Source organism: Varroa destructor, unplaced genomic scaffold (assembly GCF_002443255.2).
Source record: "Varroa destructor unplaced genomic scaffold, Vdes_3.0 BEIS01000001.1, whole genome shotgun sequence".
Classification (NCBI taxonomy): Eukaryota; Metazoa; Arthropoda; class Arachnida; order Mesostigmata; family Varroidae; genus Varroa; species Varroa destructor.
Window position 1 is genome coordinate 63041603 of NW_019211454.1, and position 72089 is coordinate 63113691.

The following is a 72089-nucleotide window of genomic DNA, read 5'->3' on the forward strand; positions in this document are numbered from 1 at the left end:
AATAGCTAATGATGAACTTCAACTAAACAGCCGGATGTATAAACTAGCCATTTATTTCCTCGCTTCTCCCGAGTCGATCCTGCAGGCCAGCCCATTAAAAGGCTCTCGAAACTTAGAATTGAATCGTGTTCCACTCTGTATGTGTCCTATTACAAGCGTTGCTTCTAAAAGATAGGCCACTAGTACTCGACAATCTGTACGCATGTATTAAATTCATAAACAAGACCAAATATCGATGTTCTACGCGGCTATTTGTTTGAACTTATTTCATAGATTGGCAATGCCTCCTTCCGGCATCGCTCCATTTATGCATTTGCGGATGCATAAGTTAGAATTAGATTGATATAAATAATACTGATAGTTTCTGGGCATGTTGACAGCAAAATGCACAACTTATTTTCACATAAGTTCCTTAAAACCGGTAAAGTGATTGATTAAATTGATACCAACGTTTTTATTTCGCCAGGTTTTTGATGTCATTCGGCGGGTAGTCGCATTTGTGATCTTTTGATCGCATCCTAACAATGGTGTTTTATATCTGGTCGTTACGACGGACTGAGTAACTTGTGAATTAGTTGGACTAGAGTGATCGTTCTTCTGATCTATTACAAGTACTTGTTTTTAGTTATTTTTTGTACACTTTTTCAAAGCTCTGCTGACTTAGGATGCTTCTTGTTTTATAACTCTAATGTAATCTTATTTTGAAATTTTGTAACAGGTCAATTGTAAAAGATGCCGCGTCTTGCTCAAGATCGTGAAAGGTAGTTTGTTCGCGATGCGAAACGTTTGTTTGATGACTAGATAGAGATCAGACACAGCCAACGCCCATGCGCAATTGGCGGTTACCATGATGTCCAAAAAACCCGTTGTTGACCTGGCTGGGTTAAATAACGCCAAATATATTTTAAAGTTTGTTCAGAGAGACAATTTTTGTTTTCTGTTAATTCATAGACTTTACACTCGCAGCAAATATGTAACGATGATCTGTCCCACTAAATAAATAGTATCGGCATCAAAAGCATTCATTGTGTATATTATATACTACTCCAGATTTATGGTTTCCGAAACGTCAATCAAAAGAAAGGATCGGCCTATAGTTAAGTTGGTAAGAATTTGACAAGTTATCCAAATGAAAAAAGTGGTGGAAATTATTAAAAAAAAAATGATAAAGTGAACTCCGTGTTTGAATATTGGCGGAAAAAAGGAGTTGCCCGGCTTCAGGCTAATTTTAGTGATTATTATTGGTGCTGTTATTATTCTGACCAGGTTCGATGGCGGTAAGGTAAGCGCATTTGCCCCGAAACATGAGAGGCAACTTAGGCTGCAAGATCGAATCCCGTGTTACATAAAACACTCTCCGCTACCTAAACAACCTGTAGTCAGGAAATTTAGCTTTTCCTCAATAACATTAGACACGGGATGTCAAGAGTAATAAACTTGGTACCAATATCGTCACGAAAAAGGAAGGTTACATTAATTCTTCGATGGTAGCGTGCTGTTTGCAAACGTTAGGGAACGTATGAGGTGTATATAAGAAGTGCAATGTTTGCGCAAAGGGGCAGTCTTTTGACGTAATGCTGTGAGGCCCCACTTGATCCGTGTATTAACTGCACGAGGAATCCGAACGGAATTAATGATGGCCTCAGATATTCTCTCCTAGAGTCCGTCAGCGGCACAGATGTATGTACTAAGGATATTTGCGTGCCGCTATTGGTCTCAAAAGGTACTTTCTTTTCCAATGTATCCCTGTTTTCAAGATAATCACTAAAGCCAAGATAAGAAAAAAAATACTATATACATATAAACCTTTTTCACCTTAGAATGTATAACTAGAGGTCGCAGCAAACGGCAAACAGCAGATTTGTCGGCAAAAAATGTTAACACGGACTTCGTCGATTTTTCCAGTTATCTTGAAAACTATTCGCGGTAGCCAAAAGTGTTCATATGTATACATTGTGCATTTTAAAGTCGAGTTTTATTATTTAATTGGAACGGTACCTTCGCTTCCGGCGAATTATAAAGTTATTGACGCACAACTACATAGACCTGTTAGCATTTGATGGCATCGTCGTTTCTTTGCCGTCAATTAGATCGTTCGCAGCAGCGATTCAAGTACTGTATAAAGGTACTGTATAATAGGTAATCCAATTTTGGCCGCGGCCGAAAGACGCGGCAGTTATTGCGATCATGGCGGATCGGCGACGAAATGAAACCTCAAGCTATTTGTCTCGCACTACGAGAATAGCATAAGATTGCCTATGAGTACGAAAGGTCGATACGTCGCTCATATCCTAATAGCAGATACAAGAAGCAATGTTCTTTAGAGGCAACGGTTTTTTACCGTTCTTCATCTAAACATAAATACAATTAAATATATACCTAAAAAGTGCTCATTAACTGCCCACAAACTACGAAGTGATCTTCTCGCTTTTGAAGTATGAATATATAATGTGAAGGTCATTCCCTGTCTTCGTAGACATCGACCGTTTCCGTTTTCCTGGAAAAGAAAGCTGGCCGTAGTAAACGTTCTTTCGCACAGTCGACACGCTTAGCAGACAGATAACCCATAGGACCTTTACTAGTAATAGATCTTAACTACCATTTGCCTTGGACGCAGCAGTGTAAGCTTTGGTCTGCCTGATGTTAGCTCCGACAAGCACAGCCGCCTGGGACTGTCTCTCCGCCATTGCTGTTTTCATTTCGGTTCTGGTGGCGTCATGTGCTTCTAGGCGCTTCTTTATGGAAATGCTTGGATGCTCTTTGTCTAGATACGGGGACGCGTGCTTATTGGTACGTCCCAGACACTAGTACTCTTGGTAAATCTAAAATTCTGGATCGGTTTTCCACAGGAACAAATGCTGGAGATCCTTCGCCGTTTTATGGTCGAGCCATCTTTGCCAGAATCCGTGTGCTACGTTACAACAAAGCTCAGACCCTACTCGGTGATCGTTTCTCCTTGAGAGATGACAAGCAGCTATTGGCAAAGCGCCTCTACACACTTTTTAAGGACGAACAGGCACTGCTGATGCATTTGGACTCGTCTATTTGCTTGTCCGATAGAATATCGGCCCGTGTCTGTTAGTACGGGACAGGCCTATAATAATAGCCCTAGATAATAACAATCGTCCGACAAGTGCCCTAATACCTTTAAGTAAGGTAGGTTAAATGCTACTGTCTCTCTCAGTGATCGAAGTCGGATTATCTGTTCAGTTGTCAGGTTCACTACGTCGTGCCAACTAGCTCTCCACATAGTATGAATAAACCGCTGATCTACAAAGAGATGATATGGAGTTCGTCAAAATTACGTGGTGGTACGTTCTTCCTGATTGAGGTACGTTATTTGGTACCTACTAACAGAATCCACTAAACAATTTGCCTTGAAATGTTGGCTCTGAAAGGCGCTTGTACGTACTTTTTGTTTTGGCAAAGCTTCCGAGAAAGTAGATAAAGTCTATAACAAAATTATTGTGAACAAATTAGTTTCCATTAAATAGTTCTATACATAGCTACTATCATTGCGGATGTTATAGATTGCTTGGTCTGATCCGTTCTAACAGAATAGTAAAGCTTACGAATGCAGAAGAGTTTATTTACTGATGCAAAACGGTAAGCACTCACGACTTCAAATGAGGAACGTCATGTTGTTCTGCTAAATGCGTAAATGCGTTATAATTACGCCGTGTAGAAAGCTGTCCTCCTACCAATTACAGCGTTGCTCAAGTGAGGCAATCGAAACTTGTTGCATATCATTCAGACCGGCAAACGTGAATAAAAAATCAATGTGAAATTACCGCCATGTATTCCAAATTGCGTCAATTTAAATGAAGGTTGTCATGAGGCAAATGGTTGACTGAAAGTTGGTACAACCCAAAGAATATGGGTTGTTTGTAACTGGGCTTGAACACGGTAGCTCTAATGGGCAAGTGGATCCTACACGAAGTAGTCGAAAGGATGGTGTTTGACGCCTAACAAGCCAGGCATGATAACGACCAGTCGTTGTTGGACCACTTTTTCTAAAGACGTGTCTGTTGTCCTTGCTGAGCTCAGTTAGACTATCAGTTAACTTACGGCAGATGGCTACAATCAAAAAAACTGATGTCGCCCCCAATCTTTACAAACATCTCTATTTAAATAGCTTTGTTACTGCTGTGATCGGACTGTGTAGGGAAAGCTTAGTTTGAAATTTCTGAGAAAAATACTGTCCGAGAGAAGTGCATCGCCAGGCGGTGTCATTACAAACATATCCGAAGCTGCCCAGTCCCGTCGATCGAATACAGTAAATAATTCACAAAGTATTAAATTTGACGGAAAATAACATTCTAGACTTTGTTTGTTGTACATATTGTTTACATATTTAACTTGAAACTTGCTAATTTCTTTTTTGCATCGAGACCTCTCCGAGCTCACTGTGGTGTCATGCCCGGTTATACTGGGTGCGAAGCCACTCGTAGTTTAACTGGGTTTGCTAGCAACAGCTTTTTATGCAATTGAAAAGAAATTAATATTACTGTTCTGTAGCTGGTTTTTGATTTGGGCCACCGTAGGCAACCGTAGATAACGATGACCTACATATTCTATAGTGTGAAAATTTGCCACGCCACCTTTCATGGCGTGTGTGCACTACGAGGGATTCTAAAAGTGGAAAGGTGTGATCTAGATAAAGTTCGTGCAAGCATCATTACCAACAGCTTGAACACACACACACAGTATATCCTCTGCATAAGACCAGTAGCGGTGGAAAACAAAACAATAGACTACGAAGGATAAGGTAAGACGTTAACAACTCTACATAGGGATGCCTCAAAGAACTTCCTGAAATCCCAATGGATAGTTCTACTATACGCTTCTTAGAAATGGTAAGACAGATCACGATCCACCTGAAAGGTGTTGAACGAAATGAAAGCATCATCAGAAAACGCTTCAAAACAGACAAAAATTCAAACTGAGCTTATTCTATTTTCATTTAACCCCATTTGACTTTCGCGAACTAAAAGTTCCGACAAACCATGACTAGGAAATTTTCTTGTTGTGGTATATATACTCAGATTTTGCTCTATCAAGTTACATCTGTTTGTTTCAGTGGAAGAGGCGTATAAACGAAAAGAAATGATTTTTAAAGGTAGAGGTATATTTTCAGAAAAAAAATTGTAGCAAGGAAAATGTATCGAAAAAAAAGTAGGTCGACTAAATACTAACTAACAACGTAGCTCCTCGCTGTTCGCCCCGGTCAGCTTAATGTTAAGTCTGTTAGTAGAAGGAGTCATAAAGATCAAGCAGTATCGTATAATATGGATGCCTGTTACAAAAGAATGAAGAATCAGTGAGGATCAAGAGATCAACTTATCTTCACTGCCTTCGAAAAAATGACCTACAACAGTTTCACATTAAAATGGTATGTGGTATGGACAGAAGGTGTTATTTAATGGTGGAACAAACAAAACCATGAATCTCAATAAGCTACATAACTTCTTGAGCAAAACGAATCCGTCTACCTTCCTTTGGAAACGTAACAGAAAGAACGCGATTTGTTGCCATTTTAGTATACCAAGTCATAAGTAGTATATCAGAGAAAATAGAAACATTTCGAAAATGGACTGTAAATTAGCAAGGTTATTAGGAGGCGAGCTTGAAGTTAACTTGATGTTACAGGATTCTTCTCATGTGTTTCTTAGCTTAAATGGATTAAAGCGGTGCTTTTGTATACCTTAACTATACGCAAGCACGTACAGGATTAATAAAGCAAAAATGTCTTCTATTTATATTATGTTTCTGAAAATATATTTAGCACTCAAAAAGCTAATAACAGATATTCTTAAATCACATATTTAGGTTTGCGTTAGTCCCGTTTCTTCACCCCGTACACTGATCCTTTCTAAACATGTCTCATCAACTGATCATTTCATTATGAGAAGAGGTAAAGCTTTATTGTTATTTTTTATTTATTATATTTTGTTTTTTTTTAAATTATATATTGTATATATATTTTTCTATTACTTATTTATTACCTATATTGCTGTTTGCTCCTTCGACTCCTAGGCACTTCGGACACACTAGGATGTGTATGTGGAGACAATTATAGCGCTTTATGCTGCAAGCAGAAGTTACATCGTTTTCGCCAGTGTATCATCGGCTGGTCGTTTTCTGAAAATCTTGAAGTCTTTTAGTGCCATTACTATATCGGTCGTCTGGTAGTTGGGGCGAATAAAAATAATGGTTCTATGCCTTGGCGTGAGAGCAAGATTAAGGCACCTAAATACCATTTTCTCTCCCAGTTTTCTTATCTTCTGCGCGCGCAGGATTTCCTGAAATCTGTACATTTATATAATTTATCACGATACCATTTAGTAGTACAAGGACGTGCGACAGATAGTTTTTTTTTATTGGCAGGACAGTATTAAGCGTAACACTGCCATTCCCTTGAAATAGCAGAACAAACCTACATAATTATTAGGATATTACCAAGTTGAGATAGAAATTATGAGTTTAGAGCTACAAAAAATAGTATAATCTGTTACGGTACGTACACCCGGTAACGACGGTAAGTCTGTGTTCGCACTGCCGTGCCGAAAACTGCGAGTTTATGCGAGAGGCGAATAAGGAACGCCCATTAGAAAGCCATGAAAACTATTACAAGCAACGTAAAATGAAATGTGTTAGCTTTCCCATAAAGGGTAATTCACTGACGTAACAATAGGTCACTGCCATAGAGCAGAAAATGCTAGTACCCAGCACTTAACGATATCTGCAAGCAAAAGGCTTTCTGGTGACATCAAAATTGAATCATACTAATTTTTGCCATAGATTTAGCAATAAATACAATATTGTAGCGGGAGAAAAGTACACGGCTGTACCTCGTTGTAAGTGTAGTTCCAACATATCGTGATACCTGGAATAATTTGCTAAAACACGCAGTTCGCCTGATCGAGATCTGATACTGACGACCATACAGTTCCAAGTGAAATTGCTTACATTCGCAGTGACACAGATCCACGCTCTGAACCCGCTTCAACTCTATGAGAATTCTATCTTACCAAAAGCAAATTTAATCACATTTGCCTAGTACCATATGCAACTGGCTGGGCTTGAAACAAATCAGTATTTTAATGGGATTTGGATTCTGATTTGCTTCAAGACCCAGTCGCAACCTCTTTGAATGCAGCAACGTCTATCATCTTAGGCGATCGGAAATTCCTAGACGCGCATTTAGATCGTCGAGATAATTCCTGTCAAAAACTTAAATAGTTACTCTCGATCCCTACTCATGGGCGAAACACAAGTGATTGTTCGTGTTAGAAACTAGAATAACAAAGGCAAAAACCTATTTCAGTATCCGAACATAATATGGCCACAATGTGTTGTGTCTTCAGCACCATTACGTTATATAGTCACATCCTTAAATAACATCTGTTTTTAACTACTTAGAAAAGAAGCATCGCAAAAATCGATGATATATTTTCATACCGCCCAGCTACTGAACGATCAGACACCACGTACACCTATTAACCGTAACGGAGTAATGTCAATGGCAATAACGCTTTACCAAGCTACCCATAATAACTTCTGCTTATTCGGCATATTAGTTCATTTGGGTTATCGTCAGCCATGCACACCATCAGGGACGTCAGGTCATACAACTGTATACAATGGCCTTTTGCAGAGATCGGCCTAAACCTCAAATGTTCATCATAAGTAAACCAAAATACATCGCCCTGCATATTTGATCACATGGTTTCTATGATATCAAAATACTATACGTAAACATGGAACACTTACGTTAACCGTAACAATTTATCGTATTTAACCCAAATCAATTAGGCTGTTCAGATAGCTAGTTGTGTATATCTACGTACGAATAATTATTACGAAAAATATAGGCTTTATTAAATATGGCTGCTTTTTATAAGATAGTTTACATGCTTCTTGTCCAGCTGATGTAGATTTGCTTCTGCAGTTTGTCGTAGTCGAGAACGTCAGCTTGCTAAAACTGTACCATTTTTCTTTGTTTTTCGCCCAAATGTTTGGTCATATTTGATCGGATTATTCGCTATATTAGAATAGGTTACATATGCCGCTTTTTACTATGATCACAGAATTCGAAGTACTGCCACGTAGAGCTTTAAACGTCGAGTTGGTTGCAAGAGCTTTCGAATATGCCTTGTATAAGAATGTAGACAAACGCGGATGTATAGAATAGATGAATGCTAACGATAGGAATAGGAGGGTGATACGCTCGACGCGACCAGACACAGTAGGAATCTTGTCGAGAAATACTGGATTTTGAAAGCTATCGAACGTGTATTGCCATCGAAGAAGGTTAAAACACTTGAAAGCTAGTGCTGAGCACGTGTTTGCACCCGAGCCTAGCATAAAACCAACACCGGCTCCCAGGGCATTTTTCATAGAAATTCGATAACAACGACAAAAGTATTTAGTCAACTTATGCACAAGACGTTCCTCTCAAGATGACACAGGGCCAACGTTTTGATGCTAGCGGCATTTTAGGTTCACTACCCACGGTGACATGACAACAAGGTGATTCGCCAGACAGAATTCGGACGATTGAACAGTCTTTGTCAATTCGCGAATTTGTAAGATTGTTTTTGTCCTCAAGCTATCCTGTAAAAGTGACTTTGAACTATTGCCATTTCATTTTAATTAAATATGAAGTCATATTTTTCCTGTTCAAGTTTGGCCACATACATTACGGTTTTCTGAGAAGCGTGGGCGCAATGTGTGATTTTCAGTGCGCCCACTTCATAATGAATACTCACTAATCGAACTTATTGAAGGCAGAACGTTTTTTCCCATAATGAGGATTTCGCTGTGCCGAAATAGATTCGAGCTATCCGTGTAATAGAACACTAATTCGGTTGAGTTCCTATACAGGTTTGCACGGTAATTGTAATTGTTTTGTCATATATTCCATTAATAGAATAGAACCTGCAATAAAATAAAAGAAGTCCCTCTTACTATCTCTGCCTCGATAAGCGGCGACCGATTCATGACACAATGATGCTAAAATGTCTTTCCACGAGAATTTACACCTGCGATATAGTGCTGTATCTCCCTGGGAAAAGCTAAAGCAAGGTGCACCTTCCACAGACGCTTCCCTAGTACAGTCGATTTACACATAGAAAGAGGGGAACGATAAGGAGGGGAGAGAGGAGTTAGTATAAAAGGTGGACGTGCAATACCATTCCTGTAATTCTGCGTGAAAATCCAGCGAAACGAAGATGCTCTGAATCGTAGGGGTAATGCGGTGGCTGTGGATACTAGCCGCCGCTACCGACGCCCCCTTCCTGTTACTCCTTTTCGTCGAATTTCATCATCGCGTATGGACACTTCAAGTGGAAACACGTAGCAATTATGTGGAATAACAATAATTCTTCGGATCGATGGAACAATATCATTATCAGTATCAAAAATTATCATCAACTAGCCATCGCTGCTAGCCAGCGTTAGAAGTAGCAACATCAGGGAAAACATTATCATTAGATAGATGATGACACTGCTGGGCAGCTGGAAAGTGTCGCCTGCTGTTTGACCGCCAGACCAGAATCAGACTTGTCTTCTTTGTAACCTGCTCACAACTGCGTTTTTCTTTTGCGATTTTTTCCTTCGGCAGCCTTCTCACTCAGTCCGTGGCGTCGCCGGCTGCCACTTCGTTCGTTTCATCCAGACATCTTTCAGGACATCCTGAAGTGAAAGGGAAGGGGGGATTGTCTTTTCATCCTTCCTCGATTTGTCCCCATCGTCCGCCTCGCCTGGACTAGATGTGGGCGTCTGCGGTCCCAATCCGCTCTCTCTCTCTCTCTTTCGTTCGCTCGGTCTATCTGTGTATCCGGTGCACAGGCGTTGTTACTCAATGACGACGCCAGCATCAACGACGGCTCCGACGAAGTGAAACCGACGCAGGCGGAAAAAGCAATCTAACGGTTTCCTCATCACTTTGCTTTTTCTTTGCTTCACGAGCTTGTGGAAGGGTCACAGACAAGTGAACGCCTCGCGGTGTCGGGCCGCTTCATCTATTTCGAAGTTCGATTGAATTTGTGCCGAGATGATAAATGAAGGGCCACTTCTCCGCTGTGGCCCTCTGCCGGCCCGGTTCGATCCGTAGCGGGCACAATTGCGATGGAACACAAAGAATGGAGTCGTAGCGAAGTTGGTGATTGTCTTTTGTCTCACCTACATATTGGCATGGCTCTATTTATTCGTAGATAATAAGAACAACCGTAGTGTCTTCTACGTAGACGCCATAAGATGGTGAAAACTGTTTTGGCTCAATTTAATGCTTTTTCCGTGATTATAGAAAAATATCTAAGGTGTTTAGTGTCATCGCATAAATATTTGCAAGTACATATAAGACCATATTTAGCACTAAAATTATGTCAATAGCAGCGTTCTTAGCTTGAACCCTTTATGCTTGAGTGCCCTCTGTGCACATTTATGTTTCAGTCTGGTAAACTAAGTTGCGGGTGTCATTTAGTACGTGCTGGCCATCATCAAGTTAAAAAGCCTCTAAGGCACAACGTACTGAAACCTCGTCCCTCGTGGCCCTAAGTTTTTTTGGCAGAGAGCTGTGTTAATGATTCAACTTATCATCGTATAAGTGTTCATTCATCTGTGTACTTGATATTGAAATGGCTAATTGGGCTTCGTACGATAAAATACGATTTTTTTGTTTGGAAACTCGAAAGGATTCATCATGAAAGCAGTAGCCGCGGACAAAATGGCGATTTCGACCAAATGAAACAGGCCCGTCAAATTGCATCATACATGGTTGGAGTGGCAATCTATTCTACCTATTTTGTGAAATGTTTTCAAATATCAGTACATATCTGTATAGGTCTCTCCATCCATCGGCCACTGCTTGCTTCGAAATTTCGATGAAAATTTTGACAGAGTTGTACAAACGTATAAACGTCGTATCTACAGCCCCTAAAACCATCTGTAGTAGGTTATCAGATCTCTCTTAGCCCAGTGTGACGTATCCATATGTACAGAAAATGGTTTGACCGAGGAATTGGCTTTTAACCATGCTTGAAACGTCCTGATTTATTGAGCATTCAAGAACCGTCGGTTCAAGTTCAAAGTTAGATATTTGTAAATGAATAGCTGAAAATCGGTGGGTATTATAACTATGATCAGCAAAGTAATGCTATTACGATATCGATGTCCTTTGAACTGTGTTGATAACGGTTAGTTTTTTTTTTTAACAGAACCTGCTAACTAACTCGTTCAAAATTTATCTCGATAGTCCAAGCATATAAAAATTATTAGATATGTTCTAAAGTTTTGAACATGACCTAATATTGTTGGAGACGTCGAAACAATTTTCGAGATGGGTGTCGCATCGTTTGCTCTAATGATCTTTTAAAACCCATTATACGGGATCTTAATAAGAGCCCTATGTCGAAAAATGGGTAACTTCGATTACATAAAACTGAAAAGTTATCCTGAAAATACTAGCTCGTGAAGAAAACTGCGACAGTATTTATCCATTAGACTCTTAACTCTTTTTCCTATAGAACAAAGACTAATATGGCAAACGATAGCAGTTAGAAGAACTGTACCAGTCGATGCATTTCCCTATTTTTCTGACATATATTTAAATAATTCTTCGGCCATAATAGAGTAAAAAAAAAAAAACAAATAACGAAAAAATCTGAAAGACGAGCAATATCCGCTATAACTATGTAGTGGTCTCGGCGAAAACAAGTCCCAGGTCGGGATTGAGCCTCACATTCGATCCAGATTGGTTAGCCATTGTCCTTGTGGTGCCTGGTCCTATATATGAAGGGAATTATTCACCCTTTCTACTCTGCTTGGCGTTTTACTGTTTGCCTAACAGTGCACAGGTTTCTCGTGTTGTTATTTCAATGTTTATCTTGCTCACCATTAGTGCACTCATGAGACTATCGTACCACTCCTGTGCAGTGACGTGTGATGCACATTAAGGGCACGTAATATAAACGGCGGGTGCATCTACCCGTCGTTGTTTGTCGTCTGACGGACGATTTGCGCGTCGTTTATGAAAACAGCCCCGTTATATAGCTGTGATTACTGCTATGATTATGTTTCACTATCCGATAGACGGTACATATTATTTGCGCGCCAGGGACAAAATTGCTCCCAGACACGTATTGGATGGTCGGTTGGGCCAAGACGTTAAGTGTGACCAAAACGAAGTGGCGCTGATTGTTGTCTTGTTAAGATCGTTTATCTAAGATTGTACTATCGCTCATCTTAAGGTTAGATATCACGGCTGTACTACGTTGTTATGATACACCGAGAATTACCTAGTGGTCCATATGTATTACTCGTGAAAGTAGAGTAGAGCAGATTGAATCTTGGCATAGGGGATACAATGATTCTGTTAAGAGCTTTAATATCGATTATTACGCTATAGGAATCTGAACATGGCGTGAGCGAGAAGACATTATGGACCCTTGTCCATAAAACGTTATTAGAGTATTTTCAAATCGCGAACATGATTAGCTGCTCTTTAAATTTCCAGCTCCTATTTTTTGCACCTAATAAAAAGCTTAATTATTCTAGCTATCTTTAGTAGCTATATTTTTGTCTATATTTTTCTATATTTTCGTCCCCTTTCGCTTCTCGTCCGAATTGGCCTAGTCGACTGATATTCTTCAATCGCCGAGATAGTCGATCAACCCTTCTGTTATTTTTTTTATTACATATATATATATAATCTGCAACATTGAATAAATCTCAGCAAAGCGACCTACCAAAGAGATCATTTGTTAGTAGCTGAACATAAAGTTGCGTCGTGTTTTTTGATATTATGTTGTTCATTAGAGTTCCCAGGAGAATCGTCTGCGGCGCGCGAACGATGCTACAGGTAGGATAATTATATACGTATGCCTAAGGTACCTTTTTTCATTACTGGGTCATAAGGGGTGTTTTAAATTCTAGCCTGGCGTAGGTAACGCCAGTGAGACTAAAGCTAACTGGAAATGCTATCGTTAATAAAATATCAGAAAATTTCACATACAGTTGTGTTGTTTATTATACATTTTAAGTATGAGTGTTAATAGCAGTCTGAGCTACGCTTCACTGAGACCACTATGTGTATATAGAGAAATTTAGCTTCCATCAAACACAGCTTGACTAAAGTGCGTAACTGATGTTGTAGAACAATCAGCTTCTGCTACTGCTATTCTGCTGACAAAAAAATTGTTAACAAAATGTAGTTTATTTGCCTGGTACGCAATCAATAATGAAGATATGGAGATAGACTCTAGCACTTATTCGACCTCTGCCGTTCGACCTAATTTTCATCAGTTACTAAATCGCTTTTCGAGCTAGCGTGTTCCAAGCTGTTGGGTGTCACGAATAGAGGATTTTTAGGGGAGGTTAAACTATACAATAAGCGGGCTAGAAGTCAAAGCCACATCAGTATGAACTGAAAAAGCTTTCTTTCATAATACCTTCACATACCTCTCCTTCTTATGTTTGTTTACTATAAACTTCATTTTGCCCCTCCCTGTTTACCTATGTGACTATACATTGTGCTGTTTTCTCATAGTAATGACATCATTAGCTGTGTTGTCCTACTTGAGTTCGTTTCTATCATTATATAATTACCTGCCTGCACAAGGTATTGCACTGTGAGTGGATCAGCTGATCGCAGGCCTCGCATGCGTACTGACATGCACTTAACAGAGGGCAGTTCTATTGTATCTGCCCTCATCGCCACGCATCGCACGTACATAGGTAGGGGCTGTTGATTATGATAGTCGGGCATGACCGAGGGAAAACTAAATAAAATGGACAGTCTTAAGTAGTGATTTGATTGACCGGTCCAGCGGTCAGAACGCGAAAAACTGAGTCATAAAAAATGCGTCCAATAGAATGGAAAAGTACTGCTGAATACGTTAGAAGGAAATACTTTAGTTAATACCGACATATAGGAAACAATTCAATGGGTAGCAGCATATCGACAGTGAAGAACTGTAATTGGACTTGGGCTAACAGGCAATACATACGTCTCTTATTTGGCTCATAAACTCTTCCATAGGTCGAATATTGTCAAAAAAAATTCATCATCAATTTCTATTCTCCAAAGAGCCAACTTGGATTTGCATATTAGGCCACTGAACATTCTCAGACCACTTCCCTTGATTGACCTAGAAATGTTCCTCTTTTAGCGTATGATCTGAATGGTCAACACACAGTCACGAATATCATTGCCCCCTGTATCAAATGCACTAGGAACCATATATAAAAATAACCAAACTCAAGCTAAACAAACTCTTCACAACTAAAACCACTTATTAAAATCGTGATATTATGCACATCTGTTTGCAACGAAACCTCAAGCTAAGATAGCTGAAGTATTCTTTGGCTCTTTCTTTTTCTGAATGTCATCAGTTATCTGAAATTGAAATAATTTTTTTATGTCTTTGCGCTCCGCACGAAAATGCTTGCTGCAATACGATAATATCTCTATTCCTCTCAACACGTATGACAATACGACTGGGAGCAGCTAAAACTCTCCAGCAGAGTCCAAGCCTAGGTTTTGGGATGGCCCCTCTTTCTATTTCGGCCTACAGTTTAGACACAATTCATACATCAACAGTCAGGCAAAGAAGTAGAACTTTGAACTTGAAAGCCTCAGCTTGAACCTTCGTTCTTGGCTGGGGCAGGCTTTCGTGGAAATACGTTTCAGATTGAATACCAAAAGGCAATGGGGCTGCGCCAGAGTGAGTTTTTCTCTAGTTTGTTGATGATTTTATACTTCTACTTTTATCATCGTCGATAAAATGGTGCAACGAACCATACCAACAGTAATTCTACGACTAACAGCTGCCAATAGCAAGGCCTTTGTTCGACTAGCCTGTGTGATATCGGTTCATTGAAGCCTTTTACATATATTTATCGGACAACGCGCAAACGCTACAACGATCAACGTCGGATTATTGTTACGGCAAACAAATTAAATCGTTCTAGAATTCATCTATAAGTTTTATATGCTCATTATGCGCTATTAAGTTTCACTGATTGTTATTATCAACTAACTTCGCTCGTATGTATAACGGTATCATTTATTTACTTGGGAAGGTTTTTTTTTGTAAGCTACGCGAGGACTATACCGTTTGGCATCCAGCAGGCTGCATCAGAAACTCGACGATTTTCGCAGCAGAAAAAAATTGGGAATCCATTTGCCAAAAATATAGGCGCCCACTACATTGACCTTGGAGCTGTTCTTGGTCACATCTGAGTTCACACATCGTTCATAGTCGAACGGAGTTTTGATCACTGTAAATATGTCTTCTTTCTGACTAAGCGATATATTATATTCAGCGCGAGCGAGTAATTCGCCTGTAAGTCTGGAGATAACTTTTCTCTTTTTTCTTATTAAATGCTTTGGGTTTTATGGAGAGTAACACGGTTAGGTATTCCATCAGACGGAATCCATCTTGCTATATCTATCATTCCATATTGCACTTCCGCTATGCATCGCTTTAATATAGTCACATGTTTACGACCTCGATGTATCGGATCCGATATGTACCACAACGTAGTCTAGTTTTCGTTTTCTGCCTACCTCTTCTTCTACATATATGCTACTAGCAAATAAGATATTCGTTCCACGGAGCTTGATACATACGTACGTATCAACGAAAGCTAAACTTACAAAGGGTCACTATGACTGGGATTGGATGCGGCGCTAATGATATTAAAGAGTTTACATCGTCGAGTCATATATATTTAATTGATTAAAACGTTATATAGAACATATAGATATTGTAGTTAATGAAGAGTAATAGGACTATTGTAACGATGGCCTTAATGGCGTCCATCGTTATATCATAACTCGGAACTAGTCCATACATCTGTCCAACCTTGAGCAGCTAGATCCGACGTTGTAGAGATATGAACAATGTCGTTCAATTACCTGTTTCGCCTTGACCAACTTATGCAGAACGAACAGATTTGAAGGTTCAAAAAGGCACTGTTCACCATAGTTAACGAAGCCACGCCAAGTATGAATTTCTTTGCTTTTCTTCTAAATTTCATTGCCAATTGCCAAAAGTAGGACGACGTCTAGAATCGAACGATTAGCTGCTTTGGATACATGTCGTGTCTTGCGCGACGACGACCGCGATTGTCACTCGCAGCTATTGCCTGTCGGTGCCTAGCGTCTGCATATATTGTTCGCCCCTCAGCCGCACGGCTGACCCTTCATGCTGTTCTCAGCTGCCTGAACTTCCGTCATCCTACTGCTGTTTCTGAGAAGTAAAACGAGTAGTGAGTAAAACTGCGCGGACCTTGCCTGCTCGACCGTTCTGCCAAGCGAGTACTGATCAAAGAAGGAGACGGTGGCTCGTAGCAGGACCATGATACGTTTCCGAAGTCGCAGTAATAACAATCACCACTAATAAGCACCCTACACCAAGCAGCCGAAGTAATACCGCCTTTTTCAAATATACTGTCATTAACATACTACCGTTCCAGGTAACCGAGGGTTGGCTGACTGCCCTGGCATAGCCAGCGGTCAAAAAGGCATGATACCGACCGTAGGACTACCACCACACGCGCTGTTCGCTTGGTATACACCTCCTTGGCTTGTGCCGATTTCGTGCTTCAACACAGCTTCGCTGTTCATAGATTCCGGTGCGCATGGAAGCGGGGACGCAGCGATAGTTTTCCACACATATCTTTGATTGAATATGAATCTGATAATTTTCCACACTTGTTATTGATTCCTTGAAAGAAAAAAATATTTCTTAAATCACAAAATGACGGTTCTTCAGAAATTTGCTCTATCCAATGCATTGACGTGAGCAATAGGTAAGTCTAGAAATTGCATCAAAATTTTAATTTTATTGAATGTTAGATTTTAAGCGCAAATTTTGCCTCGAGCTTTCTAGCAGGTGCACGAGTGAAGAGTGTCGATTGAAGTAATCCTCCACAACATCGTTGATTTCCATTGAAAGGAGGTTGTAGAAACCTGTCTGAAGGTGCACGTGCAAAGACCTCACAATCGCATAGGGTAATACCACATTGTGGAAAAAGTACATTTCCATTGTCGTCGTTTGCTGGGAATGAACTGGTCAGAAGACGTTCGGCATTATTCCTATAACAGTAGAGCTCAGAAAACAGCGAACTCCATGAGGTGCGATTGCTGCCAATCATTGGCCGCTTGAATAGTAGTTACAGATCTAAAATCATCTTAGGCATCTTCTTATTACGCTTCTAGGAAAACTAGACGAGCGATTTCCGTAAATGAAAGCTGGTGAATATCATACGATATGACTTTACCAGGCTTTAAATCTAATCAGCCTCAGCTCAAGCTCAAGACCTCCATAAATAACCGTATATATCACGTATTCATAGTTGTCAATTTAAATTGAACCCGATTCAGCGCCTAATAGGGACCTTGCGTAGTCACAAAAAAGAATATGATTGTTGTCCATTGAGAAATATAAACGCGGTACACGATTCTCAGTTTGGTTCCCTACATAGCAGCCATTGAATCTAGAATTTGAAGAAGATTGAATCTAGAAGTTGAAATCAATGAAAACTTACATCAGACGGCTAATTTCCAGTATGAAACCTATATGTCCATTCAATCTTATTTTATCGTTAAGTTTATTAGACTAACGTGTTAGCACTTGCACACCCTCATAATTGCGTCTGCGTTCAAAACGGCATAATAATTATCTAGATGTTAAACCTACCAACACTTCTCGTATATTATCTCTACCAAACATTTACCAAATGTGACGTGTGCTCCCACCCTCGAAAATCAAACTAATACAAAATTTCGTTTTCTATCAATAAATAAATTTACTTCGAAAAAAAAAACGAATGAAACTCTGTCAGAGCTATTCAAGCAATGACGTAGTCTTTGGGTGGAACGGCAGATTCGACAAAGTTCCGTGTGAGTTTCTCTAGCGCCGCTTATCAATAGCTTCGAGAACTATAGAAGTTCCACTGGCCTAAGATGACAGAGGATAGGGCTGTTGTCTACCGTGTCATAAATAGACAGGGTTTTTTTCAGAGGTAGGCGTGGAAATTCAATTATATCGATGTGTAAACGTTTCACAGACGGATATTACTAAAACTGAATAAGTATGTGTAAAGTAGATGGTGGCGTCTGGTACAATTTTTATAAAACTGTCCCGTGCCACATGGTGTGTACTGATACGAGCCGAGTGTTGATGGCCGTAATAACTAAGTAGATACTAAAAAAAAACTTGCGATTCTTCTATTCAAATAATCCATACATTGCGTTGCTTAAAATAAGCGTTAATTAAAACGTGAAGAGACCAATGGGACATTGTTTTTCGAAACGATACATTAACCTAGGCCCTCGCATCCCAGCGTATCTGACACTTAGAACGCTAATGGCTAGGCATATTGTTTTAAAGAGAGACACAACTTTGCGTTATAGTCAATACAACGTAAATTGAAAAGTAGGTATTGCCTAGATGAATACGGAAAGGGGCTCTGCATACGAAGGCATGCCGTGATAATAGAATCGCCTACTATAATTTCATGCGGCCTGTAGATGAGACCCCGCGGCGCGAAGTGCCTGACCGCGACAAAATATCGTTGACAACTTTCTCTCCATAAGGTGTCTAGGCTAATATTTCAGAACGCTTGGAAGTACCAAAGACATACAGATCTTCTACACTTGTTAGCTACTTCATTTTAACAATCTGTTTTCAATTCATTGCAGAAGCGAAGTATCATTTTGATACAAAAGCGTCCGAATATAGATACAAAAATGCATCAACTTTGGTGTGGTTAGGGCCTTGCATAGCCTCAGATATGCGTGCTATTTTGAGCAACTATGTAGAAATCGGAGAATAAGGTTACTAAGAAGTGTTATAACTTTCGTAGTTATTTTAATCTGTACGAGAGACCCCATATGCTTATCGAGGGTGACCCTTACGCTTTTTGCGTTGCAACTTCGACAATTTTCTGGGCGTCCACTGTTAAGTGTCTCAGCTGGTTTCCTCTTAGGAATAGTCACTTCAGCATAGATACTGCCACCTCATTTGTATTGCACCAAACTGAAATGCACTGCACGACCCAAATGATAGTTTTCAAAATAAACGCCTCTGTTTTCTACTTAGGCGACCCAAAATATGAATAATCCGCTCAGCTGATATAGTAAGTTATAGCACTAGTCGTAATGGGAATTTCGCCAGAAGTTTTTCAAAAACTTCGAGCGTTTCGTGCAGCAGAGCACCTTGCTCACTCGGTCATCATGGTATAATTAAATGATTACACCGTTATTCAGATATCTTGCAAAATTATCCCGCTCTTAGAGGCAACTTACTGCTATAACGTTCGCGCAATCCTTAACCTCTCCTCAGGGGCCTTCAGGTTAGAAAATCCGGTTACACAACACCCTCGGAATGCCCATAGACCATTGCATAACCTGTACATATTGTTTGTGAGTTGATAAATTACCGCCTATCTAAAACAGATTGTAATATAATAACCAAACGCCAATAGTTATTGTACGAAACTCCCCAAATATAATTCTCGTGTTTTTGAGGATTTACGAATTACCAAACGAATGGCTATATAATCTGAGCATGTTCAAAGTTTAAGACGTCAAGAATTCAAAATGCCCTTTGGTAGGTATTTTTCGTAAGACTTCCGACTTTTCATGATAATTGCAAAAATATTCAGTCAAAACATTTTTTCTAAATTTTATGTGAGAACACAAGCACGAATAAACCACCAAACACTTCGACCGTCACCATATGACTACGCAATTTATTACAAAATGACTCTATTAAGACTAATATCGTTCATTTGTACCGATACCGACATAGCCGTGCTCATTGTGTATTGGAAAACGTATCTTGAGTTAAAATCAGATTTCGGCAAATTTATCAATCCATAGTATCATTATACACACATGCCTCAATAAATTAGACAATGTATTAGGTATCTAGAAAACGTTGCGAGTTTTTTTTGCAAACTACTGGGTCGCACACAGCGTAGAACTTCGGCCCATCTGTACTGTCGATTTTTTTTTTTCTATTAATATGTTACTCGATACGGCTACGTGGAACTATGTAGTTGAAATGTTCAATTCAGAGTCACGATAAAGCAATCGGCTGCATCTCTGAAAAATTATAGAAGACTATACAACCTAATGTTGACAACTGAAATCACACACGACGTGGAATTGTCTTATGTACTTAATATATGCAAAAAAGCTTATTTTCGTACACCTCATAGGATGGGTGCAAAACTTCGTTTGAATATATGCTCTAGCTGGCAGCTTATTCTCTTTGGACACGTAGCCGGATCGTGCTGTTGTCGTATCGCTGTGGATTTAGATAGGCCAAAGGTGTCTGTTCCCTAGAAATGTACCACGGCTCAGGCTGCCCAAACACTAAAGAACAGGCCATTGATATGGAACGGTGATCTAGTCTGTTGATTCTGGGTACTGTGTGTACAGATCGTCATCTGGGATATTAGGTTTTGGTGGGATGGCGTAAGTTACTGCTTTTGACCAATAAAACTGAATGAAGTTACAATTATCTTCTATAACAATGAGGAACACTCTAGCAGAAGCGCATCATATGAACGACTGGGTTGAAAAAATTTGTCATTGAACCAAAGCCAAAGTATCTTTCGAGCGCTCCTAATTAGACTTTTCATCGTCATTACCTTTAAAATAATTTATTCTTGGAATTCATGAACTTCCATAACTTTCAAGTTCATAGATTCCAAGTTGAGTTTTTAAAATCATCTGCGGCAATCAGCAATACTGAGTAAATCCCGAGTGACAAGATCTTTATTTAACAATCACCAAATTTCATATGTACCATATAGCCTAACAAGTAATTTGGTTAGTGTAACTGATTTAAATTATTAGCTAGCGGCAGTTAAGCATGAATCCGATAATACTAACTGCGCGGTTGCTATTTATATCAATTCGACTATCACCAAAAGGGTCATCTAACAATGTCTCGGACGCGATAATTGCTACAGCGAATCTCACTAACTCATAGGTATCGCTCTATCTATTTAATGTCCTAAACAAACGTACGAGTATCAAGGCGACTGCCCCTCAACATCATGTACTAACCAGATCTCATTAACCCGTACGAAGTTTAAAACCCATATACACGTACAGATTTCTACGAACACACATATGCCCCACCGATCATTTGTCATTGGTCAGCTAAGCTGGAGGGAACGAGTTGAAAAAGGGCACCAGGTGTTACAACATCCCTTCGCAACGAGTCAATTTTTCAGTCCGATGAGGCAAGTGATCCGGAGTATGCGGCCTTAGGCAAAGTAGCAACGAGAGCATTTTTCAGGTGCGTTAAAGCGCCAGTAGCATCGTCCAGCAGCTTTCATTTTTAGCTGTCGAGTACTCAAGCCGCGGCTTCACCTTTCCCGCGCAGGCGTTTACTCGTTCTCCTACTTTACAGCAAACGCTTTTTCCCTCTACGTCGAACCGCCAGATCAGCGGCTTGGCTGGATAGAGACCCACTCATTTCTTAATACTCTTCTATATCTTTCGTCACTGGGCCGTATCCATGTTCTATCTATCTAACTGGATACCTCTTTGCCCTCGTGACAATCCGTGGATGAGTTCCGCTTCTACGTCCTTGGAGACAAACCGCTAAAGAAATTGAATCCAATGCCAGCGAAATGAGAGAACTATGTCTCTGTGTGTGGTGAGAGGAGTTTTGACTGACCGATGACGAAGAGCAGAGAGTGTAGCGTTGACAAGGGCCTAAATCAAGAGTGGGCGGAGTAGAGGGCGACAGTGGGGAAAGGTTCCAGTAAACAGAACCCCGACGGTGGTGGCGACGGCTGCAGCCGTGGCCTCGGCCATTCTCGCTGTCACGGCAACGTGGCTTCCGCTCCCGTTGCTCCGAGTCGGAGCTGTTGGCAACAATGCCAGAACGTTGCCACGACTGCCGCACAAGATTGATGAAAGTTACACTTTTAATGAAACCACGTACCCAACCTAGTTGTCTTGGCGCTGCTCTTCCAGATTTGACGCTGCCGACGCGCACCCGTTGTCTCGAAGGCTAGTGAAGCTCTCGCTTTCTTGCCTCTCTCCCTTTATTTTCTCGTCTCCTTTGGTTTTTCTTCCCACCCGACTTTTGCTCTCTCGCTCTTGCTCTTGCTACTCTTTCCTGGCCCTCCTGATAGGCACAGAAAACTCTAGATACAAGAACACACACGCACCCACAGCATCAGATGCTTACAGCCACAGTCGAGGCCTGTCTCTCGCAATCGCTTTCAATTTTTCCATTTTCATCGCTGGCTTTCTTCCTCGGTGGAAAGAGACGGCGGCGTAATAGAGGGGCGAGCGCTGCACACCAAATAATAAAAAAGGAAGTAGGGATGTGCTAGTAGCGGAAGAAGGAGTGGCAGTGGCCCGGTGGCCTCCATTCGGCGATCTTCTGGGACGGCCTTGGTGGAGGTGGCCGGTAACTACGGTTATTTCAAAAGAACGACCGCTGGTGGCGGTAGTTAGCTGACTCCGTCGTTGTTGTCGTCACGGCCAGCTCGTTTCCTTCTCCGACCAAAGGTCCTCTAGCATCTAAATCACTTCTGTTTTACAGCAGATTGCGATGCGAGGAGGTAGAGCCGGTTGGGCGGAGAAGGTTGAATGTGTGAGGTATTTGTACCTGAATACCTTAACTCTGTCTTGTACTGTATCGGTGTGTACATTTATGTGGAATGCATGTTTATGTGGGGGATTAGAAGGTGGCAAAAAGCAACAAAACACCAAGCAAACATGGCCAAGGTGTGGGACCACCTTGATCTGTTTTCTGGAAATCTGTCGAATGCTGTAAGTCGGGTAAGACCATGGTTCTATCTTTCCAGGGAAGAGGGCTGTAGGCCTATTTTGTTACGAAAAGGACAAAGAGCAACATTAACCGACCAACCGATGGCTGTCTCAATTCTGGTTACCAAATATTCATCTTCGTCGTGTGGCGATTTAATATGCCGAGAAAGCCATCGTGTGTAAAGGCTCGGAGGGTAGATAAAGAAAATGAAAGTAGGCGCGGGCTTGAGGATAGCACAGCTACCCAGCAAGAAGCGGTGCCGTCACTGGAATAGACAGAGCATCAAATTTTCTTTTCGGCACCTGCGCGAGGTTACTCCTTACTTTCGAAAAAGAAACGATATTTCCAGATCACTAAGAGATGATCACAAGGTTATGAGCAGGCTTAGCAGTAACTAGTTCACTGCCTCGAAGCCCACTTTTTTAAAGAAAACTCAAGAAACGCATTTCTTTTTTTAAAGTTTACAATAAATATAGCTAATCATTAATAATAATAATCATCTAGAATGGCCAAGCGGTCAGCGCGACTGGTTGAGCTGAATGACTAGGGCTAGTCGCGCCACAAAATGAACGGACTTTGTGTGGTATTATTGCCATGAAATATTGTAATTAATTAAAAATGGCCTTTAGTAAATACCACTATATACATGTAATGAATGATTAGGACCGTATCTTGGCATTGTTGCGTGTAATGCAAACTTACGTTTAATAAGACGTAATTTATCCCTGGATAAGATTTCAAAAAATATGTTAGTTAGCACATATTCAAAAAAAAACGCCTCATAAATCTTTTTACCCCGAAATTCTGTTGAGTGAGACTGTAAATTCTTACGGGACGAACGCATAGGTAGTATGGGTCCCTGACCAACTAGCTATTCATTACAGTGAGAGCTGCTTAGCGGTCGGTTCTTCGGGTGCACAACCCGTTCCAGTAGGCAAACGCCATAGCTTGACCGCGATTAGAGCTTTATACGGACCAATCACGACGACCCCCGGGCCCTCAGTGAAATATAATTCACGGTAAACCTCTGAGGCAGTACATCAAAAGAGAAGGCCCTTGTTCTGAAGACGCCGCAGAGCAAACATTATCGATTACTTACACGTTGTGGATACAGGTTGGACATGATGAATATAGCTGTCTTACTCAATTACTTCAGTGTATTGATTTGAAATGATATGATGAGGCTCCATAAGCTGACGAGGACGATCCAGCACTACCTACGGAAGTGTTACCTCACCGGAGGGAAATTTTCCTAACTCTTAGTGGGCCGAACTCAAACAAAGCATTTAAACCGGACGGTACACGTTGGCCTTTCGTTGAGGAAAGGTCGCTTATATAAAACAGGCACTAGCGATATACTATAGAACTGTTACTGATCTGAGGTTAGTGGTGAGCCTTCATTTGTATTGATAGGTTATTAGGACTGCTGATCGTTTCAAATAACAAGCGTTTTACTTCAAACATCTCAGAAAAACGCAAGAAGGTTCCGACAGCTGTACCAGCTATAACCTACTCATAACGCCTATCGCTCTCAAACGTGATTCGTACTGTAATCAACTTCAGTTTACGAGTTATCGGTCTTCATTTCAGTGCACAAAATCGGCTCGTATATAATCCAAACAACCGACAACGACTGTCTTTGACCAAATAACGCAAAAATTCGTTAAAGTCAGCGAAGATCTCTTTAATATCAGGCATACAAGTGGTTCTATGTCAAAATAGTTAGGTAGGTCCAACAGCCACGTCATGACTCATTTTGTCCCTTATCCTTCCCCGTCCGAAATGATTCATGGTCCGTAGCTTTGCGGCGTTGCGTGTGTGTGGTGCGAGGCAATTTGTATTCTGCAGCTCGGTGCTCCAATATGCTCTCGTGGAGAGCTTGATCCGTCAATAGCAGACGCTGTAATCACTCGATAACGTTGTTATGATATGCCCATAATGCAGAAATGATCTCGATGTAATCGTCTGATCTATACAGATTGTCGTACCGAGACCCGATGCGAATATCCAAAACATTTTGTTTGTCCTCTGACCATGCGCGTACGATGAAGAAGACACGTATAGACATTGACCTGGACGTGAATAATTCAATATGATGATGCATAGGTCATCATTCTCGTCATGATAATTTTACAACACTTCGAGGCTAGCTTTCATACGAAAAGCGTTCTTCTGAAATAGCTATATAACTGCAAGCTGAATGTTGAATCGCATCCGAAGGCGAGCCGATCCTGTCACGCTGCTGGACAATATTGTCAAGCTAAAATCCCTGCAGCGGTATTCGACACAGTAAAGCCTGTCACTCATACCGTATAATAGCATCATCTTATAGTGCTTAAGTGCCATCGCGTGTCACTATATGCAGACACATATGATAAAACAACACCCACTTATTTTGCGGTCGGAACCACGTATCACCCGCCAGTACTGTCAATACAATAAAGCACTAATATTCTACAATCGAAGTAATAATAGTAACACAATCTGCATTGAAGGAACGTCACGTTTTCTGCTACTACAACGAGATTCCGCCGTATATTACGTCGGCTTGCCAAATATGCAAATCAAAAATTCATTGCTGTGATAGCATGCGTTAAGTATGCATAGTATCGTTCAATATGCCAATATATGCACAGCCTTGTTTGACATGCCCGACCGAGCCTCGTGACATACATAAAAAGATAGGACCCACAACTGGGTTACATCCCACTCGTTCGCCGGTCCACTTATTTGCACCTGTGCTAAATACAATGTGTCATCAGTAAGACTATATTATCTTAACATATCTCGCTAACTGAAAATGACGCAAAAAGAAGTTCAGCGTTGTTAGTTAAAACGGTCGAACGGACCGCCCGCTTGAAAAACACAAAAGTAGTGATTTTTCTAAAGCCAATAAGGTGAATACGCTTTGTTCTATGACAGGTGCAAAATAGGATATGGGCAGTTCGTACAGACAGCTTTGCCCTGTGCATCATGCTTATTTTTTGCATGTGCTAGAATATTATTTAAGGGCGAAAATGGGAAATGCAGACATTATCCGTTCAAATCCATTTAAAAAATGTCAAGTAAAAGAACTTTATCGTAACCTTTTTATGTTCTATGAAAAACTTTACTCATCGTGACTTCACTTAAGGAATACTAATAGTGAGCAGTCTATACAACAGTATATGGCAAGCTGTACATCAGGCAGCATTGTCATATATTTTCACGTAATTACATTTGAGGCTAGTCGCACTCGAATGCGGTGTCCTCGCAGGCCGGCCCCAACAGTTGCCCTAGGGAAACTGTTGTCTTCTGCCGTGGCGTCTTTAGATTTGCCCGTCTGACTTGTATTGACTATTGGGGGGGGGGGGGATGAGATTGGAAGGAAAGCGATCAATTCATTATCAAATTATACGCTATCGATATTTTATTGACTTTTCGGTATGCCGAACAGATACACAAGGAGAGGAAAGACCGCACGCGAGACGAACCGTCATGTGCGCCCGAACAGTGCCTAGTCAGTCAGATGGGTGGGGTTGGGGTTGGTCTTCGGCCAAAGTAGAGAGTAAAAGTGCACAGAGACCAAGGCGAAAAACTCGTCAAACAGCGAGTTGCTATTAGCGATGCAACTGATGACCCTTCGGCAGGCAGAAATAAAGGTTACGATTGCAAACCTATCAGCATTCGCCAGGAGCAGATGGCTGAAGTCGCAGGAATACGTACATGCCAACATCACTAGCCTCACTACAGAACGTTAAGCGATTGCTGGAGAAAGGAAAAGGTAGATAAAGACGGGATATCAGCACTATTCCGCAAACAACACCAACGACAGCTCCAGCTGGCAAGGTTATTCCGACAGGCAGCACAGCTTGTAGTTTGGCATCTTTCGGCCCCCTTTTCCATTACAACTATCTTACCATCACATTGATACGCGACCGTTATAGTCATCCCTTCTTATGTATAACCGGCACCATACGCCACTGCTGCGCCAATCGGTTGGGAAATCGGTCGGCACTCTGTATATTTTGTTCGAAAATTGCATGGGCACCTACTGCCACTGGCATTACCATCGGAGTCATTGACGCTGTTCTTCACTACCATCTACAACACAAAGCGACTTCTTGTCGTCGTTCAGCATCAATAAAACGTCGTCATATTTTCCGCAAATTTGTTTCTGCTTCTCCTCCCCCACCCCGTGCCCCACTATACTTCTCTTTTTTTGAATGTCCACATCTCCGGCTCATAGATGAAGAAGAGAGACAGGAAACCTGTCAGCTTGCCGCAGCCTATAGGAGCTTTACCGTTTGAGACTTCAGCAACATCATGAGCATGCAGTTCTGTATTCAGCTAAGCTCTAGTCTTGACTTTAAGGGTCACTGCGTGCGAGAGAAAAGATCGCATAACACAAACCAGGAAGATCAATGAATTCACTAACAGTAAGCCCATTAAAGTTCAATGCATACGCTCTATATCAATAATTCACTGGACCTTATAAGCAGATTTAAGTTATAATTCAAAGTACATTCGGTACCTAAGACTACATTTCATCCTCGGATATTAATTATAATAATTATGAAATACTTTCTCACCTGTGTAGCTTTGCTAGCAAGCTCAGGTTTGGAGTCCGATGACATTTGTCCAAATACTTACAACACATGATTTACGACAATGACACATAGACCTTCTTACATAACACCGTAAAGTGTTTGCAGGTGGTGATAGGCATAACTAAGAAAATTAGGAAAACAAATGACCCGTTTTGATGTAAGGAAGAGACAGTTTAATTAATAATAGATTAGATTTCTCTCACGCTATCCAAATTATTTTTTAATTTTCAATAGTTGGTATCGAATTTTACAGGAACTTTACAATTACTCTGAATAGAAGGTTTCGATCTGCGATTTCTGTTGGTAGCAAACCCGAGTAACCCCTGCCATTCTACTTGTAACTGAATAACAAGTTTACGGACAAATGCTGAACTATTCAGTACAAGAGAACACGACAGAATGCCTTCTCTAGTACTCATATATTAAGTACGTTGCGTAAGGGAAATCTCAGATTGAGCACTACGACACTATGATAAAGTCGCAAGTACCATTTTTTAAAACGGAAAGACAAGAAAATAGCGATTTTTTTTTTATTAGTAATGATCTCAAGTTATTGCTATTTGATCGATAAGTCCCCCCGTGAATTAATTCCAGTTAGTTGGAAACACGTGTGGTTTTTTTCGAATGTAATCTGTAGAACTCAGATCAACCAAATGCCCGCGAGACATGGTCAAATTTTTACCGCTGTCCGAGAAGGATGAGGCTAAAGTATGGTGCCGCTTTTATGCGAAATCAGGTTTAGTAGCGGTGTCAAGCTGGTTTGGACGTAAGGTGATGCTACTCCTTGCAATGGACATATCGCTGCTACCGAATACTCGTTGAAAACTGAATAGCGAATGCAATCCGGTATCTCGAGTCCCCAAGAGGTTCATGGAAAGTTAGCACGGCAAGCGGAAGCATGCAGTCTAGTTCATCGATAAAAACGCCAAACCTAACTGTAACATGCCCTAAAAAGGGCAACTAATGGACATGTCCGTTTGTTTCGAAGAATTATAGATAAAGCAGATATGGGAACACGAATGGTAGTTGTATGGCTGTCTTACATACTGAAAATTATCAATCTACAACAATTTCGAAAGTGAAGTTAAAGTTTAAATTTCAAAGCTTGTCGGATCCACACTTTTTTTTGACAACCGTTTAATTTCTTTATTAATTCTCTTTATATGACTTATTTGCACACTCTTGCTCTTCAAAGAAATTGCCGAGTCTAATACGGCTACGGTAGATCTAGGGGGCTAATGTGGTTCCGTATCAAACACATAATCTGAGACAATCAACCATTTCCCATTGTGTCATGATGTAGATCCCCGTAACTTTTTATTACGTTCAGTTAGTTTGTATTGAAGATGTTGAAACCGGGATAGGCCTCGTCTGTAAATTGGACTTTAGATAGATGAAAAACTGTTATTTTGAAAGTAACCGCCTGAGGAATATTCTCCCATAAAAACTTCAATCCCTTTTGTTGAACTAAAGTTACAAGACAAATGAAATTATCTCGTGTCACCCTTATAGATTTATAAATAAGTTTGTATAAATATATATATAGACATTTCTATGTATTGCCGGCGTGGATCATTGTAGTTTGCTTTCCCTTGCGCTTTGCAGTGACATATTACTTATTTGGTGTTTCCTTTGGAACTGACCTGGTAGCATTTTAGAAGTTTAAATGTTCCTTAAGGGCTGGCGTGAAATCGCAGGAAACTGTTTAGAATGTTAACGTTCTGTTTAAAACGTTAACGCCCGACGGTATCTTGAATAAAAATGATGGGTAATATCTTAGTAATGGCAAGCCTACTTATGTGTAACATGTAATTTTCAATATTAATAGCAATATCTTTCTATTGGTTGTACATATATAAATACCTAGTACCGGCACAAATTCCATTTATCCAAGCACGAAGTTTTCTTTCTTTAGGGAAAGCGACGGAGACACCTAGGATAATTGGTACGGGCCGTAACAACAGAGCCTAAAGACCTAGAGCCGTCCCCGCCGTTGAGGCGGTGATTCTCGGTTGACAGTTGCTTAGAATTCGCGATAGTGATGTCGTGCGATTGTCTCGAACATTGTGAAGCCGTTGTTGTAATTCAACGACGCCTGCTCAACTTACTCGGAGTGGAACTTGCTCGTCGGCTGTTGGGACCGCGCTTGCTGATGCGCTCGAGCATGCACGTCGACATTTTCAGCAATCGTGGACTTCAGAAACTGTTCTATCGGTAACAGCTCGTTCCACATTCAAAGGCACCCTGGTCTCGTAATTTTGTTGACCACTTCGTCCGCCCTCTAATCAACTATTCTCTGAACTTTGAAAATTAGCTTTCATCTCGGTGCCACCAATTATAATAACAACGCACTAGTAGCAACACTATATGTTCAAGCAAGACATATCGATAACAATAAAAACGCCTTCTTCTTTCCGAAACGAATTCTTGATGTAGGCCGTAAGAATAGTCTAACAATTTATTTTACATGTAATAAAAGTGTTATTTCTGACAAGTTGTTTAGTGTGGCTATCATTTATCGCAACTACAAGCTGGATTCGTAATCAAAATTACCTATGGTCGTGTTCAGAACACTCCTGTCTCGACCTTTCCGTAGTATTTATTCTATGTGCAGCGATACTGGTAGGCGTAGGCTCTTAAAAATATTGCTCGATACGCTACGTACAAAAAGCGGCGACGGAATTGAACATTGGGCTGATCATAGACGAAAGGTTCAAAAAATGCGAGAGTTTGAAGCGTTCTATAAGTTCAAGAAGTGCAGAACAACTAAACGTTGTAACTTTCGGACGACCAATTGCTAATTAACATTCAATTTCCTGAAATAACCGTTAATTTCTATATCATACATTTAGGTTTATCAAAAATGGCTCTCTAAACTATTTTGATGAATTTTTTAACCAAATAGATTTAAACTGTAGAGCAGAACTTCTGGTTTGCCTCCGGGAAGTCTTCTTCGAATTTTTCAGAACCCGCATGTAGGCTGTGGATTTTAGTAATTTTTTTTTCTTGATTTTGCAAGTAGGCTTCTAATCTTGGTAGGTGTTCGTTCGGCAGGTCAAGAGAGGATAATGGTTAATCCTTGTTCAAGTTCTAAAGAGGACGCATTGTTGTTCCCCACGTTGAGTTTATTGTCTTATTTTAGAAATGAATGGCTTCCGTCCGGTACCATGAATAGCAAGGGAAAGCTAGTTCGATATGATACTTATCTCCAATTCAGATACACTATTCTGTTCATATAATAATAATACACAAATGTACGAAATGAAGTAATTACTAGGATGGCCAGCAATAACGCTAACGATAGTAGAAATCATGGGTCGAAGCGGTTTCCAGCGAAACAACAAGAATACCCATTACTATCTCCTATAGCGGGTCTTTTGCTATTGTAAGCATAGCTCAAGGTCAAGCTTTTGTGATGACATAGCCTTGCTTCAGAATATCATTCAACTAGCTTGCTAAGCTAGCCACCAGGACGGTCTAACCAATCTTAGAGGAACCAACAGCGAAAATAGAATACGAAATTGAAGGACGTCGAGGACCTGGCCTGGGATATAGTTATGATACGAAAGAAATTCAATAAGGCGTTTTTATTGCATTGATTATAAAGTTTGCTACCTAAAGTTATCTTGCGGCTTCTAGGCAGCGATTGTTATTGTAACCTATACGACGTGATGCAATTTCAGAGTTCTTTCCATTTAAAACTTATTTAAACAATGTAGTTGTTGAGGGTAAAGAATTCTTTACTCATTCTGCATCCTGACACCAGCCATGTTTAAAGCTAGCATATATCCCTTACAGCGCGTGAATCCAACGGAGAGAAAACTGTATGGTATTCCAGGATTGCAAGCATTACCTAATCCTATATATGCCTAGCTTTTTCAGAAGTTGGTAGTGCATCATCAAGCCGAATCAAATACAAGATTCAATAGCTTGACTGGATTACATCCAGAGACAGTTCATTCTAGGGTTCGTGCCAATATAGCACACTCCCGCGATGCGCTTCTCTGCGATGGGTACGCGACCAACATACGCGCAAGATATATGAGGGTAGAGAAAAAGATAAGAAGGGTGGTAAACTAGACGAAAGGGGCTGGCACGATTGCCCAAATACTGCTTCGTAAATTATTCCACCGAGCGGATGCAAACCTCCGACCTGACGAGTTAAGTAGTCGTTCCACCTTTGGCTCTCGTTCCATCTGTAACTGCACTATTTGCCACTTACCCTAAAGCAGTTGAAGTTTTCGGTCGACTTTGATCGGTCTGAGCCGTTTCTTTAGGGAAGCCAGAGATTTCTGTAAAAGGTTAATGTGCGTATCCTACTCTCGGGTGAAATGGTACGCGTTTCACAGGTTAAAAAGAAACAAATGATAAAAAAAAACACGATGCAAGCAGGAATATGGGTCCTGCAGACGGCCAAGTACCAGGTGGATGAATTTAAAGATGTTGGTCAAAAAAGACGCGTTCTAGGTGAGTTTTGTTTACTAGCACTTCTTTCAGCAGAATCGGCTTATGAATTACAAGGCTTTAAAAGCTGCGTTTAGCTCTCCTATTTTGGCACCATACGGTACATCAGATTAATCGCCTATGATCTAATGAGTATTTTTCGAGAAGCAGGCAATTGTATCCATATAGCTATCTTACGATGGCCTGAACAGCCACTTTGCCTGACGTTCTCAACTTTTTTCTCACTTTGGACGCTGACAGAATTCAACTTCTCTATATGGTAAAAACTGGAAGAATAGATTCAGCTGGTACGTACATATTCGTGCGTATTTAACGCCCTGCATAATCTATGTAAATGTTTTTAGTTTCACTAGGTTAGAACATTTTTTTCGTTCGCCTTGTAAATACGAATTAGAGCAGGCGCAGGCGTCTTCTATCCACATTATTTACCGTAGGTTTTTCTGCCTGGAAAAAATGTGCACTAGATATTCCGCACTCTTTTCGACGCGGCCGTCTTCGCTGAGTGGTTGGCGGACCTTACTTGATAAAGGCCGCATGATCGAGCTCTGGCTACACATCTGTCCGATAAGCTGTCGTTTCTTATCAGTGTGACTGCTTTGTCGACTATCAATGTCGAAACCTAATTTTCGACAGCGGAATTGGCCTTTTCGATGCTGCGTTACGAGGACGAATTCATGAGATCGTATGAAAAGCTGGACGTGTCCAACGTCGTTCATGCAAATGCCTGTCTGTGTACCAACACGAACCTTGAAGGGTCGGCCATTTACATCTGAACGGAACAACGACAGAAGCCTACTTCCGCCAGCGGCCGTCTAAGATCCTCCCAAGCTGGGGGGAAAAAACTCCACCAACATTTCCATTGGGTCAGCGCTCTATTGTACTATTTTGGGAATGAATTTTTATAAAGATAATAAATAGCGTGATAGCTTAAGCCTAAATAAAGAACTAACGACTTCATTTAAAATGTAATTTGAAAAAGGCACAACCCTCAATGTCTTTGATGAAATAGTTGCGTTTCCTTCAGCAGAGTATCGAACCTATCCGGTAACATAGCATAACTGGTCGTGGGAGAGAAAAAATTACTAAAAATGAATGAAAAAAATGATAGCTGAGTTCGCCGTAGATTGAGAATCTAAAGCCTGGCATTGATCAGGCTGTGTCTGCTTCGCACGGTGGCTCATTTAAAGCGGAAAAGCAAAACGAACGTAATCAAAAAAGCTGAAAGAACGACCTCGATAAAATAGCTAGTTATTCATGCTAAAACTTTAAATTCTATTTGTTTTTTTTATTTATTTTTATTTTCGTATTTATTTTTTTTATAATTTTTTTTATTTATCTTTTATTTTACGGGAGCATACCTAGTTGCAATCCAGTAATCTAGTTTGTTACATAAAATACTGATTTATTACATACTATGAGTAAATATTTATGTACATTGTACCAAAACTCGGATATCGAGTGACGTTTCTCTAAATCGCTCTACTGAGAGCTCCGCAGTTTGGTACGTTTATGCTTCCGCAGCCTTTTACCGCCTATCACCGTATAGTGTAATATATATTTTAGAACAGGAACGATGTTATCGATGGATTTTGATACATCCTTATACATTCTATTTAGTCACATGTACGTATGAAAATTGCGTCTACAATGAAGACATCATACAAACGTTGAGCTAGGACGATACCGGTGTCGATGAAACGAGAGCACGCAATTTCTGAATAGATAAACCGCATTTCCAATAGAATAATCAGATGTTTACATAAAGCCATGTTTCCGTTAGGCCTTCAATAGTTCGTTTCTATCTTGACGGACTGACATGATTTTTTTAATTGGCGCATGCTCTCCAACGGAGTTTATCGTGCGCCCAATTTGTTGTCCTATATTTTGGCTTGAATATTCATGCGGCTTTGGTATTCTGGGTTCCAAGTTGTCCTTGCTTCTGCTCCAAATTGAATCTTCTAAGTGACGCTGATTGCATCCGAGTAATTCATGCCTGGATGTTTCCTCAGTTCTGCCTAATTAACTGATGTTACCAATTCGATAATTCCAAAAAAGTCAACGTTTGAATCAACACTTAATCAAGCAGCGTTACAAATGAGGCCTAGAGGCTACATAACGTACTATAATAATACTACTATAGTACTATAATTCGGGTTGCACAGAAAAGCCGTACTTGCATAGATAAAAGCACATTTTAGGTAAAGATGAATCGGAACGAGACTTTATAGAGAGGAAATAGAGAGATAATAGCTCTTACGTTCGAATAGGTGTCTGTCATATATAACCGTTTCTATAACCGGCGAAAATACAAATGGAAAAGCGATAGTCGTCCGAAGCACAAATAGTTTACGGTCAATACATGTCTATGTCCTTGACGATGACAGTTCTCCATCGATAGGAGCAAGGAAACGCTGTTCTATTCCAAACTGTTTAGAATATTCGTACTAATGGGGCAATATCTATTTAATCACACGAAACCCCATTGTACTCTTTGAAGCACCCCTTCTGAGTTAGCACACAGGTTTTCACACCTTAGAGCAAGCCATTATATCTCGAAAAGGAACTCGTAAAGGAGTGTATACGCTAAAGAAGTGGAAGTAAAAATCAATAGAGAATAATTAGTATTACTTTATACAACAAGTTCTCTGGATAGGAAAATTTGCCATCGTGCCCGACTTTAGGAACCCGACAGGTGAAGTTTGTTCGCTCCTTAACGTGCCTGAAACGGCGCGTATCGGATGAGGAAAAGGTGCTGCCGCTGCTGCTTCCATTGTGTATTTCCAAAATAACGGGTCGAGATAAAAACCAGCCTGCGCAGATCATCAAATCAACTGAACTACTTAATCTACTAAACACTAGTTATTTTTCATCTGAAAGTTTTAACTAGCAGGCTCACGTACCGTATTATTTTATGTATTTAGTTTATTTAATGTTTGGAATGTGGATTGATAAAAGGAGGGTTATAGAATGGTAGCTTTATTGATCTGTGCATGAAGATGGTACACAGAACTACGTAGCTCATGTTTTTTCTACTTTGATTAAATGCGGGATATCTATTATTTAAAACAAGTTGGACGTCAAACGTGACATTTAACTACATTTTATGACAAATCTCAATCTTTTTTGTAGTCTATTTGTGTAGAAAACACAATTTGTACCTTCTAACCGATTCAGCGTTTAATTTCAAAAGCTTCTAAGTAAGTGTTAATTGAAATCATTGTCAAATTCTAACGATTGCTAATTTTGTTTTTAGATTAAGAGGCTCTTGTGATCAATTTCCATAAGTGTGTTTCAGATGTGCCGAATAAGGTATAAATAAAAGTGGCAGCATAATCGAATTATAGACGATTCACAGACGATCAGTCAAAAAAGATATGACTAGAGCAGAATGGTTCGGTCCAAAAAAAAACGGTACACTTAAGTAAAATCTAAAGACAAATAACATTTTTTCAGATAATCTATGTCAATCTTCTATGTTATGTAGGCTTCAAGACAATGTACCTTTTAGTAACTCTTCCTAACTGATGCTTTCCCTGCCTAACTGAAGTAATATTATGGTCCTTTAATGGGTTAGCATTTTTGATTTGCGCCCATCAACTACCCATCTATTACTCTAAGACCCCGTTCGCTGCACCGCAATACACTTTCGTTTCTAATTTTCTGTGCTAATAAATTTCGTGACGGTTCGTTAACGTCCCCGTCGTCCAGGAGCTCGAATTGCATTTCCTTTATTATTACTGTAAATTTATTAATACTGATAGTTGAACAGGCTATTGTCTAACGTTGGTAAGTTAAACAATCAAAACAATTCGACTGAACTAAAAGCAGCGAGAAATAAACAAATACACTCAAGGATGTATGACGTTTACTCCTATTATTATTAAATAAAAAATGAAAAAAAAAGAAAAATTATTTCACTGAACTAGTGTTTTCTGCCGTTGCAGTTGATGATTTTGGATGGAATTTCCTGAATGAGACAGGACGTCCGTTTCGAAATACGAAACATCTGCCAACACAGGCGTGATCTCAAACCTGCACGATTTCACCAATTAAATTTAATGCAGTAACAGCTATTGAAGTATTTTCGGTGTACGAACCCGGTTCTATCCAATGCTTGGCTCTCTTGGCGCATAGACGCCAGATACGGTAGATACACGGTAAATCATATGCTACATTCATCTAAAAGCAAACAGATATTACGAAACTAAATATTGTCGAATTGCGATTCTCAGACAAAGCACAAGAACCTAATATTGGCCTAGCCTATGAAGGATTCCCGAAATACAGTGGACGGCATGGTATCTGTGGCCACAGGTCTATGTACTTCACGATGAAAATGAACGAATAATTGTTCAAGCAGAGCAAAGCATTTACGCATACAGATTGAGATTGAGCTGAACAGTATAGAAACAAATTTCATGCGAAAGTACAAACTTCAGCCTGAGACAACCGCCGCTGTCTTTAGTTGGACAGTTTAACGCCATCAAAAATGTACGCTTTACGTAGGCTAATACTTATATTTCCTTTAATAAACCATCAGGTCAAGTGTTAATTAATAAGCAAATTATACATCACCAGATAGCCGATACAATGCTTACCTTTTTCATTCCCTTATCATGTAATGAGAAAGATAACAAACGATTTTTTCCGATAAGGAAAGCGGTAGCTGTAGTCGCCTGGGATCTGAACGCGGTCTGGCGACTGTTACTGATAATTTCTATGCAACGATACGGTCTATTCCTTTTATTTATATTCGCAACACGTTTACCATGGTTAGCATCCTGCGGTAGGCACCGAGCCAATACAAAACATTGCTCTTCTCACGTGCCTTGCAGGTATTAGCTAGATGGACTGTTGCTTGAGACCTAACGAGCAATTGAAGATGCTATTTCACCGTGTAGCTTAGGTGACAAGGCCCTTTATTTGGATCGTTTGCTTTCACCTCAGAAATAGCTGGACATCTTAAGAAACCTTGTTTGTCTATAAGCTGCTTTTTAACATTTATGTAAAAAACATTCAGTTGATTTACTCAGGGAAGGGTCAGTCAACGTGACCAAAATTGAAGTAAGGCTTCATAATTCTATTGCTTCTAAGCTACGTAAAAAGGGCTAGATACAGACCATATTACAGGTTCGTCCTTGGAGTAAAAAGAACTTTGCAAATACATTTAAGATCATTTGCATATTGTGCGTTACGGAACAACTACTATAGCCCATGTTTTTCAAGTGTAAGCACACTTCGGCGGCAATTAAATCGTTGCTTACTTCGAAATACCCTTGTAAAAATGAAGCGATTCTGAGGATGTAAACTCATTCGACTTCATACGGCAAGTGGTCATTTCAATGCTGCCGACTAAGCTAAGGTCAATGCGTCCGTAAAAGGTCAAACTATTCTATAATTTAAAAACAAGTTTTCTACCTTTTTTAAAAATCGCACATGTGACACTTGATTTTCGCACTCACTTCCAATTATTTTTCTTTTTCTGTGCTCAAAGGCCAAACGGTGGGATATGTTCGATTGGAATTAGCTTGTATCTAAAGCTGATTGTGACAATGCAAGCTAAGGCTATACTCTATACGGAGGCGGAAAAAAAGACATTAACTGAAGAACTCACTAACGTCGAATAGGGATGCTAATAGACAAGTCAATATATCTTCATATAATAGTACCACCTCAACAAAGGTACAGGGACAGATCGCAGACTGCACAAAGCAAGCAGACCGAAAAGTCGGCGGACGACCGCCAGAGTAGAACGAAGAAAAGAAGAACATAAAGCAATGAAGCAGGCAAACGAACAGTGAGAATCCGCATCTAGATTGCATTCAGCAATCACGATCCGAAACCTGTTATGGCAATAAAAAAACCTCGCGAATGGGCTCGGTAGACCCTCAAACAGTATAGCTTAACAGGTATCCATCGTACATACGTATATGACCTAGGACTCACAACTCGACAAGACATTTGAAAAGCACTCCTAATCAGTACATCTTAATTAGTACATGTAAGTAATTAGAAATCCACATAACTAGTTCGAGGTTCGAATTATCTTATGATTATACAGGTTGCGGATTTATATGCGCATCACCTAACCGACCATCTACCGTTGTCTTGTATATACATATATATATATATATATATCACAAAACACCTTTATTCAAAAAGAAAAAAATTTATATACCTTTATAACGAGATGTTTCGATAATATGCAAACTGAACGACGTCGAACGTTCCATCAATCGGAGAGTTTTTGACATGAGGCAAAGTGTGTCCACGCCCTGGACCTTTAACGTATATAACGCAATACGCTAGGTAAAAGTATTATTCATATCCATACGTTTGCGATATTTTTTTAGAATACAGCCGCTTTTCGGATTGTTTCGCCTTACATGGTTTCATTGAGATGGTTCATTGAAATCTAGTGTGTGTGTGGTAAACTTACTCTTAATAAGAGGTAAGTTGAAGGATGGTAGCAACGTCGAATTGCTCTTGATCAGTTGTTATATTACCGTAAAACCAAATTGTGCTTTGGCCATAGTATATGCCGGAGTCGACTCGAAAATGAGTTGTCTTTAATATAATAATATGCATTCATCCTATCTGTTTTGCTTTCTTGTCTGGTAGACGAAGGAGTCTCTAGCCCGTCATTACAAAGTTCCATTTGGCTTACGGCTGTCAGCCACTGTAATTCTGCCGCTGCTCAGGACTGTGCGACGTGATAATAAAGCAACAAATTAACGATAACTATGAATACGACAGCAGTGACATGAACCAAATACGTTTCCCACGCTTCTTCTTGCTCAGCGACTTCATTTTCATTATCGTACTCTGCACCAAACAGATTTGTGTTCCCTCGCAATTGCGAAAGCTAGAATCCTCCCGCGACCGAGTGGAGCCAGTCAGCTGCTTGTCATACAAGCTCCCTATAAAGAAACAGTGGTTGTGTCGGGTTTCCAAGTTTGTTAAACGTGTATGACTCGAACATTGTTGGCAAAAACAACGTAGTATTGAACGGTAACACGGCAGACGGGTCAAAAAAGGAAGAGGGTGTAGTGGGGAGATAGGGCTTTTGTGGTTTTGCCTCCCGTCTCTCATAATTAACGAGACGGTGATGGCAATGGTTGCGTTGACGCTGGACGACGCGAGGCAGGGTGTGTGGCGCCCGGTGCCGTTTTCACTCACCGAGACTTGAGGGGATGGCTGGTATCTGCCAGTGGTGGAACATGACCTCGGTCTAGTCATGGCTGAACTTGGGAAAAACCAAGCGTTAGTTACAAAGTACTAGTAAGATGTTTTCGCTTGGATCGATATGAAACCTCGCTGGCTTAGGTAGCCGCAACTTTTTAAACAGATGTTGAGCCATTCCGATCGAATCTAGTATTGTGTGTAAAATTTTCGCAACATTTACAGGTGTAATACAGGCACCAACATACTTTACCTATGAGTCGCGTAGCGTCTTTGTTGAAAACAAGTAACCACCGTTGGTCATGGTACTGCGATTTCTTCTGGTCGACTAAATGTATATTCGTTGTCGAACGTTTTATGATGAACGAAGCGCTGAATGACGAAATTGCATTTACCAATAGTGGCGTCAACCTGACGGTAACCTAAACAGCTCTCGCAAACACCTCAACAGCCAAACGGTTCGGTTTAACAGCCGTACGTTCTTGGAACAGATAGACAAATTTCAATGCGATTTAAATCTGCCTGCATGACGAATCTTTGACGACCTCAGAAGCATCGAAAATGGCATTACCTCATAAAGGGTTTGAGCTCACGATGCTAGTTGAAGACATTCAAGCCGGTACAGATGGTAAAGGGTCATGCAGTCCTCTCTGCGACGCGTTTCCAGACAGTGTCATAGCGCATTCGTGGTCTGATTGCCATATTACCACAAAATTTTCGAAATAGGCCACGACACCTGTGTATCTCACACGCGAAAGCAAGAGTTTGAGTGGTGCTTTTGTGTTCTTCCTTGCCGCTCAGATAGTAAATTCTCACCTGATGACTGCTTCGATGCCTCTGTTCGTCTCAATTTTGCTTTTCTCTTCGTTCTGTACTGGTTTTGGCTCGGGGGGTTTACTCGGGGGTGTAATCTTGTAAAATGGTAAAGCGTTGCTGTTGACAACAAGCAATGACGACGTACCAGCAAAAAAACTAAGACTGAGTAGAGAGTGTTCAAACGATAAAGCATCTGAAGAACGCGACCGTGTCGACGCGGAACACTTTGGAATAGTGCGAATGTGGGCAGGGCGCAAAACCTTTGCTCTGTTCGGTCCGGATTTACTAGTAATTTCTGCAAGTGCTAACTACTTACCCTCATGCCAGGGTACCATATTTGAGGATTACTTATGACGTTGTAAACTAAATAAATTAGTATACTACAGCTGATCATCCTCTATGAGGCACAGTAATGACACTGGTAAAATAAACGTGCGTGTTGGGAATAGTAAAGCTTATTTATTCATTTGCACATGTTCTAGTAGAAGTAGTTGTGATGAGAAAGCAATGTAAACATTGGAGCTGTGTTTTTAGTTAAAATTATGTGGCTAGGGGGATGCTGTTAGCTCGGTACATACAGTTTTCACTAAGCGTCTACAGTGAGACCTAGCACAATCACACCTACTCCATATATTTTTAGCTAAGGTTCATCCATATATATATATGAAGCGTTATCTGACCATCGAAATACATATATCTCCCTGAGGTATACGCAAAAAACCGCTCGTTGTTCGGTAGAGCGGAGAAAAGGCTGTAACCAAAAATGGGCCCGTGAGGCCTAAGCTAAGTGCTGAAATACATATATGCATGATAAGGAAACGATTCCATGTTATGAAGCATTGCTATATTAAGCGGGCTAATTAGTGTAAAAAAAAAGATGGCGGCTCTACGCTATTACGGGTTCCACATCAGGGTCCTTCGAACAGTTCACTGTTCAGCAAAATCTTGAGGCCCAGTTCTAATTTCGAGGGCCCCGTTTCTCACTCACAATCGATAAATACAAGCATGCTAGAAAACGATTTGTTGAAAGGCTTCTAGCACAAATTGGTAGACAGAAGAAGATGCACTATAAATATAGAAAAATCAGCCGTTCTGTGTTCAACCGAACTGCAGTCGTTGGTGATTTCCGGAAAATATTCCAATAATATTTTTGCGCAACTAACGATACCGCATTAATATAAGATGTAGTCGGTTATTAAATCCGTAATTGATATATCAGCATGACTAGAAAATTAACAGTTGACCTTATAAAATCAAGCTTACGAATCGGGCTAGATTTGTACGTAATTCACTGGGTTAGAATACGGGCTTTATTTACAAAAGGTGCGAATGCGCAAAGCTATAGAACAGGCGACTTCGCAATAAATTTATTTCAGTGTTTTATATGACATTATCATTAACAATAGAAAGTGCATGCAATGATCGCCTTAACTATGGTTGTATACTCCGAATGTTCTCTTTTTTCAGATAGTAAGATCTGTCTGAACTCGGGATCTCTTGTGGTACAATAAAAAAAGCATCACCGCTTCAGATAATAGCTGCTATAACCTAAATTCACAGCCCTTTTATCCAGAGTCTACACACAACCACAGGCGTTTGTTGACGAACTAAGTTGGTCTTTTCCTCCAGAACATGTCTGTCGGTAACATTTTAGGCCATCGAATACTCAGCATAACTGCTCAGCCATTGCAAGAGCAATTCATGTAGCAGGGAGTTTCTATGTTAAATGTTTGAAAAAAATAGCCAGAAGCGTACACCAGACAGCTTGTATCAATATTTAGTCCACCGAAAATTGCCCTCTAGTATCTTTTATGTGCATGGTTCTCTACAACCAATGCAAAACTTCTGTAACGAACGTTAAAAATAGCGTAAAAAATGCGAAAATCAATGTCTCTATGTGAATCAATTAAAAAGCAATCTTGAGTCCTAAGCAAACATTTACCTACTGAAGACATTAAATAGTACTCCTTTATTGCACATCACTGTAACATTAGGACGTTACGTCGCACCGTACAACAAATCAGAATATATTGTAATATATAATACGATCGAAGCATTTCATGGGCACACGATTGCGAACTGCGACCTAACACTGGGTCTTTCAGATCTACGTATACACGTATCATAGCACTTCAGTAATCGGTCGTGTCTTGCGTTGCTCATAAGAAAATCATATGCGGCTAAGATGCATTGCGCATCCGTCTATCTCAGTTCTCCCCTGATAAGATCTGTCGTTCAACTGGCGCATGATTGTGCATGTATGTGAAAGTCAGATGACCCCTGGAGAAGCTCCCTGACACGATATCCGTTTGAGTGAACGGGATTTTGGTTCTCTTCGTTTCAAAAGTACGTTCTCATAACCGATACGGTACCAAGATTGAAATCAAGAGCTGTCGGTCGATATTATAGCTGGTATCGTGGAGAGGAGAGCAGAATGGGAGGAGAGAGAGAGAGAGAGAGAAAGAGAGAGAGGGAAGCAAAAACTACATACAAACTTTAGATTAGGTCGCCCTTGATAGGCTTGTTCATGCGAAATCCACTTGGGAATGAATCTTTACAATGGTCGTTGCTTATCATAGGCGACCAGAACTCGGAATGGGGTAATCCAACAGACGGTCGAAAAGTCGTTTACCAACACAATATACTGTCTACTAAGCAATAATGCCACATGCTTTTTGCTTTCAACAACCAACTACAAGCAGGAAGGACGATCTTCTTTCCTACTTTCTAGAAAGTCGTTTGCCCACGTTACAACGGTGCTTGTTCAAAATCGCCGATTTATACAACACAAGCGGACAATATTTGGCTAGCTAGAAGTTTATTGTCCGCCGATTCCAAATATGGTGCACGGCTAATGCCACTGCCTAAGGCAGATTGCTTGATCGAGTAATGTGGGCCCTTCTGATCTCATGGCAGAACGCGGAACTGCATTATACTGCGAATTTTTGGGACGAAATGAGACGACATACCAACTCCCGCCTGCTCAAGACATTGCGAGAAGGCGGATGATAAACGTAGGCGATAACTTAAGAGAGCAAAGCATAAACAATTATACACCCGGTGAGTCCCTCTATCAAATATCTCCGATCAGCGCATTCCTTTTGTTCTTCGCTCTTCCAAGCAATACAACAAAGTCACCGGCTAGATCAAACCAACCAGGTCAGATTGCATAAAGTACGAACATTCTTCTTCAAAAAAACATTGATTGCCAGAAAGCAGTCGATTTATGGGAATACTGACATAGAACCAGCTATATTTAATTACGTAATAGGCCGTAATTGCCTCGCAATTGAGAGAAACTACGCAATAGGTTTCTATGATCGCTGCCTGCAGAACAGATCCGGGTTGGAGATAACGTTCCTGAAAATTTTATTATAGATAAAGATTGAATAAACCTTTCTTTCCTTCGAAAGAAATATTAGATAAATTAAACGTTGCTTGCTTTAAGAACCTATATTATGTTATGCGATTTGTACAGTTTTTTAATGTTTCGATAATTTAATATTTCTATGGTTTAGCCTATTGATTCGAGAATAGACACTGCCCTATACACTTATCCTTAGCTAATGATTAAAGGCATAGTGGCACTGCCCTACTCGTGTCCATGATTAGCCGCAACGCTGCCCCCAGAAACGCTGATTTACCATACACTCGATTAATTTCTAGGTATTAAGAAGTACTGCGGAAAGTGCGAGAAGTCTGCGATGTGAGCGAGGGTAAAGCAAAGAACGAATCGCCAGAACAAAGTTGAGAGAACAGGTTGCAGGAAGCCAGGTACAATGATTAAGCATTGAATAGCCAGCAATAGCAGTATCAGCATTTCTTCTTTTTGTTTGACCGTGTGCGTCTTAGAATCGGAAGTCAGAGCGCAACACGTGTACACAGGAGCAGACGAGAGGCCATCGTGGTAGATAGTGAATCTGCCGTCGGTGGCAGATGGCGTTCTGTTTACGAGCGAAAGCACAGTCAGGGTCTGTTGAACAGACGTCGAAACTATTTCTCTCCTGGATAAGCGGTTAGCCCCGCGATAGGAAAAGGCAAGACAGAGCATTACTTGGGGATATTTGGAGTGTTTGTGGAATCATTCGTTTGGCCTACCAACTATGGCGAAAGGCAAAGAAGCTCAGGTCCAAGGTGCAGGCCAAACCTGTGATATGAGTTCGTGCTATGGCACTAGGACGAAACCGATCGCACAGCGAAGTCAGAGTCTGAGATTCCTACGAGGCGGCAGACTGGAAGAGGCAGTGGCGCTTTTCTTCGTTGCTACTACAGTCTGATTCCTATGTTTCCTACGATGAGCCGGTCACGGACGCTACCCGTGAACTACTACGGTCGGCTTCTCCGACAGCTTCGCATGAATCCGACCCGAGCGTTCGTCAGTTCGCCTGCCGATCTCAGCTCAATAAATCTGACTTGCTGCGGCTGACGTCCTGTGCCTATGGCCAGTTCAGCTTCTAGTTAGCTCCCCTCTCATATATATATGCTCAGGTTGGATAACCCCGCCGCTAGAGCAAGGAGGCGGCAGGAGTCTGTGAAATATGCCAGCCAACGTATATCATTGTTCTTGGGTATGCTTGTCCTTGTAAAATTTATTTCCCTATTTAGATATATAGAATCTCAGTGAACATGCATCGAGATTCAATGTCTATGCATATTTTTGAATGTAAAATGAAGTAAGGAGTCGTTCTGTTAGGTCACTTTTTTGAATGCGAAAATTTCGAAAGATCCATACGTACTCAGAAATAACCGTGCATGTTAAACAAACATCTCAGGTGCTTAAAACTAAGTTTCTTTTTTCTTAACTTAGCAGATTTTGCTGAATATACGTGTTGTATAATGCCTCGGGTTTAGTTTAAATTACTACTTATTATCTCCTTACAACACGTGCAAAATTATAATTACATCATAGCTAAGAGCTGTACCTGTATAAATCTGTAGTTTCAGGAATAACTTTCATTTGCTAGTCTTTGGCCACGCTGTATATTGATATGTTGATTCGTTGAGATAGCGAGGCTCGTAGTTCACTGAGCTTGTTGATACACCGCTAAGTTGGGACCCTCGTGCAAACATAACGGTTTATATGCTATAGGCCCAAGTAAACCGTCGACGCTGTCGTACTTAGGTCGAATGGCCTTGCTAAGCACATGTTTGCCAAGCCGAAAGGACTAACTTCTATTCAAGTATAATGCCGTTTTCCAATGATATTTGAATCGTAAATGAAGGCTGAAACAGAGAAAAGTCTTTGTCTTGTTACACTTAATAAAGACGCTGTTGTATGCGTCGATTTTAAGCCAAGTCTATTAACGAGGTAATAATTGGACTTTTGAATACATTGATTGAACCTTTTTTAAATATAAATTTTGAATACGTTATACGTTTATTACGTATACGTTAATTGCATACAGTTGTACAGCCGTTCCAGAGCTGGCATCTTAGGTCACTTAAAGGCTTTAGCTTTATTCGACTCAACTGTACATGAAGAAACATCAGTAATTAATGGGCATATTATCTAGGATCTGTAGCATCTAGGAACGCCCACGAGTCAACACTTCACAGCTATTTTTTAAAGCGTGCTATGCTGTTTTTCGATGAGTACCCCAATTGCACAACGGATATATGTGAACATTCCTTATCTGTATGTACTCGATCGAGTCGTCGGTTCTTCTAAGGCACATCGTGCATACATGATATAAGCATTAAAAGCAGAAATTTCGAGCGGTAAGATGGCAATGATAACAAAAAAAACATTAGGTACACGTACTAATCAAGTAAAATCTATAAACGTATAGTGAGTTGTCATTTTCTCAAAAAGCTTTGTAGGGTTCGCGTACTTGATTTGCAGACAAAAACTTTTCAAGGGTTTTCGAGGAAGTTCACAGTTATGTCCCCGTGCTGATGGAATGTGTATTTGATTTTGAAGTTCATTCGCGTCACGAAAGATATTGAAAAGGCCAGTAAATACAGGTACTACCGATGCCAAATTAAAAATGTAGAGTAATTCCTTTTGCTTCAACAGGACCAAACAGAGCGAAGAAAACGGTACCATTGCTTGTCGTCAGTCGAACTATCGGGTTCAAAAGGTAAGCCTAGATCAAAGCGCCATAACGGCTACGACAGGCCAGAGACTATTCAGGCTATGCGCACGTGGTCAGGGTTTAGTGACTAAGCTCTCGATATCATCCAGTCATGCAATTTCGCTCAAAACAATCTAGATCATTTATCCTGACTCACAAATGTGCAGTAGCCCGGCATGTTTGTAAGCGAAGATTGGATTTTACTTGAATTTACTTTAAATGATCCCTCCGTAACATACTGTAGTTGGCCCTTAGAAGTTCATTAATCACATAATGAAGAACAGTTTTGCAAGCTTTAGTAGGTTTGAATATTGCTTTCCCGTACCCATCTTCTTTTACATAGTTAAATACGACACACGAAATAATTTCGAGGCCCGCCTCGACGCAATAGTTCATATCCTTCAGCTGGAAATTGCGCTATTACATGGCTAATTTCGCATTGATGAATTGATGTGCTGAACATTACGCGGTCTTACCTTCACAGAGCGCGAAAAAAGACTGTGCCTTCTATTTCTGTATGATCCCTTTGTGCTTTACCTTTCAAACCAGGAGCTTCGCTGAATGCGTTTAGTTGTCGAAAGCACGAAGGGAGGGAGCCTCTTTAATTCGCTGAATTTGAATCTGTGTTTAGCTCAGTCAATGGATGTGCCGGTCACGGCCAGGGCTATAGTTATTCTAATAGTTCTTGCAGTAGAACAAATCAAATAAGCACAAAAAAAGACGACACAAGAAATGAAGCAATTCAAAGTCGAAAGTTACTTATCGACTTCTGCAAAAGTAACGGTGGATCGGCTTGAAAAGCGGGAGTACCATGGCAGGTATCGGAGGGATGTAGAAGTAGTTTGTGAATCCGACCATACAAGAAAGACCCCTTTTAAATGAGCTATCATAGAGTCATCGTAGTGCGGGGAAAACCCTGTGTATCGCACAAGGGAAACAGTCAACCAAACAAACATTTGATTAGGTCAAAAACCGCAAGTGGGACCGATAGTAACGGGACCCCTTACTCGTCTGGGCCGCTTGACTGAAATCCGTAGGCAGGTCAAAAGTGAGGGTGGATTTGACTTGCAGCTTGGATAAAACTTATTATGTAGACCCTGCTTGTTCTCTTTAGAACTAAATGGAATATCGATGCAGTCAGTGGGCAAAAAAGCCCACTGAACTAAAAAAGGTAGACGTAGCACGGTAAGCACATACCCGCGTCACTGGTATAATATGTAAAGAAGCTCTAAAGTATCACAGTAAAAATCTAAATAGTAAGCCCATTATCTTCAGAAGTAGCCCATAGAGATTTCTATAATGATTATGCTGATACCAATCGTTTAAACAATGTCTTCATCTATCTGCAGTTGTTTCCTTTTGCAAATGAAGCTGTTGCAGGAGATGCTCAGTCCCGGTTGTGGAAATTTGTTAATGAACACTTCAGGTAAACTGGCAGGGAATAGTTTTCCACAGCTTCTGCATTCATTTTTGCTGAATTTTACCAGTTCGTTAAATGCTTTCGTAAGGTCAACTGTGAGTGTGTTGCACGTTTTTTTTCTGTTCAACGAAGTTCTGTTCAAAACTCATGTATAGCTTCAGAAATGGCTTCCACTCCTAGACGAGAAAACGATCTTTATAGCAAACGGTCTTCTTAATAATTCCATGTCACATGTTAACAAGAAATTCGACATCTTTTAGAGTCAGGTCGTGGCTGTACACTTTTAAATGAGCATCGTGAATGCGCCAATGGATCATAGCAATGTTGTGAAAATGAATTTATTGTGGAGTTTGGATACGGGCCTAAATAAAGCGACCTACAATCCTCTGTAAGTATAAGTTCATAACTAATATTCTATTCTACATCTTTACCCAAGCATTATATTACAAGCGTCTTTATTTGAATGCTCACTTTGTAATATTTTATCCATTGATCTTTTGTTGACTCTGTTATACATTGGTACTATTATTATCATGAAAAACGTGCTTTGTTTCAAACTATTTTTTTGGGAATAATTCACGCTTCGTTTAGCGTCAAGTGTTTTTAACTGAAACCATCAGAGCTTTGTCATCCCGTTCCCTTTGGACTAGCGTAATTTTCCATGCTTGCTGTTTCATGCTTAACGATTTTTCGTTCTACGCCGGCTTTTATCTGCAGTGCTCCGAACTTCTGTTTTCACTCTACAACATCTAGAAATGGTATGTCGAACACACTGACAAATTAAACGTTGATTTATTGTGATCACTCGCTCTATTTAGCCCGATACATAGTACACCTTTCTATTGAGTGCCAATATTGCAGATATATATATATATATATATATATATATATGCATACTGACAGAAATCCTTCAGGTGGCAATTGTAGAATCAAACGCCTAACGACAGAATCGTTAAATGATTTTAATTTAACAAATCCTATGACTGTGAGCGTTCTCAGAAATTCGGCCACCTAAATTTCAACAAAAGCAGCACTTTTCCCAAAAAAAAAAACTTAGAGCTGATGTTTGGGAAGAAAACGCAACGAGACTAACTGTAGATTGGCTATACCAATTGCATCTGAATGGGTGCATAAATAAAGGCTCATAAGAAAGCGCAATACGATACGCGAACGTCTCGAACACAAAGACCCGGTTTACGCATCGCTCTCTGAATACTCGATCGAAATGCGGACGCTACTGGGTCTGTGGTTTTCTTCAAGGAATCGACTTCACCCGCTGGGCTGCATGTAATAAATAGATGATGCCTCACAGTGAAACAGTGCATTTGTACTTGTATGTGTGTGCGCATGTATATCTATATATATCTATGAGACTTACCATATTGTTAGTGCCAAGACCACTTCGATATTTGTCTCTCACGAAATCTCTTTCCTTCTCCATCTCCATCACACTCTTTATTTTCCCTTTCGCTTGTTTCCCAACGAATGCAAGCCTTCTTGTCCTTTACCGCAAAGCTCGTTAAGCCAATTACAAAATCAGGTCACCAGACAATGTGAAGAGCAAGGACCACGAGGTGAAGGAAACTACCCGACCCCGATTCGTTTCTTCAGCCCTGAGATGAATACGGAATAGTCGAAGAAATCGCAGATTGTGTGCCGTGCAAAGTGCTCTGTGTCAGAGGATTCTCTTTCGACAGAAAAAAATTCTGAATTCTAAGGAAGAACAGGGATCAACTTCGTGTGCGCCATCCAAAACCTCTACCGCCACAGACATGGCGGCAGACGCTTCAACTGCGTCGCTGGATCGTCTACACTGATTGATTGTGGCTTGAAGCCTCACCGACGAAGCTAAACGGAAAACGACAAGATAGCAGCGCTTCGATGCCTTTTTCCGTTCTCATCCAAAGAAGAATAATAATCATATTACGTATGCCCTGTGCTCTAATCAGTAGCCTACAGTCAACGCCTGCTAGTGGAAAAGGCAGGAGGCGATGGCTTCATTACGGTTTCAGATCTATTCCCTATATTTGTTATTCTTGTCCCTTTCTTACTGTGAAATCAATCATATGTCATTCTTCACATAATGAAGTACTCACGTACTAAACTGACTCTTTGTAATGTCACAGAGTGGCGTCAAAACCTGCTTTTCGGAATATATTGTAGAAGCCTATACGCAGTACCATCCAATATAAGCGCTACATCGAATCATGATACCATAACGCCTCATTGCAACAAACACAAGGAAGCCTTGTTAGCTAAGTTTTGAATATAAATTTGCACGTAGTTGTACGGGTGCATCTTGCATTGCTTTGATAAAAAAAAAATGAGTCTGACGAATTTACAAAGCCAAAAGGTACCGCAAGTGATACCATCGGCATAGTGACAAAACATAAACATATATACGAACAATAGTTGTCTGCGGTATCGGACAAGACGCAAACGAGTGGCATAATGTAAGGAGAGACTCTAAAAATGCAGAAATGACCCTTGATTAGAAGATTATCTCGTCATAGAGATTCCCGCAGGGAATGGTTGTATTATGTCGCCCCTATGGCCATGAAATTCATTGCAGTAGTTCTTCTTATCTATGGTCTAGCGAAGTCCATTGAGACATTTCGTTGTACATATATGGAAAAGCACTCGTTCAGGCTATTCATAAAGTAATTCATCCATTAGTCGGACCTCAGATTGACGTTGCCACTGTAACAGGAAACGGCTGAAGAAGCACACGTCAGCAATATCCCAGAAGAAGCACAAAAAGATAAATATCTCAGATGCACAAAGAGGACACCCCATAAAGATCAAGGTGGTACAGGTTTCTATCTATTAGACTGACAGCAAGTTTCACTGTGCCTTTTGAAACGCGTGTTTTTTGCCGCGATTCTCTCTAATGGCTCAATTCAACAAACCATTCAAATGCTCCTGGTCTTTTCTATCGGTCTACATAATTCGTAGAAAAAAAAAAATGCAAGACTTTACCGCTTCAAAATCCAATGTTCTATATGGTGAAATTGCATTTTTAGCAACTATTTTTCTTAACGCTGTGCCAACCGCAAAACCGTCCCCAAAACAGCTCAACAAACCAGTGGCACGTACAGCCTTTTGCTCGGGTGCACCCTCTTGCCTCTATGCGGATTGTCTCGAAATTCTACTGAAAAGCCATGGCCAACAAACGGTTCGTAAATTCGCGAAAAAGATTGGTTCTTTATTAGACGATAATCGTCATTTAGCTTTATTTTACGAGCATACGCAGAGACGGAAGTGTTTATTAGTCCACATATTGAGGAAAAACAGTAACGAGAAATGTGTCATGGTTGGTTCGCAACATCTTTAAGTGGTTGGGAACAACAGAATAGTTCTGAATAGAAATCACATATACGTGCGAAGCTGAATTGAAGCACAAAAATTAGTGAAACAATGTGTCTTCCGTTAAATTACAAGGGACGCCGAGAGCTACTGTTCGTCCCAGTATGTCAGAATAGCACCCGTAGCTTGAGCACCGTAAAAGGCCCATAGAAATCGTTATACTAGCATCAAACATGGCAGCCAAAGCATTTTAGGGCTTTTTTTGTTGTTGCCGCCTTTATTTTCTCCTTCTTCTAGTATTATAAGCTGCAATGCAAAATATTTATAAAAAGAAGTTTTTGCTTCTGTTTGACAGAATCGTATGCTTCAATTTATTTGTAGAGTGCTGTTATATATCTTTGTCTACTGAAAAAAAGCCGTCCCTAATATTTTTATAATGATTTTAAAGCGATCTTTTATTAATCTGCTGATGTATAGTCTATGTAGCAGGTCACCGATATTCTGAGAGAGCGTACTCAGATGACATTGTGATAAATGACTGGGTAACACGTAGGCCCACAAATCTTAGGCACACGTGCCAGTCTGGGTTCGGATGAAGACAGAATCCGTTTTGTGCTGAAAACCAGCCATCTGATGAAATAGATAGCGTCAGCGTCAGGCACAAAACTCAAAATATTATAAGTATACTGGTGAGCGTGAGATTTCAAGTTACAGCCAGTAAGCGGTAGACGAGAGATAGATTTCGTAAGAATATACATTGTTGGATTATCAGAGAAATATGTATAATGAGACAAAGAAGAAAAATTTATTAATCCTTTTAGACCAGCAAGTCAACGACTTCAGGAGAAACAAATCAATTATATATATATATATATTTCAGTAAAACATAAATGCTAGTTATAGTAGTAAAAAGTGTAACATTTTACACAGATACTGATGAATACTTGCCTAGGAATGTTCTTGTTCCCTCGCCAGTATTCCAATATGTCGGCTGCTTGTAGCATAGGAAACAAAAATGAGACTGACAGCCGTTTGCGATCAACCAACGAAGACTGTGTTATTTGTGGGCAAATCAAATGTGACACATTACACATACTGTAGAAACTTTCCGAAATGTGAAAGTTACGATAGTAAGACTGATCTTTGATCACCCTGACCTCGGGCCACTGGAAAACGTTGGTCACAAGGTATCGATTCTCCCCAAGGCTATGAAACGTAGCAGAACTATCCGACAAAGGAACTCATAGAGGAAATTAAAGAGCAAAACTTAATCCAGTAACGCGTCGAAACATTTCAGGGACAGAACTTCGATTCGTAGGTTTTCTAACGATATTTCCTTCTAGTTGGTAACAAAATATCGTTATTAATACAACCTAAGTTCATGTATGTTATTACACGCTAAAATAAGTTATACGATTGGCTCAAATAAGGTGTTGTTCTCCTATTCGCTTTGAAGTTCGATCTACTGTTTCCAACGTAACTATGGTATAAAAGAAATATACTATGTTTTCGAAGTGCTTGCGTGGGCCTGATAGAGTTAAACACAATGGCTCCTCCTGTATCGTCCAATTGCGCACTTCGATTTAAAATGAACACAACGTCACCTGGTAAACGATACGTAAACATCAAGTGTGACTCTCTGCTTCCTTATTTTTTTCTAAAAAATATCAATATTATAATTATGCGATTAGACTGCAGTTGTGAAGGCCAGATAATGTCTCGATACCTATTTGCCAGCTGATGTTTGCTATAGTATTCCGCCTGAGCATTGGGTAGCTGACTTACCGTCCTTAAATAGGCCGGACAATCGTGAGCCAACTCGTAAGACAACGGAACACATTAGCGGCATTAGGTAGCTGGATAGAAACTTTGCTTCTTTAATCTTCATTGCTAAAGTTATGCAAAATAAACATCAGCTATCGACATTCAACACCAAACTATGTCTGTGCGTCATACACTCGTACTACAATATAAAGTATGCTTCATGACAAAAAGGAGCAAAAAAGCCTCGAATTGCAAGATCTGTGAGTCAGTGTCTTAGCGAATTGTGTAGCGTTTGGATCCTTTATTGTGCCATATTGCCATAGGTAGGCTAGTATAATGACTTTTGCAGGTCATGGCGTCGTATTCATAGATGTGACACTGATGTCGATTAAATCACCGATGAGATATCAACGCGGCAAACTAAACGTAAAAGTTAGGCAACGTTAAATTATACTAAAATGAATTTTACAACAGATCACTAATGCCCTATGCTGGTCTATACTACGCGATGAAGAAAACAACTATGGGTATGCAGCCAAAAACTATGGAAAAGATACAACATTTACCCAATATATGCTTTCATTGTTTGAAATGCATACTTTTATCGTCTATCGCTTTCCTTCTTTCGCTGCTGCTCTTGACTAAACGCAGACTTGTAACTCCGACATGGTTACGTTGGTCATGCTGTAAATGAATCCAAGCCAGGCAACAGCGAAAAGGCATCACAAAAATCTTAGGGTTCAATCTTATGTGAACGGTGGAGCACATGACCATTTCCTGCTTTTTAATGCGACTCTGAGCCTTTTGGCATGGCAGAAATATTGGACATGAAATGCGTGCTCAAAACTCCGATGATGGAAAACACGTAATGAATCGTCACTGCGCTAATTGTGCTCCACTGAAGGCAAGTGCCCGTCAGAAGTCGCGGAATATATGTAGGAGCAGAATCCATATCACTTACACAAAGCTGCCTGTTAGCATTCCTGTCGGCGTTCCCAGCTTCAAACCGTTAGAGAATCATTAGACAGCTTCGCTGAAGTTCTGCGGCCCAAGTCTGCGGTGAAGAAAAAACGTTATCGTAAAAACGGCAAGAGTTACAACAATATTTTCTCGCGTCGTTGCGTAGCTTCGTTCCCAATAAGTACATAGAGATTTCTTACGAATAGGACACGCAATCTGTTTAATCTATAACTAGTAGATGTCATTTATGATATCGAAAATCAATTAATGAGGTCGTTCATTATATTAAAGCTAAGAGACGTTTTTGTTATGTGTTTTTTTTTTATATTGCACAACACACTTCATACATTAAGTAACAACAGAATGCTTTCTTAGGGCATCCCCAACATTTAGACGGCCTGTTTACAGGCGGCTTGCCTGGATACGAGATGACGGACTTGTTGAATAGGAACTGCATTACAAAATATAGCCTTATCGTAACACTGTAATAGGCCAAGCTTTTCCTAACATTGATACAAAATTTACGTTAGGATCGTTATTTCCGCTCTGTGCACATACAAGTTCGGCATTTAGCTGCCGTATTAGTACTAAGAGGTTTCTGCCATTGTGGTTTGTACAATGAAGTTCTACAAAATTTCTTATTATTTTTGACTCTACATGGAGGATATTCGTTCCCGTTGCTCCATGACTTGCAGTGTTTAGGTTGTACATGCTTAAATAAATTTTGTGTATGTATAAATTTGTTTGTTTATGCTCGTTATAACCTTATGTCATGCTATTCCGCTCGATGAATAGAGGAAAGCATGACTTTTAGCAAAATTATTTGACTATACACATACACATATTTTAAAATGAGGCAGAACTAAAAATGCTATTGCTTAAAACTCAAATAAATATTGATTGAATAGAGATATACCGTAGAATTTTCTCTTCTCTTTATGAGAACGTCAATGCCAAAATGTCAACAATACGCTGCTATTAAATGTTTAGCTTCGACTAGTAGCGTATAGTAGTAGATAGGATCGTCGGAACAGGGGCAACTCAGACGACAGTTAGGTGCTAGGACGAAATGATGATGGGCTACTGGAGTGTTAATTGTGTTTTTTTTTTTTACTGGACTTGAAGAATACCAACGAATGACTGATTTATACCGCTTATTTCTGGTCTTATACTGCTATTGTTAAAATTCCTCTAAAACAACTTCGGTTTATGTCTGGAAATACCGGAACGCTGCTAAGTCAGTGCGACCACATAATATTCGCCACATATAAAATTCTAGTTTTCGTACCGAATGTCAAGCCATGGATGTTTTACAGGCAACAGCCATCAAATAAATAGCCGTTAAGAACCGTAAATGATAGTTAACCTTCAGTTTGAGCACTGCCTGCCAGTAGCAGTAACTCGTCCGCCTGTAATTCGTTTACAATGATATGATCTGCTTCTATTATTAGTTTACTTATCAATATTGTATGTACAATACCTAACGTCTTTTTAGTAGTAGAAATTAACTTATGTAGTAATTTGTAAGGCAGTGTATAAGGTGATGGGGAGAGGGTAAATTGGTCAGACATACTTTACAGCAGGTCACGAAGTGGCCAGCAATTAAGAAATGACAATTTAGAAAAAAAATAAATATACCTGGTTTCATCATGGAAACCTCTACATTTCGAGTTTTATGTCTGGCATTCCATCAAACAGCTAGCTTCCAACACAAAATGAAGTGTGTCTGCTCCCGGATTTGAACCTCGACCACAACGTGTTCTTAAGATTAGCAGGCCTAAGATCATCACGGAAGATTATTTGGTTACAGCTGTACTGGTGATACTAATTAGTGTAAGCTTACTCGTATAATAAACTTTTCCAGAAGAAATACACTTACGACGCTTTATAATACCCGTCTTTGTCGCTCTGGTTTATTGCAAACGATCACGCATCCCTGCTTCACGAATACCTTCCGAACATTGCTTATGCGCCGAAGTGGCATCGTGCTAGAATTGCAATCCCAATTCAAGCATGCTAGGATTTTCCCACTTTTACTATAGAATAGCGTAATATTGAAGGAAAGCCTCAAGTAAATCTATTCTGGCACGATATGCCTGTACATTGCTGCTAAAAAAGTACAATGTCTCCCAGCTTTGACCTTATCCTCCTGTCCTGTTTAGGATAAACGCACTATGTGCCTGCCAGCTGACGTTTGATGTTGTTAAAAAGGTGACAGGGTACTACTACCACCATCATAAGGCAAAGTCAGATTCAACAGCTGCAACGTAACGCCTAACAGCTATTTATCGTTACGTCATTGGAAGCCTCCCGCCATAACTCACGAATGATCCCCGTTGGCCGATTGATGTGCTAATAGATGTCACTTTTCTACTACGCCAGCCGCTTGCTACCTTCTCTGGACCTACGCGCCTGGCTAGCCTACTACCTCGTCGAACTGTGCCAGGCTGCCGACGACATCCGGAGGACGACGGAGAGCCATTGGTGAACCTGAACGAACAATTCATGATTTACGCACCGACTAGCGTAGCACTGCGTACCCTCCGGCCATAGAATCGCACACAATCATATTCTACCGCCACCATTACCAGGACTACCACTATCGTTTAGCCTGACTACATTTGGCGGCTTAGCCTCAGCCAGCCTGGTTCAGCCAATGACATCCGTCTAGGCTGAGACGCCGACGCGATCACCTGGGTAGTTTAAGCCACAAATAAGGCAGGCAGCCTCATCCATTTACACCTATCCTCACATATCGTTCCTAGCTTTGCTTGCCTTTCTGCTGGCTTTGTTCGTCCACTTCGTTACTTTCAATAGGGAAACGACCTTCTTTCACCCATAATGCCCCGAAACGTCCCGCCTACTCTATTATGGTTGTGGGTGTGTTATAGGAAGAGGACGTAGCCACTGGATTATGTTCTTCAGACATAAACCTCTATATACGCCTTCATCCATGTTAGCGTACACATCGAACGAAGTGGTCATAATAATCTATATGTATATGTGTGGCTAGCTTGAAATTATGTCGAACGACACGTAAGTGCGATATAAATTATACATTAAACACTCGTATTGAAAAAACATTAGGAAAATCCTGCCTATAGTGGAGAGGTTCGAGCAGAGAGTCATCTAGTTCCACATACAGCGAATTAGGCTACAGGGCGAATGAATGTACATGACGAAACCAAATTTCAAAGGCGCGCTAACATGTCCCGCAATTTTATTGACGGGAAGATTAAGCAGACAGCCGAAGTTATTGCCGCGTTCATTTTGACGCTGTGAAATTTGAAGTGACCCAGTTCTAGCTCAGCAAGCCTTTTTTCGAAAGCGTTGGCTACAAGCATTGGTTAAACAATTACTCTGTATGACAGACACATGGATGATGAGTTCATAAACGATCGTTCGTGATGAATCATATTCGCGGGGTTATGCACGTAAAGGCTACTGTTGAACAGAAGCCAAACGATTTTGGCATGAATCCTGAAACTTCGAACTTTGCAACTTGCTCTCGTTAACCTTCATCCATTTTCTTACTGAAAGTATATAATTTTACTAAACGATTGCAGGCATTATATTTCGATGTTTGAGAAGAGCATGGGTAAGCTAGGCAATCAGCTGACTATTCACTTCTAGGCTACCTGCGAGCTTCAAAATGTTTAGCAATATACAAATTGAATTAAATGAGTACCTTTAATGCTCCGCTGTGTTAGACGATTATTTAGTTTATTAAGCAATATTAATATAAGCAATATTATAACGCTAGATGTTTTTTTTTTAACTTTAGATTATGTCATTTTTGCAATTTTCTCTTAGCTCACGACACATTTACAATGTCATGCTTCGTTTTCGTTCAAAAATTTTAGACAACCAATCAAGTTTAAAACGGATGACATTTAGTTAGTTTAGTCGGACGGGTCGCTTCGCTGTCTAAACTCGTTTATAGATTTACTAAACGAGATTTATGGAAAATCTCACAATAGACGAAATTCTAAACACAGATTCCACGATGTCTCGCTAATTTTGCCAATCATTCCCTTTCTACATAAAAGTATAAATGACTCCTGTAAAAGGCAGAGCAAGAAGTGACTCAATGACAAGGATCCCCATCTATGAGTACTCTTCTAACAAGTTTGAGTGGTTGCGAGGCGTATAAGGTTCATGTTCCAGTGAGTCTGCGTCTCTGAAAACTAATAGATTTACTTTCTTGGAGTCTACACGTAACATTTTAGTGATGAGGCTTCTGGTGAATGACATTCACCACGTATAAACCATCATTTAGATCTAAAAATAAACGTGATATTTACCTTTGTCTCCCAGCCGCTTTGACCCGAGTTTCCTCTGTCTCTAGTACAACGCTTGCGAATACCTATATTCGATAATACTGTTTGTCCATATAGGCTACAACTTTCTCCATTACAATTTTATCTCTATTTAAAAATGTAAACAATAAAGATAAGGCAACTTTTAATGCTGTGTTCTAAAGCTGTATTTTTTTTTAATTCCTCACAAATTTGTGATTTATTTTATCTTCTTCGACAAGTTCTTTCCTAGTCAACTGCGTTCCCTAATCCGGCTTCGAAATGGTTTGTAAGTCGGACCGGAATGACGCACAGATGATAGTGGCCTACACAAGGATGCGATAGTCCTAATATAAAGAGGAACGTCTAGGATCGTGTGGCAATGGACAAACTATTGGTAAAAATAATTGGCTCACAAATATTTACATTAGCCTTCTATCCTTTTCAAAGACCTTGCCGACTTCAATGAAAATGCAGATAATAAATCGGCCGACTGGCGGGTCTGGCTGAGCATTACTAGCACTTTATCAGTCGTCTCGTGTAATATCAAGCAAGTGTATTCACAGGGACTTCCTAACAAAGATATCTCATTGCTGTTTTCCGAGCTTTCTATATGACTGCTTTCAGCAAAAGCCCAAATACTTTACTAAACTGTTTTGAAAATTTAGACTTGATTACGGCTAACGATCTGACGTTTTTTCGGTATCCCATCGGTCACGATTTGTCATCATGGCATCGAGAAGGATCATAGGAAATCTAACGAAGTTGACATTTGGATTGAATAAATCATTGGCTTTCGGGACCTCAGGGCCTGGGTGGAAGTCTTTGAAGTATTTTTACAGTAACTCCTAGAAAGATTATTCTCGTAGAATGAATTCTCTATATGCTATCTTTTTTTTTTTGAATGCTACTTTCCTGTGTAAGGAATTGAGGTACACGTTCACGAGGCTAATTGTTTGTCAACAAAACGCCTAAATAAATAACGATAATTTGGATTTCGCATTTATAAGCGCGAAATTAGTTCGAGTGCGACGTAATCCTATTAGTCGATCGACCTTTTGTGACGGAGAACTAATCTTGTATTGAAAGGTTGTTGAAACAGCTTGTGGTCGTCCATCTTTGATTGAAAATTCTATTGGTCTGGTTTGAGCCACTTTTGATGCCCACACAATATCTACGCTTATTTTAGTTCTGACACTGCACTACAAATTGATTGATTAATTACGAGATAAACGTTAAGATATATAGCAATAGCCCAAATTGCGGGTGAGCGCATTGCCATTTCTATGGTTCGATTGATCCCACCAGATTGCGTTACGTCGTCGTTTTTACGAACGGTGACAAAATCCTGGCTGCGATATTTGGCATCTGCCGACCCTTGAAATTGTCATTGCCTCCTTTAATTAATATAATTAAATGAACTGCTTGAAACGTGTATTTTGTACATGAATAAGCACAACCGCTGATTTTCCGCTGAATCGCTGAGCGTAAAAACGATAAATGAAAATGACTGTATACAAAGTTTCTGTGCATTTAAGTCTTGTGTGCATATAAGAAACGATAGCATCATTCTTTGATATTACGTATCACTTTATCTACCGTTGATAAAGGTGGCATTATATGATACAGTGCAGCTTCATTGTGACACGCATATTGGAGCGTATCATATGGCTGATGATAAATCTGTTCTTCTTTTTTTTGTGATCGTCATCGTATCTCATTGCTGACTTCGAGGCAGAACTTAGAATAAATCTCGTGACCCGTTCGCCCTTGTTTTATTATTCGAAGACATTACGTAATTAGAGCGATGTTAGTTTGAATCTGTTCCGAGTTCTTGTAGATCGCCAGTTCTCGAAGCGTTTCCTTGTCGTTAATTTTGTGATCTGTTCTGCTTGAGGCAATCGATGTATTGCTCTCAGTTGGCTTTACCGACCCAACCAAGCTGGAATTGCAATTGGGAATTTTTCTCTCCCTTTCTTCCTCTCTCACTCTCTCTACCTCGGACGCAGATTCTAAATGTTGTCTTTTAGAAGCTGCTGAATAGTAACAGCCCCATAAAGTTGGGTAGTCACTTAATGAAAATGTTCATACCGCTGTTGTTCAGAACAGCAGCGCTTTCTGTCCAGCTATTTAGCCTATTTAGCTGAGTTCAATACTCACGACAAGTTAATATCACAAGAAATACGCACAAAATTATTTTGTTTGCTTCAATTTCGGGCAGCTAATGTCATAAAAACGTACCATTTATTTCCTTAAATAGTCATAACTATTGTGTGTTTATGTCACGCTACTTATCGTTCTTCATGCTGTATCTAGGGGAGTTGGTAAATAATGATCTGGATAGTTACCTTTAGTGACATTCGTTTATGAACTGTCCAAATGTAACGTAAAACTATGGGAGAACTCACGCATCCACCGGAGAGTTTTCGTTTTCCAAAAAAACACGCTGATAAACGCGTTTTTATCAGTACTGCGTATAGTCGGATGATGCTAACTTCAACATCACGAACGAGCTAATGGACCTGTTCGTTTGTTCACGTAAGCGAGCTGGGGTAAAAAGCCGTACTCGTTTATTTTAGTGCAGATATATTATATAATATTCTATCTAGTAATTGGCAATGATGGATCGAATGTTTAGAAAACGCCAGTGGCACACTTCTCAACTAGGACTTCTGCAATACATTTGCCTCTCACGCGTGTTTCTACACGGATGGTGATCTGTTCAATAAGTATCTATTGCACTTGAATCAAGGGCAAATTACACAAACTACACCAAGGGATCACTTCAGTCGTTGCTTCAAACGAAAGCCCTTAAGCTTCAAAATACATTGGTTCAGTTTTCAAACGTAATATAAAAGCCATCTGGTACATTATAGGGCAAGCCATAAGTCAAGCCATTAGGCGCAAGCCTCACTCACCTAGTACATCACCCTCCATTTATGAATTTTTGTGACATCTTGCCATATCAAGATTGTCAGATACACTCCTACATGCTACATTTATAAAAGTTTCAAGAGTACTGTAAAAGCCAGTAGAGATTCGGAGAAATCATTATTGCCACAATGCAATTTAGTATCCGTGTTATATATACAAAATTATTGGATCCTCACGTGCATAGCTATCGACTGCATGGTAAAGACGACCATGCATGATAAGGCTCGTACTAAATGGAGCTGTATGTGCGAACTATTCAAATGCACCCGAATGGCGGCAAGGACATAGGGACAAGAATCTGATAAAGGTTATTTTTCCCGCTAGTCAGCCACGGCAAGGGCCGAACAGCCATCGAAACTGCAGTATAAGTTCTGCGTTTCTATTCACTAAACGGATTTCCCATGGTCGAAGCGAATGAGGCTTTCTGGCTTGACGTTGTCTGGTTTGGCCCACAAACATAAATCATCGAACGAGTTTCAGTTTTTGCCCCATATAGATTGCGGACGGAAACGCGATGCTTGATGTTCATACTTAACAACAAATAAGCAGATAGTAAGAGAACAAATGAGCCATTGTGTGCCCATATCGGGTGAGGTTGAGCCAGATAGCAGATGACCGCAAGAAGCCAGCCGATGTAACAGCTTCGAAAGGCAACGTATAACGAAAGGCCCCAGAAAATGAGATAGGTTTAACTGTTGGCACGGGACGTTGCATTACGCTGAAACGAAGAGAAGCGAGCGAATCTGGGGAGAGCAGAAGAGACGATTTGCCCCAATCAGATACTCAGGCGTTTGATGCTTAATAACATGCTTGCTGAACGCTAACGTTACATAGGAAGGCACACGTCAGACGTGAGACTGCAAAGTGCTTGCTCGGATGCATACAACTCAAAATGGCATTAATGACACATTAAATACAGAAAAGTACTTGTTTTTGTTTTGGGAGAATAAGTTCATAGTTCTCCAACTGAATATTCTTATGATAAGCTGCACTTGCATAGCCTCGAGACAACTTTCGACTTGCAAAGAGTATTGCATCAAATGTCTACATAAGGCTCATATCGTTCCTCACTTCGTGACCGCCTTTAGGCTAGCCTATACAGAATGTCCGTATACAAATTACATCAACAAACACAACCATATATTTATGATAAATTAACGCCAACATGTTTAAGCACAGCGTCCCTTTTGCGATCTATAGAATTTACTTGAACTATTAAGCACACGCTTCATAAAAACCTGTGCGCGTTATGTGTGCACAATGTATAGTCGACTCGCAGGTGCACTCACTTATACATCTTTTATTTGTTCTTGAAGTTGCAGCTAAAATTACCTATAAGGCTTTCTCAGATGTGTTCCAACCTTGTCTTTTTTCGTCAGAAACAAAAGTAGATAGTCTTTATCCAGCTTCATTTCATATATACCGAGCACATGCTGGTGGTACGCGTTTCTCGGCCTAACCAAAATCGTTAATCGTTTACAGATACTCGCAATAACAGAAAAACAGTCCCATGAGTTCAGGCGGCAACAGCGGAGACTGCGTTCATTGCCACTGTTACACGGCAGAGAATACAATTTGTTTTGATGCCTTAGGTTGAACAAAGACATGTCGTGCTGCTACGCTATATTTGGTAGCAATAATAAATTTCACGATGACATTACAATTCTTGATTAAAAAAAACTATCCCAACGAGTGGTCTAAAAATCCGTAGAGAAACCCCCTTTGGCAAAAAAGGTTCCTTTTTTTTTTTTATAGTATGTTCATGGCGTGATTGATAAACCATTGCTTGAAACGCTAACTATGGACCCGCTTGTATCGAGCCAACTGGTCATTAATTAGTATGCTACCATTTGTGTTGTATCCTGCAGAGCAGTTGTAGAGGTAATAATGTCAGATCTAATGCAGGTTTCAGAACTCAAAACCCGGTATAAAATATATTACGGACCGGTAACATCTATTTTTCATCATATATTAATTAAATAAGGCTCGATCATTTCCTCTATTATAAAAGCAAAATCCAATTACGGAGATTTGTCTATGAGTCTTTGTCGATTAGGGCCATCGAAAACTTCTTCAATCGAGACGATTAGGTGTGGTACGTCTTTTGTTTACGAAATAAAAGAATCGCCAGTACCGCATCGACGTTCGCAGATCTGCCTGACCTCTATCGAGATCACCTGAACGTAGTTTCTTTTAAAATACTGTAAATACCTTGACGGATATTTACAGCATCTTAGGCGGCTTCAAACTATATCTAGTTATAGGCTAGAAACGATCTAGACACGATCTGGTGTTAAGCTTCTGCGCGTAAACGGCTGTGGACAGTATTACACTGACGCGTCGTTCACCGTGGGTCAATGCGTGCTTCAACATTGTTTACGTTGGGTACCGGTATTAGGTATTGCAGACATATTAAGGTACTAAGTAAGACAGCCAACTTTTAGCACACGAAAAACTCGACACAGTTTCAAACCTAGTTGGTCTGAAGTGTCCTTAGGTTTTGTTGGCAAACACGTTAGCATTGTACGATCACGGGGACAGTTAACATATTTTCCGGCGTTTAGAGTAAGTGCTTATTCGCAACTCAGTGAGCCATAATATATTTCATGGACTTCACTATAGCATTGCGTACGTACAATTTTACCGCAGCAGTTCTTAACGAGACCGTCATATGTATTGAAACGTGCACATAGCGCAGCGGTACTAGATATGAACAAGCTTCAAAGGACCGAATCAAGTCAACAATGGTAGCAGCGACAAAGGTTCTGACAGCTTTCCACGACGATAATTAGCTTCACGTATAGCATTAAATAATAGAATTTTATTCAGAGCAAGCAACACCACACGGTCTTCAGAGCAGGCAAAATGGAGCCGCTGAACGGCGACTTCTCGCTTCTTGCATGAGTCGCATCGGTACTAGAGTGTTTTTTCCTTGTTTTACAGTCCAACCTAAACTATACGAGCTTGTATCTCTTGTAGCTAGAGTCGTTAAATACTTCCATAATGACGTAAAACGCTACTGTAAACGTCCGTGAGCTTAGAGCCCATCTATTTCTATCTCTCGGCTGCTTTCTCCCTTTATATGTAGCAATTAAGTAACAAAGGCGGCAGCAACGATAGTAGCAGTGGAAATTTTTATGTTAAGCAACAATGTTTACGCAAAGAAGAATTAGAAAAATGTTCTCTCTTGTATGCTTCGATAATAGGTTCCATCTAAGAATCTTGTCCGTAAAGAAGGATTGCCTCTGTATGACGCACAGATTCAGTCTAGAAGCACAGAAACGGTTTGCAATATCCGAAGCAGGAAATATACAATAAACTTCATTACAAAATTCCGCGTTATGAATAGAAACGTATTTTGTCACGTGCTAGCCGTAGGTTGCGACATTAGTACTGGGTACGCCAAATGCATCGTGTTTGTTAGTTCGTTAGTTAGAAGGCTCTTAGTACACTTCGTGCAAAGTTACTATCGAGCTCAAACAAGCACTGCAATCTGTCATTAATACTGTTCATTCCTGTGGGTCATTTCGTAGTAATCTTTCTTAAAAGTTACATAAAATATCTAGTATTACCTATCTGTCTAGCTAGATAATAGTCTATACCAACCTAGCTGCTGCCATTCATTTGCTGCGATGGCAAATCCGTCCACGATACTCATTTGTTGACCATTACTTACCATACCTTTATGTGTACGGGTGTATCAGGGAGTACTTAGAAAGGCCGCTGAGTGCAGTTGTGATCATGCGGATTCTTTATAAGCCCCTGTCGTACTATTGCTACGCTAGAAAGTTTTGATGTTGACTAAGTGGAGTTTGCCCTTGTGGCATCGTAACGGATGGGCATGATAGTCATTTTTAAATTCTTATTGCATTCACTCTCACATTATGGATATCATTTACAAAGTTAATTAAGCAGGAACATTACGAAGGTGAGCTTCAAGTGCACAAGCCATTACCATAACTCTAAAATACTTACTGAAGCCAATTGCTGAGCTTTGGCCACTCCCTGTTTTTGGTTTTCTATACTGAACTGCGTTGTCCTACTGAACGTGGCTGTCTTTTTTTTTATCTCAGGTCCATTTCGGGTTAATAGTAAGTTCAAGTTGCACGCGCTAAGTAATTCAACTATGAAAATTTAATTGGATCTTTAATAATTCGATAACCATCCTAGTGGCCTAGCGCGAATGGATCTACAAAGCAAGCCCTCTCGCAATAAACCTCTAATGGCTATCACAAGTAGTTCTGCGTCTAGCGTTCTGGGAATCGCCCATATACTTTCCCAATATACGAAACAACTATCGCACGTTAATGGATCTAGGCAGTATGTTTACGCGCTTGCTCCTGCCAAATGGTAGATCGTGCAGCACAGAAATCACAATATCCTAACCTAAACATATTGGATACGCGTACGCGCAGATTCACTTAAAATGCAAGATAAAAATAAATGTTAGTAGCTTATTTATTCTTCCGTGGTAGCTATAATGTCAAATGAATTCGTGAAGCTATATGGCTTGGGTTAGTAGTTCACACATGTAGCATTCGCATCATTTTCCTTGTTATGAGTCGTTAAAGGTATATGTAAATGCATTAAGCTTCTATCTAGTAAAGCCTAATTGGAAAGCTGTTTGACTCCATTCAGTACCTTTGTCGTCGGTAGCCAGTGGCAATAAGTATGACCAAATTTCCGTGACGATACTCTAATAATGAATAGTTGAAGAAAAACAACATTTCAGGAACCTCGAACCGCGAGCCTCATTCTTTAGGCCGTGGAATTTCATCCTGCTATACAGGCTATTAAAAGTTTCCAATATAGAACGTGCAGAACATCTGTTAAATTTTCAGATAAACTTTCAAGTAAAAAAAACTTAACTATACCTATAATAAGATTGCTAGTTCCATTGGCAGGTCAGTAACGATAGATAGGGCCAAATATTTTTGACGAACACTTCTCCAGGAATTATCATGACATAATGGATACGTCAGCGCCATAGTGACACAATTTTGATTTTCCCATATTGCAGCAAACATCAACAATTAAGCATCGTTTTTTTTAAAACTAGTCAACTCTAAGGATTTGTTAGAGAGCTGGTGTATATATAATGATTTCAGCCAATCCCTAGTTCAGTGAGAAAGCTTGCGCAAACGTTTACACTTGATAGAGGACCTGACAAAAATAATCGTTCAAAATTTACGAGGTGCCACAAAACCCAAGGATCGTTATCCTGAGATGTCTCAGCAGGTCGTCTGTTTCAACTGACGCTTTGGCGGGTTTACTACCGACACCTCTTAAAATGCTACCAGGAACGTAATGTGGACCTTTTTCCGTCTAGTGATCTCAAAGCACGATGTGTTTCACTGCATAGGGAAAAATCACCGAATCGATGAACGAACAAATATAACCTTCGAATACTACCGAGTTCAACTATGAGGAAGCGAAATTGATTTAGATATCTCCTATTAGTACACTATCTTTTACAAGTCTTTTAATCCAAATTAGCTTCCGGTTCAATTCTTAAAGCGGCCTCTTCTAATACGTCCGAAATAAAACCACCCACTATGTCAGTAGCCTAGGAAATCGGGAGGGTCTACTAGAAAATAAAGGCAGGCAAATAGGCGTAATCAACCTGATTCGTACGGGCTAGGCAGTCTTTAGTGCTCATTGTCTTCTAGACCGAAGGGAAAAGCTAGCGTTTAAGCTTCTCTTGTCCCGGTAACTATAGCGATGTGATAACGTTTAGGCATTAAACTAGCGTGCATTTAAACCCTTCTTTCCCGTTCGAGAGCAACTATATATATACATAAATTTTCAGCTGGGCTCTCGTTTACTCCTTACTTACATGATGTGCCTACCCAACAGTGAATATGCCACTGGAAGTGCCTCTGTGAGTATGTTCGCGAAAATGAACTGCGCAAGGATGGCTCACAGGATAGCAGCAGGAGCTAATGAACGTCTTTGAACCGATGGCAAGCTCGGACTTCTTCGTGTTGATCCTGGAAGCAGGCAGGCAGGCAGGCAGACAGGTAGGCTACCGACAGCGAAGCTGACTTGTCTCCTTGTCGGATGGGTCGAGTGATCGTAATCCCGGAAGCGCCTAAGAAGGAAAGTGGAAAGATGCAACCAACGCAAAGAAGACCGAAGCTATGGAAATGAGTGAATTATAATGACACGAATGGAGTCACAGGCAGCAGTGATGGGTACTATCAGCTGTGCTGGTGGTAAAAGCAGTCAGCGGCCACATTAGTGACACTGGCTAAAGAAACTTTTGCAATTCTGCCCGGCTACTATTTTCTTCTACTGCTATCATCTGTGCTGTCCGTTCGTTTCTCCTGCTAGCTTTTGATCAAAGCTCTTATTCGCTAGCGTTCTCCCGCGGCCCGCGTACGACTATGAGCAGCAAGTCGTCACAACGATTCGACTAGGGTCCAGTGTAATTGTTGTAGCTGCCATTGCTGCACTACGGACACCAGGAGTTGGTCCGTCAATCCATGAGCATTACGGTTGTGGATAAAACGCGCATCAAGCAGCGAAGATCTCTGCCGAGTTCTGTTAGCATCTTGTTTTTCTAAACAGAGATGCATCTTGTTTTTAGAAGCTTGCCTCGTCTCCGACTTGCAGTAGTGCGAACAGAGCATCTGCTTAATTGTAGCTTCCATATGACGTTTTCGATGATGCCTTTTGACGTCTACGAGACTGTACGCCCGTTTGTCCTATACCCAGTAATAATATATAACTGTCGGCTGCGGCAAAAGGACAAGGTCCGCTGTTTGCGTTACGGTAACGTGATTTTCTAGTAACGGGACAGTTCAGTGCCTCTCTTTTTTTTATCATTAATCCCCTCCGACTCTTTAACTCTGCATTATTCCACTGCTGTGATTCTGTAGTATTAACGCATACGCTATATTGAAATTTTTCGATTGTTTTTCATCGTTATGACGAGTTATTACGCGAACAGATGCGAGTATTTTTGTATATTGTACATCTCAACTAGCGGAAGCACGCTCTATGAGTGAATTTCTAACAACAAGCAACATTGAAACGACTATTTTAAAGCATGAGATTCAGTGCAGATTCTCCGACAGTTTCTAAAGAGATCCGCGAAGTAGCGAATGCCAAATTGTTTGGCTATGTGCCGCAAAGCACACTGTCACAGCCGATAAGACCTTTTATGGAATTTTCTATTTCAGAAATCATTCGGATTTCACTAAGGACGTACGCGTTTCTAATAGAACTCGTCTGAAGTTTCATATCTGATGGCCTCACCTGCTCAAAAAGACCACAAGCATAGGAGTCAAAATACGCTTGAATCTAATCGACTTTTTCATAGGTTATTACTAATAGACAACATATCAGATACACGCCCTAATTAAACCTGTCGTAAAAGCTCTAATGCAAAACCCCGAACCTGCTTGAGGTACGAACATTGAATGTACACTGAGAAAAAAAAAATAACTTAGGACACTTTCTTACCTGACCCTAGATAGATCTATCGCACCTCGACACATTTGTATATATTACACTGGCTAATCCCTACAAGTCAGAGATTAGGATTCTCAATAGAAAAAGGTCTTGGGCTGGTTCGATTACTGAAGCAGTTGTACGAATCTAGTGACAATTGGAATATATTGCATGGTAATTCTCATTCAATAAATATATAGCATTCAGTAATATAGTCAAGATAGTCGGTACATATGATGGTTTTCGTGAGGACTAAAGCCACTCAGTCAGTATTAGAACATTCACAACGGATCTATTATCCACAAGATGGCGAGCTGGTATGTTAATGTTTTGTAGGTAGGAAGTGTATCATATGGTATTCAAGCTGGCCCAAAACAACTGATTTCAACGACGGTCAGTTTCAGAAATGTGCATAGACGGTGGCACGTTTATGCAAAATAATGGAGTTCGTTCGGACGTATGATCTTGGGAATGTTGCTTAGCGGCGTGTCGGCGGGATCACTGGAAGCTAAGCTTGGTCTGCGTACATTACGTGCACTCGATGATGGCGTTCTTTCGACCATGGACAACAGTGTCCTAATTTTTCGTGCTAGGAGACAACGCTCTAAAAAACAATGACAACTAGAATAGATAGGTGTCAAGTCCCAGTAAAGGGCTTATTGTTGAGAATAGAAATTAATGTAGTCTGGACGATGTGTTTTGGCACAGCAGGCATGTTAGCCTAGGTTAGCGATGGGAAGCGTAAATTAACACTATTTCCCTTATCCATTTCCAAATATTTCTTAACAAGGATAAAACATACGGCTAGAGTGATTAATAATAGAAAATTGGCTTTTTTCGCGTATAGGTAGCAGCTGACAACAATGAAGCCCGACCAGCGTTTACACGAGCCGTTGCGTATTGATGATGCTTGTCCTACTGGCGCCGCTGTTTCGTACATGGCTAAATGATTAGTTTCGATTTGATGCCCTTTGTTCAGAAGTAAGCAATTTAATGGCGCTCAAATTATAAAAGCCCGTAGCTTATGCAAAAAGCCGCGTACAGTAAATAACAACGAGCAACGACATGATAATTTGTTTAATTCCTATCGATCATAGCAAATTTCTGCTGCAATTTTTTGGGATGCTCGAAAAAGTGGGGCGCGACTTCAGAAGCGTTTAGCGGAAGTTGGCAGTGAAATGAGCTGTTCGACTTTGTTCTCGTTTTTTAGATAGTACAAATTACGAATTCTCAGAACCATACGAACAACGTTTTGGCATTTATAAGACAGAGTCTGTCTGTGCGAATTTATCGAAGTGCCTTCTTACAAGAATTGTGCACAACGGTCATATAGAAGCGGTTAGCCGCTGCTAGTAAAATTTTCACTACAAAGGCTTATGAAACACCAGGGATTATAACTGTAGAAGAAAAAAATGAGTTAACGTTTACAGAAGAGTTGCGCGTACGACTGCCAGGTTATTTGCTAATTCTGTTGGAAAGTAGGTTCACCAGGACCCGTTTCAGTTAGATCCCTCCAGCAAGATAAGTCCTCGACCCTATGTCAAAAAGATGATTATGAAAATTGCTTACCCAGAAAGGCTAATTACCGGAAAGCTGATGAGTGAAAAATAAGCGTTAATCCTGCAAAAGCGTCGCATTTGAATTAAACAGGTAAGGTACGCGTCTGAGGGAGAGGAGTTTCTACAAAACTCTTTACTTAAAACTAGGGGCGGCCCCGCTGCTTCGTCGTCGATCCTTGTATTGTTCTCCTGCACTATACTTACTGAAAGGTTAAAAAGATTCTTTGGAATAGCCGAAAGCATTCCCGTGTAAACACCCGTTAAAGCATGTCGCCCAACAAGGAGCCAGTGACCGTGACGTTTTAAGGTTTGCACCATCGATCCTGTTCGGAACGTCTGCTTTGAGTTTTTAGGATCTCCCGCAGGTAAGACTACCATCCAAGTAAGTTACACTTCCTTGTCGTTACCTTATCTTTGATTACTGTGGCTAGCCACTGCTATGCGAGGTCTATTAAATGCTGCAAACGTTCTGGCAAAAGAGGGTGGTTATATTTATCAGTCATGTCGTCTGGCTGCGGTGTGTTACGAGATTATTCTCTTTTATGTTCAGCATGTGATGGTTGATTCTACGATAAAAAGAGAGAGACACTTTTATGGGAACTTCTAACTATACGAGCTAAACAGATGTCTGAGTAGAAGCCCGGGACACGTCAGCCAGGTTTCTATTAGTACCAGAATGTCTGTCTGATCAAAGACTGACGGCGCGAGTTCTGCTAGGGTTGAACATCGTCCTAGTCCAAAGTCCCATCAATGAGCGGTCATATTAAGGATTCCGTAAGCAATCGCGAATATGGTTGCGTAAGCAATGATGGAGAATCCCGGTAACTGATAAAGCCATCTGTGTGTCCACCGCTTAGAAAAATTCTGGCCACCCTACGTTATCATTGGCACCTTGTCAAATGTCATTTCCGATCAACGATTTATTGCCCTCGTACGGGGGCCGATCTTGACCAACCCCTACGGAACTGATTATGATTAGACTGTCACCGTCTTGCCCTGAGACGACGATTGCACTACGGAACATCTTGTTCTGCGAACATTTGAGTCGCCGACGACTCTGCTATTCGATGTATTCGGAAAAACTCTCTTGATTTTTAGATTTAAAAAAAAGTTCAGTTCTTCAAATAATTCTGAAGGCTACTTCATTAACCACTTATATCGGTAACTATATGTAACAACAGAGCGTCATTTCGCGTTCTTTTAAGCGGCTTTTTTCGCGAGAATATCATTTGCCTTGATTGAATACGGGAGCAAATCAAGCATGGATTTCAGAACCTGCTTGTAAAATGATGACAAGTTTCTTGGCTTCGACCACCGCACTGTCGCTGAGCATATTCGACGCTTCGCGCAAGAAGCAAGTTACTTCTAGGATCTGCCTTTACCAACTTGGAACAGGTACTTTTTAAAGTAAGTTTAAAGAAACAGTAAATATTTCTGGTTATAATACATATCATTCAAAAACCGCTCGGACTCACTACAGATAAAAAAAGAAACAATTTAATAAATAGGAACCTTTTCCTTTATCACGGACTCAACTGAAAAGCACTAAATTTGAGTTTTGCTTTTGCCTTTACTCCATTTTCAAGTCGACGGTAATATGAAACACTGATTCTTCACACGTCACGAGCTGTGCCTGCGGCCCCTTTTCCCACACCGTAATACCCAGAAGTGAACGAGGATCTCAGCTGAATCTATATTACTGAAAATCTCCCAGATATCCTTTCTAAAGATGAATATTGCTTCCTTGAGCAAAAAAAAATCTTCGTTTTTAGGAGAACTCATCTGAGGAAGCGGCTTTCGGCCGTTGCCCGATATTCATAGTTATTGCCAAGGTAAGGAGGTAAATAGGTTGACTGGAATATCGTGAGCGCAACTTTTACGTGCAGCTCGTTTTAGCATTATAGACGGCATATAAGTGGAGTGTTGCATTTTTCGGTTGATCTTTAAAAATTTCGTAAACATTGGCCACCCTTCGAGGAGTGCTTTAGTGAATCCATTCATGAGCCTTATCTGTTACGTTGTTACTGACCTCGGTTAGTTTATCTCTGCTACCTAGCGCGTATCTATTATAGATTTGTACCAAACAAATATGCCTGATTAGATATTAGTTCCAATGCTTTGGACATTCTGGACACACGTTTATATATAGCTTTCTGCCGCGATATATAATATATGACTAGTTCTGGCAGAATTATGTTCAGAAGTAGTGGACGCAATCAAACTTAGTTCTTCCAATAGGATAGGTAGATAGGTAATAACTTAAGCCATATATAATTCAAGCCTTTTCATCGGTTTATTTGTTTAGAAAGGGTGCATACGTTTCTCGAACAATAAAATAGTAATAAAAGTACTCTTTGGAATGAAGCTTAACTTTTTTGTATTCTGGTTCTTATTTTGAGTAAATTATTTTTTCAGTTAGAAAAATATACGTAATTTATCAACGTAGCTTGA

The 72089-nt window shown here is 40.3% G+C and overlaps 3 long non-coding RNA genes across 12 annotated transcripts in view; all 3 read left to right on the plus strand.

Annotated features, from left to right (window-relative positions):
* Positions 1-12011: 12011 nt before the first annotated feature.
* On the plus strand, positions 12012-18070 carry LOC147758952 (uncharacterized). Its single transcript, XR_015319042.1, has 3 exons — positions 12012-12251; positions 12820-12862; positions 16483-18070. It is a non-coding gene; the product is annotated as an uncharacterized LOC147758952 (long non-coding RNA).
* Positions 18071-45883: 27813 nt separating this feature from the next.
* On the plus strand, positions 45884-48131 carry LOC147758953 (uncharacterized). The gene is made up of 3 exons (XR_015319554.1): positions 45884-45948; positions 47623-47750; positions 48080-48131. It is a non-coding gene; the product is annotated as an uncharacterized LOC147758953 (long non-coding RNA).
* Positions 48132-65893: 17762 nt separating this feature from the next.
* LOC111243106 (uncharacterized) overlaps positions 65894-72089 on the plus strand; it is an 11422-nt gene continuing 5226 nt past the window's right edge. Inside the window, exons 1-3 of one of the 10 annotated variants that reach the window (XR_015330456.1) lie at positions 65894-67398; positions 67809-71045; positions 71225-71470. This is a non-coding gene — a long non-coding RNA (uncharacterized LOC111243106). Of the gene's footprint in view, positions 71046-71224; positions 71471-72089 lie in introns of all 10 variants that reach the window. The other 9 variants (XR_015330455.1, XR_015330457.1, XR_015330453.1 and 6 more) reach the window with 9 other exon arrangements.